At 35.3% G+C, this 72,089-nt stretch overlaps 4 protein-coding genes and 3 long non-coding RNA genes across 8 annotated transcripts in view; 3 read left to right on the top strand and 4 right to left on the bottom strand.

The window, feature by feature from the left end:
- LOC127157210 (uncharacterized) overlaps positions 1 to 1,717 on the top strand; it is a 14,916-nt gene extending 13,199 nt beyond the window's left edge. The window contains exons 6-7 of the mRNA XM_051100444.1: positions 836 to 1,147; positions 1,269 to 1,717. Of these exons, the coding sequence (XP_050956401.1) occupies positions 836 to 1,147; positions 1,269 to 1,375 (419 nt within the window). The 3' untranslated portion in view covers positions 1,376 to 1,717. The remainder of the gene's footprint in view (positions 1 to 835; positions 1,148 to 1,268) is intronic.
- Positions 1,718 to 5,907: 4,190 nt separating this feature from the next.
- Positions 5,908 to 9,104, bottom strand: LOC127157204 (uncharacterized). The gene is made up of 4 exons (XM_051100437.1): positions 9,090 to 9,104; positions 7,107 to 7,344; positions 6,579 to 6,881; positions 5,908 to 6,193 (listed from the first exon to the last, which is right to left on the bottom strand). Exons 1-4 carry the CDS (start codon positions 9,102 to 9,104, stop codon positions 6,084 to 6,086), a joined length of 666 nt encoding a protein of 221 aa, XP_050956394.1. The 3' UTR covers positions 5,908 to 6,083.
- Positions 9,105 to 15,708: 6,604 nt separating this feature from the next.
- On the top strand, positions 15,709 to 18,231 carry LOC127157215 (uncharacterized). The gene is made up of 3 exons (XR_007825863.1): positions 15,709 to 15,896; positions 16,539 to 16,635; positions 18,103 to 18,231. It is a non-coding gene; the product is annotated as an uncharacterized LOC127157215 (long non-coding RNA).
- A 13,873-nt stretch (positions 18,232 to 32,104) lies between these two features.
- On the bottom strand, positions 32,105 to 45,108 carry LOC127157203 (uncharacterized; the record flags this gene model as incomplete). Its single annotated transcript, XM_051100436.1, has 6 exons — positions 32,105 to 32,166; positions 33,339 to 33,639; positions 40,623 to 40,689; positions 44,031 to 44,084; positions 44,180 to 44,504; positions 44,934 to 45,108. Coding segments are annotated over 6 exons (984 nt in total), but the record flags the coding sequence as incomplete, so codon positions are not given.
- A 4,661-nt stretch (positions 45,109 to 49,769) lies between these two features.
- LOC127157217 (uncharacterized) lies at positions 49,770 to 50,927 on the top strand. Its single transcript, XR_007825865.1, has 2 exons — positions 49,770 to 49,868; positions 50,567 to 50,927. It is a non-coding gene; the product is annotated as an uncharacterized LOC127157217 (long non-coding RNA).
- A 2,395-nt stretch (positions 50,928 to 53,322) lies between these two features.
- Positions 53,323 to 56,202, bottom strand: LOC127157209 (uncharacterized). 2 transcript variants are annotated; one of them, XM_051100443.1, is made up of 3 exons: positions 55,947 to 56,202; positions 54,801 to 55,848; positions 53,323 to 54,698 (listed from the first exon to the last, which is right to left on the bottom strand). In XM_051100443.1, the coding sequence occupies exons 1-3, from the start codon at positions 55,972 to 55,974 to the stop codon at positions 54,476 to 54,478; spliced, it is 1,299 nt and encodes a 432-aa protein (XP_050956400.1). In that variant the 5' UTR covers positions 55,975 to 56,202; the 3' UTR covers positions 53,323 to 54,475. The 2 variants fall into 2 exon arrangements, with proteins under 2 accessions (XP_050956400.1, XP_050956399.1); XM_051100442.1 differs by having other exon boundaries at positions 53,324 to 54,698; positions 54,801 to 56,200.
- Positions 56,203 to 56,251: 49 nt separating this feature from the next.
- LOC127157218 (uncharacterized) lies at positions 56,252 to 56,646 on the bottom strand. The gene is made up of 3 exons (XR_007825866.1): positions 56,608 to 56,646; positions 56,407 to 56,475; positions 56,252 to 56,298 (listed from the first exon to the last, which is right to left on the bottom strand). It is a non-coding gene; the product is annotated as an uncharacterized LOC127157218 (long non-coding RNA).
- Between the last annotated feature and the right edge of the window lie 15,443 nt (positions 56,647 to 72,089).

Genomic DNA, 72,089 nt, shown 5'->3' with positions numbered 1-72,089 from the left:
TGTATATGATATATAAAAAAATATATAATATTATGGCAAAGGTGTTTCCAATGTTAGACAAATGTTTGCTTTTGAGACGTGTTTGTGATATTTTGAATGCAGTGCTTTGTTTTGCAAGAGATGTGAGGCATTTTACATTTTGTGTGTGCAATTCTTAGATTTGTGTGTAAAGTTTTGAAAAAAAAAGAGGCAAAGTTTTGAAAATGTGTGTAAGCAGTTGAAAAAAACTGTAACAATATTACTGCTTTTGGCATAAATGCAGGCTTGGTGTGCAGACTAGAATTAAAAAAAAAAAAAAAAAAAAAAAAAAAAAGTAAAAAAATTCTTACTGTTTAGAAACGTTTGAGTTGTAGTGTATTTTAACCATGTGTAGTTGGACAGAAACCAAACATAATTTTGAAAAAGGTGATTATTCCAAGGCCTGTTCTAAAACCATGATTGGTTTGTGTTAAGTAAAGCAATGAGTGTTTGCACAAGTGTGGAGTTAGTGTGAGACACAAATAAATTAGTGTGGCATTTTGAATTGTGTGTTGTGTTTTGCAAAAAGTGTTTTATGAAATTGACAACTTAGTCAAAGGCTGAGAATTAGCATATGGTTTTGCAGATTTGGTATGTGGTTCTGGTGTTTGAGTGTCAGGTTTCGGAAATTGTGTGACAAGTAAAGATTTTGTGTGTAAGCAGTTGAGAAAAACTGTAATATCACATAAGGTGCATGTGTAGTTTATTCTTACCTATACTTGCTCTCATGTATGTACAAACACACACATCTTTAATGAAGCTTTACTGACTTTCTCTTCTTTCTCTTTTCTCATCTTTGTGCTGTTGTGACATGCAGGGAAGTCAGTGACAGTTAATCAAGAAGATTCTGTCATTCTGAAGACTGATATTGTAATACAGACAGATGATGAGATACAGTGGCTGTTTGGAGCTGAAGACACTCAAATAGCTGATATTAAAGTTGAACTTAATGGAGTGATCACTAAACATGAAGATGCTGATGAGAAATTCAAAGACAGACTGAAGCTGAACGAGACGACTGGATCACTGACCATCAACAACATCAGAACTGATGATGCTGGACTCTATAAACTACTGATCCTTAGCAGAGGAAGGACCTCGTGCAGAAAAATCTTTGTATATGTCATAGGTGAAATCTCAAGTCTGTGAATGTAACAATCACAGTTCTTCCTCAAACATTCTGTTCTGTTTCTGCAGTTAATCTTCTACATTGAAATGATTGCACACATTTCATTTCTATTTTTATTCAGGTTCCACAGAAAAACAAGTGAAGGAGGATCTGGATGGAGTAAATGAGCAGGAGGGCATCTACAACAACACATTTTTCAGTTTTAATGAGCCTCTAGAATCTGTCTAGTAAAAGTGAGAAATGAATCTGTGTGTTGAGCTGTTTTTAAATGCATTTAAAAAGCATTGTTGGTCAAGAAACATTAATTTATTATATTATTGGTATATTACAAAACAAATGTGTATGTATGTGTATAAATATTTAAAATTATTTAAATTAAATATGTTATTCAAAGATATGTTCTAAAATTAATGTTTCTCACCCTCAAATATAATCAGATCTGAATGTCAGATATGCAACCTGAATTATAGTGCCTTTGTATTCATGCTAAAGCAGGAATGTGTTGTTTTATTATTTTTGACAAAAGCATCTGCTTGATGAATAAAGATCTTAGTTTTTTTCAACTGCTTACATATGTGTTCAAAACTTTGCCTCCATTTTTCAAAACTTTATACACAAATCAAAAATTGCACACACAAAATGCAAAATGCCTGACATCTCTTTCAAAATTAAGCACTTTATTCAAAATATCACAAACACATCTCAAAAGCAAACATTTGTCATACGTTGCAAACACCTTTGCCTTAATATTATATTTTTGGACATATCATATACACAGTTATTCAATGTTCATATGTACATTTCTGTATAAGATTGAAAGTAACTTCACAGTATTTGTCAAAATTCACAGAAAGCAAAATTGAAAAAAATTTTTTTTACTGTAAGCATTTGTGGTTGTAAATGCAGTGTTACACAGTATGAAAGAAAAGAAATACACTACCAGTCAAAAGTTTTTGAACAGTAAGGTTTTTAATGTTTTTTTTTTTTGTTTGTTTGTTTGTTTGTTTGTTGTTTTGTTTTTTACAGTTTTTTTCAAATGCTCACAAACGAAATCTTTACATGTCACAATTTCTGAAACCTGACACTCAAATACCAGAACCACACACCAAATCTGCAAAAACATACACTAATTCTTGGCCTTTGACTCAGTTTTCAATTTCATAAAACACTTTTTGCAAAACACAACACACAATTCTCTTTGTGCCACACTAATTCACCAGTGCCTCAAAACTCCTCACATGTGCAAACACATATTGCTTTACTTAACACCAACCAATCATGGCTTTACAATAAGCCTTTAAATAGGCCAAAGGTCAAGTTATACAGTTTTTCTCATTCGCTTTGGTGCATTTCTCAGATCAGAAAAGAAATTCTCAAAACTACTTTACTTGTTCAACCTCCACATCATCACTTGTGCAGTTTCTCATTCTTTTGAAGTTCATTTCTACACATTTCTATTAGTCTTTTTGTAAATTTGCCATGAATTGTGCAGGTGAATCTTTTCTCTTTAGAAAGTGTTGATCAACCAATGATAAACCAGTTCTCTGAAATTCCTCATACAATGCTGCATGCAAAAGCAGCCAAAGGGGTGTTTCCTGTTTTGCCTTTCTGATTTTTACTTTTGTGTTCATATTTGCATATTTGTTTCTTTCTCTTTTTTTTTTTATATATATAGAAATATATCAATATTTCAATCAATATCCCAGTAATGTGTAAATTTTTTGAAATGGATATATGGCATAAGTAAGAAGTGCATCCTTCTGCATTATAATACAGCAACTGTCCAACTGTCATTAAAAAAAAAAGAAATCATTAATTACAGTTTTTTTTTTTTTTTGGATTGCTTACACACTAAAATTAAAAGTAGTACACTATTAGCAACTATAAGCACATTGTCAACCTCACACTTGTTGCAAAACTCTACACACATTTATTTGCAAAACACTAAACACACTTAACATACATTACACACAAAAATCTATCATGAAGTCACTTCCTTGCAATACCAAAGCACTGACTGTCAAATTACCGCACCGTCCAACCAACTGATTCAACACAGTCATCAGGTGTTGAAACTTACAGTACAATACGTAAAGTGTTATATGTTACAGTACTATGAATCTCCATGTCAACATTTTCTGCATGTTGAGAAATAAATGAGTTTCTTCAGTGTGCAACATTGGTCTTGTGTAGTGTTTGGTGGATTTACTTTATATTTGTACTTTGTTGATGGCAGCCTACTCTAATCATAGGGAAGTAGAAGTGCTAAAAGTGTTTTAGGTTTATCACAGCAGAGTGTAACTTGTGCAAACAGAGTATAGTAAATGTGAAACATGTGTTTCTTATGGTAAAAAAGTGTGGTTTTTAAACATAAGTGTATAATTTTTACAAGAGTGTTTAATTATGCAAAGGATCTGTAGTGTTTTGCTAATTGGGTGTGTGGTTGTGCTAATTGTGTGTAGTGTTTTGAAAACACGGGCCCTGTTTTGAAAATCGTGCTTAAGCAATCCAAAAAAACTGTAATTGATTAATTAATTTAAAAAAGTTTTTCAGTCTTGCTTTCCTGTTTACCATGAATTTTCCAACATCTCTCAGGCAATTACTTTCAGCCTTGTACAAAAATATACATGGGAGCTCATGAAAGAAGAGATTTAGGTTTTGAATAACTGTGTGTATATGATATAGACAAATATATAATATTATGGCAAAGGTGTTTGCAACATAAGACAAATGTTTGCTTTTGAGATGTGTGTGTGATATTTTGAATGCAGTGCTTCATTTTGCAAGAGATGTGAGGCATTTTGCATTTTGTGTGTGCAATTCTTGAATTTGTGTGTAAAGTTTTGAAAAAGAGGGTCAAATTTTTGAAAATGTGTCTAAGTAGTTGAAAAAAAAACTGTAAAGAAGTCTCTTCTGCTCACTAAGTCTGCATTTATTTGATCCAAAGTACAGCAAAAACAGTACAATTTGTAATTATGTTTGCCATTTAAAATAACTGCTTTATATTTGAATATATTTTAAAATGTAATTTATTCCTGTGATTTTGATGTTGAATTTTCAGCATCATTACTCCAGTCACATGATCCTTCGGAAATCATTCTAATATTCTGATTTGCTGCTCAAAAAACATTTATTATTATTATTATTATTATTATTATTATTATTATTATGTTGAAAACAGTATATTTTTTTCAGGTTTCTTTGATGAATAGAAAGTTCAGAAGAACAGCATTTATCTGAAATAGAAATCCTTTGTAACATTATAAATGTCTTTATCATCACTTTTGATTAATTTAAATAATCTTCGCTAAATGAAAGTATTCATTTCTATAATTTCTTTCACCGAAAAAAAAAAATAATTAAATAAACAAATGCTGACACAAAGCTTTTGAATGGTATAGTGTATAATGTTACAAAACACACACGATGACAGCAGAAGAAAAAAGAAATGTGAAATTGTTACGTGCTCGTGTTGTGTTTCCCGCTGTCTCTTCTCCCGTTTACTTTCGCTTTTCCCGGTTACCGGTCATTGGTCCTTTCACCCGTCAATCATCATTTACCGCTGACGTCACCCACCCTGTCGCCCCCAATCGGACAAGACCCTCCCGGACAAAAGAGCGCGCCAGATGAAGAAGTTAGAGGGTTTTTGGTTTTGTTATTTTCTTTGATTAAGCACCGCCCCCGTCTCTTCTTCCCGCTGTTTTGTGTTTTTCTGTTCATGTAAATACTCTAAAAATATTGTACATATATATCACTCTCTTTGATTCCACCAAACCTTCGTTGTTATTTAATTTCCACCCTTAATAAATCACTTTATTACACTATATCTTTGTCCTGCACATTGCTTGTATGTATGTTTTTAATGTCTATATTTTAAATGTTCGACCCCAGAACCCCTAGACCACTTCGGGGTCGTAACAGAAATGTTAGTGAGACATGATCTCTGTCAACACACATTTGTCCACACATTAGCTCCTAAATGATTAAAAAAGGAAGTTGCCTTGTGTCCCCAGATAGTTACAACATCTACCAGCAGAGGCGATCATGGACCGGAAGAGAGGAGAGAAAATAATACACAATACGCTAATAAAATAATAAAACAGGGTGGAATTTAAAAATGTTCAGCTACAAACCCAACAATCTGTCAGCAAGCACCTAAAGCTTTTATTGAGATAAGATGTGCAGATCATTTTCTCACTGAGTGGGAATCTATGAGACTTCATTCACTCACAACAACAATAAGAAGAAGAAGACTTGTATTGTGAAAAATGACACAACTGATGGAAAAAAGAAAACTAAAAAAGGAGGGTTTAGATTTGAAAAAAAAAATGAAATTATATTTTTTGTAATATAGTATCTACAGTAATTCAAGAACATCCACTTTCCTGATTATCTTTTTATTCAGAGTTTGAGGGTGACGTCTGCTCCCTCTTCTGTTGATGACGTCCTGATCTGATGTCATAAACAAGAACAGCCACAGCAACCACGCCCACCAGAGCAGAGAGAGCCAATCGGATCACAGCATTGAGTGAACACACATGGTCACAGCAGTGGATGAAGTCTTTTGACTTCAAAAAGAGCGCTGTTTATTCACAATCATTAGAAAAACAGAAATATGATTTATTTAGTTTGTGTGACTGATCTGATGTGTGAGCAACCACGCCCACCAGAGTGACAGAGCCAATGGATGTTTGTTGGATGAAGTGTGTGTGTGTGTGTGTGTGTGTGTGTGTGTTTGTGTGCAACTGAAGTACCTGAACATGGCTGACAGAGTTGAGTGTTGTTGAGATGTTGTGTCTGGTTGCTGATGGGATTGTTCACCACACAGCTGTAGGAATCATCCAGACACTCCAGATGTAAATAAACACTTCTGCTGAGATCAGACACACTGATGCTGGACAATAAACTGTTTCCTTTGTACCAGGAGAGAGTCACATCACTCACATTCACCACTGAACACAGCAGTGAACATTTGGAATGTTGGAGATCCTGACGATGATAGATTTTGTGAAGACATGCTGCTGATGACAGGAACAGGCAGATGAGCTGGAAGAAAAGAGAATAAATGTAATTAATAGATGTGTTCAAATTTGATTATTCAATCAATATTCATCATATTATACACATTATATTTATGGGCTTTTATGCCTTAATGTGTGAGAAAGTAGAGAGCAGACAGAGGCGGAGAGAAGGGGTTGGGATCGGCAAAGGACCTTGAGAAGGGGAATCGAACTTGGGTTTGCCGCAAGCAAAGTTGCGCTATGTATCAGCACAACAAGGCTATTGGCACTGACACGTGTGTTTACATGCTTTGTGTTTTCCGTGTTTTTTTTTAGATATTTTTTAAATGCAAATATTTGTACAAAGACAATACTTTGTTTTCGATTGAAATCAAATGAGTGAGAGAGTGTGAAAAGTACTTTTAACTCACCATAGACAGTGATATTGAATGTGTTGAGCGGCATCTTTATTTTGCTGCTGGTGACTGTATAAAGTCCAGAGTCTGTGGTTCTGGTGTTTGTGATGGTTAGAGATCCAGTTTGATGATTCAGCTTCAATCTGTCTCTGAATTTGTCATCGTAAAACTCTCTCTTATTGTCTTTTCCATTGATTTTAGCTATGAGAAGGGGTCCAAATGTCCACAATATCAGATCATCGTGCTGCATTTCAGTAACACCAGTGTTTAAAGTGAGAGATTCTCCCTCCATCACTGACACTGACTCACTAAACACACCTGATAAACAAACAGGAATATTTACTAATTAAAAAAAAAAAAAAAAATGTTTAAGTGGTTTAAAATTGTCTTGGCAAAACAATCCTTCACCCTGCACTAATACTTACAGTGTTAGAAATATATGTAGGCAAAATATTATAGGCAAAATGAATGATGAAAAATAAGAGAAATATGTTTGAGGACAAATGATAATATGAACAGAACTGAAGCCATAAAAATACTCACCAGCCAGACTCCATGAGCACAAACAGATGAGAATAAACATTTTCTTCTGCAGTTTACGAAACAGTTTAATAACAGAACTGTTATAATAATCGGCCCTCCTGACCTCATGAAACAAGTGAAAGCAAATGAAGCTGTCGCTAATGAAGTGGTTCAGTGAAACTCTGCATTGACTGTGAATAATCTCCTCCAGTAGCACCTCCCTTTCACAGACTGTATATGATTTCTCAGAATGTTTGATCTACAGAAAGAGAAAGAGAATAAAAGAGTAGTGTTATTGCTGTTTTTATTGATGTTGTTAATAATTAGTAGTAATTGTATTTTACAGATCATCAGTAAAATTACAATACTAATATTTGTTGATTTATTATTTTTTATCCTTATTCTTTTAGTATTAATATTATACCACAGAGATTTTATTTTGTAAGAAAAATGCTGGAAGACGTTAAAGCGGCTCCTATGATAAAAAAAGGATTTTTAAACAATTCCTATAATACATTTGGGAAGATGGTTAACGCGTGTTGCATTTTTAGAGATGCAGTTTAGCATTAACTGTGATTTATTATGAGCTCTTTTCTTGGAAAGAGCAAGAATGTGCAAAATGTAAAATGTAAAACATACATGTAAAATGTAAGTACTATTTTTTGTGTACAGAACTTTTATCAAATCAAAATCAGTAGGCCTCACATTTACACATTTACACTTCTGATATTGCTTTACTTCGACATTAATGGCATAAGAAACATAAACTCTTGTTTGGCTATTTATTTATTTATTTATTTTTTTACTCATTAAACTTTAATTTTGAAGGCATTTTTGGCCTAAACCATGTTCATTTAAGATCTTGATGTGCATCAATTCAGATCCAAAAGGAATTAAACAACAGACAAATGTGTCTGACTGTGTAGGAGGTGCTACTGTAGGGATTTATTCAATGACTGCAGTGTTTCACCACTTTACACATTCAACTTTGTCGAGACTGGGTCAGGACACGGTTATTATAGCATTTCTGTTTTTTTTTTTTTTCTGTGGAAAACTGTTCAGAGAAGTGCTTAAGCCTTTAAGAGATATACTGTATGCTTGAGATAAATTTGATAGGGAATACATCTATCAAAAGGAAGAGATGAGAGAGAAATCTTTCCACAGCTGTACTGCCCCATCTCTGTCTGTACTGTTTCAGTGGAGGGATGGGAGTTTCCAGTTTTCAAGTGAGAGCAGCAGTTTACAAACTTCAGTCAGTCACACAGAAGGGAGATTGGCCCTGGTCAGTCATTAGATAATTTTCAATCATTATTTGAATTAATTAAAGTAACCCAGCATGTCAGGTCAAGATTTAGCCCAACTGGCTGAGTTAACATAACTCAACGCTGGTTTGTCCATATTTGATCCAGTGCTGGGTTACCAAAATATAATATGTCTCTATTCTAATATTGTCAATTTTCCAACATCCTCTTGGGGACACAGTAAAATTTTTTAATGTGCATCAAATTTCAAATTTTAATATTTGTTGGTTCTCCAGGTGTGTTTGGTGTTGATGAAGCGAAGTCAGTGTCAGTGATGGAAGGAGATTCTGTCACTCTAAACACTGATGTTACTGAAATGCAGAGAGATGATCTGATAATGTGGACATTTGGAGACATAGCTAAAATAAATTGAAAAAAATAAGATGTTTTACGCATGTAAAACAGACTGAAGCTTCAAATTCTGACCCTCACAAACACCAGAACCACAGACTTTTTTGATTCACCAGCAGCAGAACAGATGCCACTCAACACATTCAATCTTACTGTCTATGGTGAGTAGAGAAAAGTCAGTGTTTGATGTGTATTTGTTTACTGACTGACTTTAAATGTTTACTGTCTATGGTGAGAATTACCCTGTTTTATATACATCTTTGACAATAATCACTCTCATAATTATTAATCTTAATCCAATATTTTCCATCTTATCTGCCTGTTCCTGTCATCAGCAGAGACTGTTCTTTACCATCTTCAGGAACATCTTCTAATCAGAGTTGTTTATTGGTGTGTTCAGTGGTGAATGTGAGTGATGTGAGTCTCTCCTGGTACAAAGGAAACAGTTTATTATCCAACATCATTGTGTCTGATCTCAGCACGAGTCTCTTTCTACATCTGGAGGTGGATAACAACACCTGCTGTGTGCTCGAAAAAAACAATTAGCAACCAGACTAAATATCTGGACATCAGCAAGCTCTGTCACACATTTCAGGTATGGCAGCAGCATTACATTTTCCCCCCACAAGCTCAATAAATCATATTTCTATTTAAGTGCTGTTCATTTCTTCTTTCAGAAGACTGTGTCTACTGCTGTGGTCCTACTGAAGCTGTGATCCGATTGGCTTTCTCTGCTTTGGTGGGTGTGGCTACTGTAGCTGTGCTGGTTTATGACATCAGATCCAGAAATCACCATCAAATGCTGATTAATCAGATAAAGTAAATGTTTAATGAAATTTAGTTTTCTTTTTTAGACTTTTTGAATACCACTTTTTACATTAGAAATCATTCTGCTTTACAATGCTTTTAAAACCCACTGTGAAATCACTGTGAAGTCTAACGATTCATGTATTCTGTTGTATTAATGTAAGGTGAGTTGAAGGCTCAACTTAGTGGGAAAATGTGTACAACTATAAATAATTTGGAATGGTATAAAAGGCACATAAAGTCATGTTTAAAACAGTAAAAAGACAGAGAGTAAGAGAGTGAGAATTCAAACATCTCTTCAGTTCTTCTAATATAGTTCTATAGTCTTCAAAAAGATTCACAGAAGCAATTTCGAATGCCATGCAAACTTTCCAATGCACTGGTCAGTTTCTGCTCTAGTTTTCACACTTTATCTTTCTCACACGCATTTGCACACAAAAATAGCAGAGGTATCTGCAGATTTTTGACACGTTTGGCTCCTGCAAGCTTTAGCTTCTGTAGGTCTGCTTATCACCATTTATGTTAGCAGAAGCACATAAAACCGCAGCACATTTACAGTTGAAGTGTCTCCACACTTCTGTTCTTCTCTCTGCTCTCTATCTTCTATCTGCCTTCAACTGATCACTTGCTATATTTGCACAGCAAAACCACCTGTTAAATAAACACTGCTCAGTGTTTATATAATAGTATTTTTTTGTGATAAACAAGTTAAATCAAAAGTAATATAAAAGTAATCTGATTATATTGCCTAAAATGTGTAATGTAATGGATTACATTACTGACTACTAAAAAAAAAAAGAAAGAAAAAGATGTTACCCATGCATTGCAGCATTTAGGTATTCCTTGATTGTCACCATTGTTGAGTTTCGTCCCTTTGAGGCAAGTCATATCACTCGGTGGCCATCTCTGAAACGCCTCTAGGGCAGGCAAGTGCTGCTTCTATTTCTTTGAATGAGGAAACATCAAATTCTCTGTTCACAAATGAAATCTGACAAGAACTGCCTCATAAATATTGTTCCTTATGCTCCAATAGCGTTAAAAAAGCTTATTTTCCAGGCTAGATCAACCAGTGCGCATGCGCAGTGCTGAGCGCGTGTCTCAAGACAATTGGGACTTCTAACGGCAGCTGCAGTGACGCGCTGACTTTACTAATCAACGACTGGCTCTTTCATTAAGTAGGCGGGGCTTCGCGGCCATAATGAGCGTTGCATCTTTCCCCATTCAAAACTATAGGAGTGACAAGTGTCCTCGGAACTCTAGACTTTGGTTTCGTATGGTGATTGTTGGCGTGTGTCTGAATGATACAGTAGTTGAACTTTTTGAGAACAGCATTTTTCGAAACTTCGTAACTGTTGCAACACTGCTGGATCTCATGAGTATTCGTAGGCATTTTACAGTGCAGTTCTACCAAACTATTTACATACGTTTGCATTGTCACTAACGTACAATATTGGCATATTGACAACACTGAAGCGTAAATGTTTTATGTATGAACAACTGAACAGATTTACAATTATCTCTCTTATTATCTCTCTCTCTCTGATTGTTTTCAGATTTCAGACAGATAGCCAAAGAAAAAGCATATGATTTACACATGATTTATAGCAATTCTTGCATACAGGTGCAGTAAGGTCAGCTTGTTCACCTTTATCATCTGTTATGTGTGAAAAATAATGCCAAATTTTACTTACTGTTGTCTTTATTTACTAGTTTCGAGCGCGTTGATGTAGTTTCATCTGTTTGCTAATACATCGTGCTGTTCTGTTGTTGTTTTGTTTCACAGCAATTTGGGAAGTATTTTGGGAACTGCAGCATATCAAATACCGAACTGATCAAAAATATAGTATCAAACTGTTTGAAATAAAATATATACTGGTATTTTTCATAGCTGCATCTTTAAGGGATGATCTGTTGCTTAGTTACATGCATCCGGATACTGTTAAACTGTCCTGTCAATCATCTTGTCACGGTTAACATCATCCACATTTCCTTTAATTTGATTTCCTACCGTATTGGAAAGATGTGGATAAGAATAGCAGTGTTGCCAAGTTTATGTTTTAATCGCGGAATTGGGTTAAAACTAAATCCATCTAACAAGCTGTCTAAATTTATTGTTCTTGTTTTGGTTGTGAATGTGCTAGTTTTGAGCAGAATTTGGCAGTTTATTTTATTATTATTATTATTATTATTTTTATTATTATTTTTTTTTTTGTATGAAGACCTGGCAACCCTGTCCCAAATGAACTGAAAATGCTGTCTTTGCTCATCTTGATCCGCTCTATTGTCCAAACAAAAATGTTGTTTCTCTATTTTATTTATATTTCAATAAGTCAAATTGTGTTTATAAGACAATACTAATTTCAGGTAAATTTGTTTATTAACATTACCAGCAGTGTTATATGAGTTAACCACTGAGTCTTCATATCATTATCTTTCGGCAATGAAAACAAAACAAATGCATCTTCTCGACATAATGTAAACACAATAGTGGAACTAGCAAAATTGTTTGTGTGCAGGTCAGACTATTTGTATTTCACGGGCAGGCAGGGATTATGCTAATGTGTTACCTAGTGACGTAGATAAGTAACGGGCAGAAGATTAAAATATTTGACGACTCGTTAAGGTAATTTTGAGTTGACTCTTTGTTTTGAGAGACAGTATCTTTATGTAGAGCTGCACAATTAATCGAAGGTGCAGCGAAATTAGATCAAATTTAAATGATTCAATTGGGAATCGAATCCAAAGGATTCAGAAGCGACTTGATTAACTGATTCAGCATTAGTAGTTTACACTTTATCAATAATTGATAATAATTGTTCATCCAGTGAAACGTTTAACTTAGTATATCTTACCGATTCTGGGTGTTTATATTATTCCCATGGCCATGATTATAATTTAAACAAAGTACTAGGTTGTTATTATGAGCTAGGTAGCAAAATCTAAGGCACAGTCATGTAGCGTCTGGACCAATCAGACATACATCAATTGTTACATTTAACAAATAGTCTTTAAACACAACAGGCCAGCTACATGCTGGAGCTCTGGAGACAACCCCCCGAAAGCAACTGACACCCCAAAAGGGCTCAGTTGCCAGGACAACGATCTGATATCACAGGTTTTATGGCCTCAAGGAATGCAAACGGGGCACACTACATTTCTCTATAGGAAAGACACAATGCCTATAGAAATGGACTCTTTCCTACTCATTCACAGACAAACCTTTCTTTGACCTTCCTATCACACATAGCCCAGGTTATTGTGTACAGTATTACTGCATTGTATTTTAATTTTGTCTGTTGTATTTGTATTTGTCTTTCTACTGTTTTATGCATGCGTTATGATAGATGACTAGTAGTATAACCCACCTATGTCATGCTTGGACTCTTTGAGTTCGTATTTTAATGATCTAAAAGATGGTGTAAATTAGATGTTGATACCTTTGCAACATGTTAGTGTTTTAAGAAACCTTAGTAGTTTTTGCATCAACACCCAATCGAATTACATATGCAAAATACCATGCTCACAGACAAAGAGTCATAAACTTTCCCTCCAAAGGTGAAAGTTACCATTGGTTCATGGACCTCCTGGAGGCACAGCCTCCAGGCATCGACCCCTCTCTCCCCCTCTCTCTCTTCACTCTTTTCACTTTCTCCTTCGTCTGCAACATCTTCTGATTGCTGCCCGTGTGGAGGAACCCACGGGGAGCCTGAGCCGGCACAGCCCATACGGAAATGTAATATATGACATATATGTCCCTATATCAGAAGTGCTACTCTCATATATGTTATATATAGGGCAATATATTATTATCACATATATCCATCTTCTGGATATATGTAGATATATGTTTATAACATATATGGATTTCCCATAGTACAATTTGTATATAAACATATATTGAAAGTATATATATAGTTAACTTTTATATGGTATTGCATGTTATGACCATATATGTCTACAATATATATTAAAATAGTATATTGTATTATATGATATGACCATATATGTTAACAATATATATCAAAATTATATATGGTACTCTATTTTTTGACCATTTGTTACCAATGTATATATTGAATTTATGCAAGTTTATTAACCATATATGCCTAAAAGATACTGCTTATTGTAAATCATATAACAAAATTAATTTTTGCTTAACTTTATTAATTGTTTAAATTCAGTTTTCTGGGGGAAAAGTAGAGATGAATATATAACCTGTTAAAAAAATGCCAATGTACTAAAAGTTACTTGTAGTAAAAGGAATGTATTATAGAGTTATTGAGGGGGAAAAACACTTCATGTAACTGTTTGTCCATATGTGCTCTCATCATCAATGAACTAAAACGCATTTCATTACAGTTTTTCTCAATTGCTTAAACACATTTCTTGAAATTATGCCTCGCTTTTGCGGAACTCTAAACACAAATCCGTAACTTCTAACTCAATTCCCTAAACTTACTATATTCAGGTCAAAATGAAGCTCTCCACTCAAAACCACTCAATCTTGCTGAAAAAACAAACTTTGCTCTCAGACATGACACACAAACCCTCAAAAACACACACACTATAACACAGTTTTACACACTGATGAGATCAATTCAAAACAATACTACGAAAACTGGTAATAAGTGTTGCTTGGGGAAATTTTTTTTTTTAAATTAACACGATGAACACAACAAATGTATGCATTTGCAAGTGTTTTAATCCTTAATTTATTGTACTGTAGAACAGCAAACAACAACAAAAATAATTGTTCTGCCCCAGCACCCTGTCTTTGGTCTGGGACAGGCCAAACAACCTCCTCAACATCACAGACTAAATTGGGCATGGACAGGCAGCAGAGGTAAAATCCCCTTGCATGGCACGCATCAACTAAAATATATAAGACTGCTTGTTTTCTTGCCCTTCCTATTTCTCTTCCATGTTGTTGTCGTCATTCTTCACCTTATACTCTTTGTCTTCGAAATTGCATATTACTGTATGCGGGATATTGATTGAAAAAGAGCAGATAGTATTCACAGTTACACTTTTACTAGTGGTCTGACAAAAAAAAAAAAAAAAAAAAAAAAAAAAAAAAAAAAAATATATATATATATATATATATAACAAAATAAAATAACATATAAATACATTACAAAGTCATTGTGCAATAGGAAAGAAAAAAGTAAATATGGGCAAAGGCGGAAATATACATTAGAAAGTGCACTGTCAGAATTTGTAACTGTGTTGTGTTGTCCTCTGTCTATATATGCTTTCCAACTGAAGGTTCATGAGATGTTGAGATGTACCTTTGAGCTATTTCAAAGAACTGCTTTATCATTGGTTGATCTGTAGTCTCTGGTGAAAGTCAGTATTCACTTTAACAATTTATGGCAAATATACAAAAAGTCTAATAGAAATGTGTAGAATATGCTTGACCGTTTATGACAACTAGATAAAAAGTTTAGCATTTCCTGCAAAGACATATACGATGAGCTAATGACTTGATGTTTTGAGGGGTAAGACTATAGCAACATGACAATAGGGACTGAAAATGTAGGAAAAAGCAGACAAATCCATTGCATAATCAGTTACATGAACGTACCAAAGCAAACACAACTTGTTAAAAAAAAAATTAGAAACATTTTATGATGTGCACAAGTGATTACATGATGTGGAGGTTGAACAAGTAGTTTTGAGAATTTCATTTCTGATCTGAGAAAAGCACCAAACTGTAAACTGACTTTGGCCCTTTTATCTAAATCGAAGCTTCTGATTGGTGTGTGATAAATTTTGACTCCTAGTGTTTCCACTTGGGTAATTGTGTACTAATTGAGCTCAAACTTTGCAGACTTGAGTGAACAATATTGAATGCTAGTGCTTTCTAAATGACCACATGATGTAAGCACTGAGAAATGTAGGGATTTGTGTGTAGAGTTTTGCAGTAACAGTTCACCAAATCTGACTCATGTGTTAAAGCAGGGGAGTAGTGTTTATAGTTTAGGAAAATGGGTGTGCTTTTTGAAAAATGGCATTATGGTTTTGAAATTTTAGTTCAAAAGACTACTTATAGTGTTTTAGCAATCGAGAAAAACTGTAAAATACATGAGCGATTTGTTTGAACGTCACAATACCGCTTTTGCGCATGCGCCAAAATTTAAACACACCCGCGCTAACGGCAGAGTCTGAGCAATGGCTGCGCCTAAACAAACAGTCATCTGCGGTAAAATGTTTTTCTTAGCAAGTGGAAGGATAACAAATGTGTCAGTACCTTCACATAATAAACGACAATGATTTTATAGACGGGCACGAAGACAGACCGACATCACTGAGTGGAAAGGATGAAACGCCCTTGAATGTGGCAGCGGTGCAGGTAATTTACACTAATTTACTCAACGCTTTATTCCTACACTAATATTACATAGAAACTAAGTGTTATATGACTATTTTGGTCAGCAAGAGCCTCTGTCTCTATATAGATCAGCTAATGTTTTAAATATTCCCTGTCATTGTTGTATATATGATGTTATGATTATAGCTGCATTGATGTGTTTTGCAATTTGCTCGCGTTAAAGTTAATTTTAGCTATTGGGTAACAGGTTAATCTGTATGGAGATACTGTGAACTCATTGTTTTCACTGGATAAGCAATGCCACGTTTGGAAATTATTTAAAGCTGTCTGACAAAAATAGTGGATGAAAATTTTAATGTTTATCTCTGAGATGTAGTCTAGACTAGAACTATAAAACTGCACGAAATGGAATTAGTTAAATACAAGCACCTTGAATTCATATAGTAAATTACAGTACTTGGTTATATTGCACCAAGTGCATTGACATGTCAGTGACATGCCTAGAGTGGGTGCATAAGCACATGCATATGCATGTTGCATAAAGGTACAGTACACTAAAGGATGTGATTGTGGGGTTTTAAAAATATGGTTAATCTATCGTAGTAAATTTTGTTCATATCTTTGCTGATAATTGTGCTATTCTTGTTTGTGTCCCATGAAAAGGTAATGAGTCCCGAAATTCTCAGAAAATAGAAATGGAGGCCGAACCTGCAGATGTGGATGGCAGTGATGTGAATGATGGAGCATCTACACAGAAAAGGTTAAATATTTTATTGAAACAAAAACTAGCATCTGCAATATACATGTAAACAAATCAAATTAACAAAATAGTTTAGTTAAAAATGTGTCTTCATGTACTATTTAATAAAATTCTAGTGCATTTAATCTATTAAATAACAGTGAGTGAGTTTTTGGATATGGTAAGATTAAAGTTATTTTAGTGAATGAAGTACCACATTTTAGCTATCATTTTGTTAGGGTGGGTACACAAAATATTATTTTATCCTTGCTTCTAGAAAATCCTCAGTCTATCTGCTTTCTAACAACTTCATGTGGCCGTAAACATTTATTTTTAACGTGGCTTTAAGCACTATAGATTATTAAAGTTTCACTTTCACTGTGACAAAGGCAGTAAATGTGGTGTTTATATGGAATAATTGTAATATTTATGGTAGAAATACAGAGAGAGTCCCCATATCAGTAGGAAAGTGATCAAATGAGCATCTTCCATCCAAAGACTTGTTGCATTTCAGGGCAAAGCAAAACAAAAAAATGCAGGAAACTATTAATTGGTTATTTTACAATTAATTGTACTATAAATTATACTACAATTGGAAAATACTGTAAATTGTTAAACTGTTCGGCGTGATGACGTTTAATGCCTCCGACAGGGCCTGTAGTCCCATTTAGCAGCATGTTAGGAACCATCTTTTTTAAGAAACATAACAGTTAAAAAAAAAAAAAAATCAAGAGTGGGGTTTAACTGGTGTGTTTTATGTCATAGAATAAAACGTGAAAGTATTATGAGTTTGTGTGAACCGCGGACCTTATTTTAGGGGATTTAATCAAAATTGTCATTTAAAAACCCATGTCATAGTTCCACCCCTCTATTTCTTTTCTCCAGGCGAAAACGATGCATATATTAGGTATTATGAATGTAAACACTTTATTTCATTGATGCTAAATAGCAAATTAAATTGTAACCTTAGCTGTGAACTCTGTCATTGAGCATTTGGGTTACTATAGTTTGGTTCTTCATGTATATAGAGACATATTATTTGAATGGGCATGCAGGCTGTGCTCTGTTGTTGTTCTGCCATGTCCTTGTGGTATCTGGGAATATTTTACAACTACAACTTATAATTATTACATAAATAATGAGTATTCTGCAGTTTTAAATAATCTTTAACTTTACCAACTATGTTTAATACTCAGTATATTTGTCATCTTATAGTAGTTAATCACTTTAAGATATAGGCACAGTTTTAACTAAAAAGCTAAATTAAACTTTGTTTCAGTGTTGGATTGCAAGACTTAAGCAGGTTTTATATTTTAATATCATGTTGACTAAAATCAAGTTTAGTTTACTGTACCACCCAACGCTACCAAAGCTAAAAAGTTGCTTTTGAATGTTGTGCACTTCCTGAAGTCATATATGGTTCAGAAAATGTATTGTAATTATCTTATAAAAACCTAACTTTTACTATTTTTTTTTTTTTTTTAACAGATGCTGGAATCCAGAAATTTCTTCACCTGGGGCCTATTGGGGATGGCAGTAAACCAAAAACTAACCAAGCTGTGGGAATACAAACCTGTAGACCTTTAGCTGAACCACTACAATTGATGTTTTGTTGCTTATGCCTGTTCAGTGTTTTGATCAGTTATATGTAATTTTCTTTTTTTTTTTTTTTCTGTTTGATTGTGCAGCTCAGTGACTTTTTTTTTTTCAATTTAAATAAATTCTGTTTAAATAAAGATGTTTCTTTGTGTAGCTTACTGTACCATTTAACATTTAAGGCTTAAGGTGTGAAATGTGCAATGCACTGCAACTTTGTAGAGTGTAGTGTCTTACATGTGTCTACAACCTCTATTTAAAGATCAAAGACCACATATTAAAATATTAAATATATGAAACCATATATTTCATGCATATATGTCTAATTTGTATATAACATAATAAATAAATACATACATCTCACATATATTAATAATTATATACATTCCATATATGGCAATACATGTATTATACATACATAAACATATATTTTTGTATGGGGTAGACTTATATGTCAATATATGAAATTGTTCCATTTTCTAATAGGAATCATATATGGATATGGAATATATAAAACATGTATTTAATATATGGGTATTTCATATAAGCACATATATTACATTTCCGTATGGGAGGGCGTGCCCGGCGGGCCTGACAGGCCCAACACACAGAGCTGTGGCTCTCGACCACAAAGAGCCAGACAGTTCCACTCAACCCTGGAATTTATCTTCATGACTCGCCTCAGCCAGTCGGTGGTTCTTGGAGAACCTAAGAAGATGAGCTAGAACTCTTCAGGACTTCCCTAAGCACACGCCAGGCCTTGCGGCCTTGTCTTTCCATTCCCCAAAGATCACAGGACTTCAGCTGGGTCCCTCTCAGCTCTTGGTTCTTCTTCACTTTTCACATGGGAAGAAACTCCCAGTCACCAATGAGTCAGGACATCTTTGGAGTTCATCACTCTTCAGACCCGGAAGAACGTGATTGCAATTCCAAAACCACCACTGCTTTAAACCATCAAGACTTTCAGAGACTGCATTTGGACACTTGTTCGACGACCAAGGCAATGCAAGTATCGTACACTTAACTAAACATACAGAGGTTTAGTATAAGCTGTAGACAGCACTGATGGTTTTACTCAGGTGGTTAACTGACTCTTTTCATAGCTTCATTTCCTTGTCTCTCTCTAACTGCTTCTCACTGACCATTCCCCCATGTATGAGTGATTTCATGTTTGTTTGTTTAGATTAGTTATGTGTTAGTCCTTCGTTAATAAACTGTTGTGCACAAATTACATGAGTTTTGATTCTGATTCTGCCTTGCAAATTAATGTCCCTTTATGATTCCGATTCGAGCTACATGCTCTAATGCAATGGTACTTTAAGGAAGTTATTTTCTGTGGCCAAGAAAATATAATTTCTTAGAGTTGATATAAAGATTATACTGAATGTTCGCTGAGCGAACAGATTAGTTGATGGAAAATTGATTCTGCTACAGTTAGTACTGGCAGCTGATATAAGTAATTGTAATTAATCATAATTACAGTTTTTCTCAATTGCTTAAACACATTTCTTGAAATTATGCCTCGGTTTTGCAAAACTCTAGACACAAATCCGTAACTTCTAACTCAATTCCCCGAACTTACTATATTCAGGTCAAAATGAAGCTCTCCACTCAAAACAATTCAATCTTGCTGAAAAAAACAAACTTTGCTCTCAGACATGACACACAAACCCTCAAAAACACACACACTACAACACAGTTTTACACACTGATGAGATCAATTCAAAACAATACTACGAAAACTGGTAACAAGTGTTGCTTGAAAAAAAAAAAAATTCACATGATGAACACAACAAATGTATGCATTTGCAAGTGTTTTAATCCTTAATTTATTGTACTGTAGACAACAAAAATAATTGTTCTGCCCCAGCATCCTGTCTTTGGTCTGGAACAGGCCAAAGAACCTCCTATACATCACAGACTAAATTGGCCCTGGACAGGCAGCAGTGGTAAAACTGCTGGTAAAAAAAAGGTAGCACTCTTGCAAGCCTGATCCAACCCTGGCATGCATCAACTAAAATATATGAGACTGCTTGTTTTCTTGCCCTTGCCCTTCCTATTTCTCTTCCATGTTGTTGTCATCATCCTCCTCCTTCGTCTCATCCTCTTTCTCTTTTACCTCCTACTCTTCCTCTTCGAAATTTCACATTACTGTATGCGGGGTTTATGACTGAAAAAGACCGGATAGGATTCACACTTACAATTTTAGTAGTCGTCGGACAAAAAAAAAAAAATATATATATATAGATAAAAAAAGAAATAAATAAAATACAAATACATTACAAAGTCACTGTGAAATAGAAAAGAAAAAGAAGTAAGAGTAAAGGCGGAAATATAAATTAGAAAGTCCACTGTCAGAATTTGTAACTCTTGTGTTGTCCTCTGTCTATTTATGCTTTCCATTTGAAGGTTCATGAGATGTTGAGATGTACCTTTGAGCTGTATCAGAGACTTGCTTTATCATTGGTTGATCTGTAGTGTCTACATTAGTGAAAGTCAATATTCACTTGAACAATTCATGGCAAATTTACAAAAAGTCTAATAGAAATGTGTAGAATATGCTTGACAGTTTATGACAACTAGATCAAAAATTTAGCATTTACTGTAAAGACATATTCCATGAGCTAATGACTTGATATTTTGAGGGGTAAGACTATAGCACAGAGAACTATATACATGTAATACATTTTGAGCAACATGACAATAGGAACTGATAATGTAGGAAACCGCAGACAAATCAGTTGCATAATCAGTTGCATGAACATACCAAAGCAAACGCAATTTGTTTTTAAAAAATTAGAAACATTTTATGATGTGCACAAGTGACTAGATGATGTGGAGGTTGAACAAGTAGTTTTGAGAATTTCATTTCTGAGCTGAGAAATGCACCAAACTGTAAGCTGACTTTGGCCCTTTTATCTCCATCGAAGGTTCTGATTGGTGTGTGATAAATTTTGACTCCTAGTGTTTCCACTTGGGTAATTGTGTGCTAATTGAGCTCAAACTTTGCAGACTTGAGTGAACAATATTGAATGCTAGTGCTTTCTAAATGACCACATGGGGTAAGCACTAAGAAATGTAGGGATTTGTGTGTAGAGTTTTGCAGTAACAGTTCACCAAATCTGACTCATGTGTTAAAGTAGGGAAATAGTGTTTATAGTTTAGGGAAATGGGTGTGCTTTTTGAAAAATGGCATTATGGTTTTGAAATTTTAGTTTAAAAGACTGGTTATAGTGTTTTAGCAATCGAGAAAAACTGTAATAGTAATTATTTATATACATTTCCCTTTGAGCTAAATTCGCAACAGTCATTAACTTTGCGAGCGTAGAAAATAAGGCAATGTTCTTTCCAATGAAACAAGAATTTATTGAACTAAACTACTAACACGCACACCTACACATGAGAATGAGAAGCAGAATGAGAATTACGGAGTTTGAATGGAATCCCAAGATGTCTATTATCTGCTACTAGTTCTTAAATTGCAACCTGAGAAGACCACAAAAGCAGAGATTTGACTTTTAGCTGCTTAAGGAAACATAGCACCAGTTCAACAAGAGATTAAGGAGACCTTGCATTCTGGCCAAAGGTTTTCCTCTGTGGGCTCGTCTTAGCAGAGGGAATCGCGCCACTTCTGATTGGTTGCCTGGTTCTTTGGATGACATCTTTGGGAAGCCTTCAGTGGTGATTGGGCAGTTGGAAAGGCTGAGAGTTTCACGAAGCTTTAGCTGGTCTTGTAGACTTCTGGATGGCACAATCGCATTGTGGTCAAGCAGGAAGCACCGGTGAGAGCGCGCTCAAACGAAAGGCGAAAGTGCTGTTCTGAACATTTTATTTTTAACTGGGCTGACAAAGTCCGTCCCATAAAGTTGTGTTCCAATCGGTTGTGTTGCAAGGCGGGGCTCCGCCCCATATGGTTGCCCATTTGTGCATACGTTAGCTTAATATTTGTCTGTCACGTAAAGGCAACTCTTCTTCAAGAGTTTGTTAATCACTTCAATAAGAGTTGTAACGCAAGCATCGTACATAATATCAACTTTTCATTCATGTCAAGATCTTTGAAATAAAATACGCTAAACATCAGGTATCTTGCATACACATTAATAACCTTGACTCTTTAAAGTGTTATAAAAACATTGGCTAGCTTCGTAGGTTACAATACACACACCAAGCATATAGGAGGTATAAAAACTATCATGGCAAAATAAAACAGACTCTCACCAGAGTAAGAGGAAAAACTCAGTCAAATGTCTTTTATAAATGTATTCTTTGCAAAAAAGGTCGGACAATCATACAAGAATCAAACCTTTATATTTCGGGCCCCAATACACTTTTCTTACATCATCCTCCTAGCAGGTTTAAATAAAGCAGACCCTTACAAAATATTCCATAAGCATATAAAATAAGTCAAATGAATTTTTCTTACACAAAACATACTACTAATGCATATTGTTGCTTTAATAGCAATACTCAAATAATTGTCCTTCCAAACTCGTAATGTAAATATAATTCAAATTCGAATTCAATGGGGCAGAGGGAAAGTGTGCGTGAGGAATGTGAGAGGAGGGGAACACAGGATGTATAATGTATAATTATATATATGTATAATGGATTAACAACTTTTACATTGAATACTGTTTACATTGAAGGATAACTTCATTACAAACCGCAAAAAAGACATTTTTCAGAAAAACCATTTGACCTGCTCTTTAAAGGTCTCAGCTGAAGATGTGTAATATGTAGTTCATATAAGGTGAACTTCATCTGCAGAAGATGAATTCACCATTTAATTTGATGAAACTCTCAGTATATCATATACACACTGAAACTCAAACATCTTCACAACAACACAAAAATAAAGTCCAGTATAACTTAAAGAAACTATACAAGAAAAGGAAATTCCTCATTCTTACCTATACTTGCTCTCATGTATGTACAAACACACACATCTTTAATGAAGCTTTACTGACTTTCTCTTCTTTCTATTTTCTCATCTTTGTGCTGTTGTGACATGCAGCGAAGACACTGACATTTAATGAAAAAGATTCTGTCATTCTGGAGACTGATATTAAAATAAAGACAGATGATGAGATACGGTGGCTGTTTGGAGCTGAAGACACTCAAATAGCTGATATTAAAGTTGAACTTAATGGAGAGACCAAAGTGATCACTAAACATGAAGATGCTGATGAGAAATTCAAAGGCAGACTGAAACTGGACGAGACGACTGGATCACTGACCATCAACAACGTCAGAACTTATGACGCTGGACTCTATAAACTACTGATCCTTAGCAGAGGAAGAACCTCGTGCAGAAAAATCTTTGTTTATGTCACAGGTGAAATGTTCAATAACAATGTAATAACAATCACAGTTCTTCTTCATACATTCTGTTCTGTTTCTGCAGTAAATTCTTCTGCATTGAAATTATTTCACACATTTTATTTCTATTTTTATTCAGGTTCCACAGAAAGACAAGTGAATGAGTAAGGATCTGGATAGAGTAAATGAGCAGGACGACATCTACAACAACAACAACAACACATTTTTTCAGTTTTCATGAGCCTCTAGAATCTGTCTAGTAAAAGTGAGAAATGAATCTGTGTGTTGAGCTGTTTGTAAACTTGCATTTAAAAAGCATTGTTGGTTTTAGATTAATCAAGAAACATATATTTATTATATTACTGCTATATTACAAAACAAATTATCCAAAGATATGTTCTAAAGTTCTCACCCTCAAATATTAATCAGATCTGAATGTTAGATATGCAACCCGAATTTATAGTGCCTTTTTATTCATGCTAAAGTATGAATGTGTTGTTTTGTTAATTTTGACAAAAGCATCTGCTTGATGAATAAATATTCACATAAGATCTTAATGTCTGATCATTTATGCTCCCTTTTGCTTCCTAAGTTGTTTTCACATGAAAATGTTATTTCCCCATTTACCCCTGGTCCTGCCAACTCTAAAAAATTAATGGACGTAACGCAAGAAAATGTAGGCTAAATATACATTTGAATATAAATGTTACAATATTAATAATTTTTAAAAAGAAAAACTGTGTGGAATTCTTTGCTGCATACTGCATGTTCTATAACTGATCACAAAATCAGTAGTAGACCGAATATGACCAGATGTTAAATTATTTTACAGCTCACATTTTTTGTTATTATTATTATTATTATACAGTTTAAAAGTACCATATATACAAGCTTTTATTGCGATTCAAGTGCTGCTGTGAAAAGGCTTTTAAATGCACTTCCTCTTTTTCAGCACACGATGGCAGTAGAAGAAAAAAGAAATGTGAAATGTTAGTGAGACATGAGCCCTGCCTTACATTGTACGTGTGAATTGTGCAATATAAATATTAAAAAGAAAGTAAATAAATTTATAACGTTAATACGCATTACTATTTAAAATTATTTTAAATAATTCAAGTTTTTTATATTTTATATTTCTATTCTGTTCTAAATCACTGTTCCTCATCAAAAAAAAAAAAAAAAAAAAAAAAAAAATCCTGATAAAAAAAAAACACACACATTCCACATTTCAATAAGCAGCCGTTTTCTGTGAAGAAGAAGAAGAAGAAGAAGAAGAAGAAGAAGAAGAAGAAGAAGAAGGGCATGTTTGGGTAATATTGCTTAAAACACTACCAACATGAGAAACATCAACATGATTGTTAATTAATATACAAACGATCAAAGAAACAAAGTGATAATTAATCTGTCCACACATTAGCTCCTAAATGACTAAACCATCAAAGTGAGGAGCGATTTTCACATTCAGTCACAAGAGGGAGCTTAAACAGCATTATCTGAATTAGAAAAGTCATATGACATTTAAGACATTTAATTAGAGTTCAGTGAGGAAATTTAATATCTGATGATATTTTCTGATCAAACACACAGATACTGAGGTTTTCACAGCAGCTTCTATTGAATGTGATCTGGATCAGTGATAAAATAAAAAAAATTAAAATAAATATATTTTTTGACATTATGGAAATACTCAATAGTAAGGAGTGCTGTTAAAAAAAAGAGTTTATGTGAAAATATTTTCATATGTCAGTTTTTAAGGCCTATGACTGTTAAATAAATGTTTTTCCATATTCGGCCACTAGTTGGCGCTCCAGCAGGGTATTTATTTATTTATTTTTTTATCTCTCCTAAAGAGGAGATGTACTGTCTGTACACCATTAAACTGAGTTAAAATGACTGAATCTGAAGGTTATAAAGGATTCTGACATGTAGATTGGTCAAAAAAACCTCTGATAATAATTTATTTCATATCCCATAATAATCAGCTCTCTGTGTGTGATGTTTGACCTTTGACCTTTGGTCTAAATTATTCACACAGTGACATTCAGAATCACAATAAACTGTCAAAAATCAGTCGTAAATGGTTCAAAATTGTTCAAAACAATAATCCTGCAGAAGTGAGTCATACTGAGTCATCAGAATTCATTTATTTGTAGATCCTGTCCAAGGCCTCATTATCTGTGTGCTCTACTGCTCTGTCATTTTTAAATGTGTGATATATGACATGATTTGATTATGTTATATAAAGCAGATCTGAATGCTATTGTTTAGTATTAAAAACAACATTTCCAAAGCACTGGTCAGTTTCTTCACTGATTTTCACACTCCATCTCTCTCACACACACGTTCACATGTATAAAAGTAGAAGTATCAGGATCTTTTTGGCTCTTGAGAGCTTCAGTTTCTCAAATGCACCGTTTATCAGCATTTATATCAGCAGAAGCTCATTAAACCACATTGTTTTTAAAGGTTAAAGTGTCTCTACAAAGTGTCTCTGCAGTTCTTCTCTCTCATCTGCTTTCAATTGATCAATTGCTACTATATTCACACAAAATACATGTTTTGTTGATGTGAATCATTCAGATTGTTGTATTGAACTCATCTCTTGCTGAAGGAGCAAGACTCTTTCATGTGGTGATTCAGTGACTGATGCAGCTGATGTCGGTGGTTTAGTTGGTCTGTGGAGTTTGATTATGGTTTGTGGGAAGTGGAAAACCACTGGACCAAACAATGATTATAACAACTGAACACCATGGAGATACTTGATCAGGCCAAACATCTGTGGATTGAGAGGTTTAACAGACATGTATGTAAAAATGTGCTAAAATAGTTGTGATGAGAGATAAAGATCAACCCAGAGCAGAGTGGAATATAAACTGAAGAAATGACTAATGTTCACACATTTATTTTTGTGATCATGTGACTGTGTTCAGTTTTGTCTTCTCAGCTTCTCATTTCACACTCATTTTTTTTTTTCTTCACTCCAGTGGTCAACATCTTCCATCTTTGTTTTCAGCAGAGTCACTCACAGACATGATGAGGTTAATGTTTGTCAACTTTTAAAATACATTTTTAAGGTTTGAATGTTTATTCTTATTGTTAAAGTTTTCTCTCTTTTGATCGTTCTTTTCATGTAGTTGTTGTATTTAAGTCATTGTTATTTATTTATTTAAATTTTATTTTATTTTTGCAATTAAAGGCCTAGTAGTGTCTGTTATATTTTCTTGTTAAAAGTGTGTGTTAAATGAACAATTGAAAGTATAACAGAATGATGGCCTGTATGATATTGTATTTTGGGATCCAGTGTACTGAATCAATCATGAGACGAATGCAAGACCATGCAAGTAAGATTTAGTCTTCAAGACTACAGTTGATGTAAGATATAAGTCACTTTGAAAAAAAGTATCAGCTAAATGCATCAGTGTAAATGTAAAACCAAATCAATGAGTAACTGAAGGTCAGATTTGAATGACAGCAGATCAAAAGCATGTTGTGTTGGTGTTTGCAAATCTAATGTTCTTTTGTATCAGGTCACAATAATGAGGCTGAAGAATAAATATCTTGCTTCTGTATTTGCACAAAATGCATGTTTTGTTCATGTGAAACATTTAGATTCAGATCTCTTGCTGAAAATTGTTTCATGTGGTGATTCAGTGACTGATGTGGCTGGTGTTGCTGGTTTAGTTGGTCTGTGGAGTTTCATTGTGGTTTGTGGAGAGTGGAAAACCAATGAACCAAAGCCGAACTATACCAAACAACAGTTTTACAAACTGCAGGACAATGGACATACTGAAACAGGCCAAACATCTGTGCATCATGGGGTTAAACTGACATGCATGTGAAAATGTGTTAAAATAGTTGTGATGACAGATAAAGATCAAACTAGAGCAGAGTGGAATATAAACTGAAGAACTGACTCATGTTCACACATTATTTTTGCGACCGAGCAACTTTTTTTGCACTTTTTGCACTCCAGTGGTCAACATCTTCCTAGAACTGATTAACAGTGTCGTTTCAGCAGAAACACACGCAGCCATGATGAGAACAATGTTTGTCATCTTAAAAATATATTCACTGTATACAGCAATTCATTATTTTTATATGTCCTGGTAGTGTCTCTATTGATTTTCTAGATAAAAGTGTCTACTTAATGAATACGTGTAACTAAATGCAGAATCCAGGATCAATATGAAGTGATTTTGTTTTATATCATAATAAAGTAGTGGATGTTATTGTCAGTGGCACATCCTGTATAGATTTGCTATTCTCAATGCTTGTATTAGTCTTTTTGGGTGCTCATGTGAAAGCTACCTAAAGATACTATATTCTGAAACCATTTTAACACTTTTTATACATGAGACTTTAGTAGTTTTGAACAGATTTTATATAAGATTTCAGTATTTATGAAGCAAGAGATGAATGATGGTACAAATACATATGTTGTAATGTTTGCTAGTCTTATTTCAGAGGTCAAGAAAGAGGCCTGAAGAATATTTTTAAAAATATATATATAAAAGCATGTTTATTTAACATTGTACAGAAATAGGTTAATTGGAAATATAGTACTAAAGCCCTACCGTATTGCAAAGCACCAAAGCAGCTGTATACAGCACAGTCACGAATAACTTAAAGAGGTTGCCAACGTTTACTAAACTGTGGACGAGCTTTTGACTCTTGAATCTGGGAATGCTTCCCGTTTTAAGTGTCAGTTGACAGCCTTTCATCTTTAACCAAAGTTGCAAGCGGCTTTTCTGATTTTCCGTGTCTTTTTCCGGTGTCACGTGAAATGTATCCGTTTTGATTCGTTGTTTCTAAAGGTGAAACACGTTAAGAAAAAATGAACGATCAAGTTGTGGGACTATTTTGTCTTAAATCGCATACTATTCATTCCTGAGCTTTACCGTCCGTTACTGGCAATGAAATTAGGCTACTGGTTGATATGTCCCGGTAGAGCCCTGCATTGCAGCCCGAGCACGACGGGCCCCGACTTTTTTACGCCCCTAGGGCCGGACTTCGGGCCAATTTTCAAGTCATATTTCAAACGCAGGACGGGCTTCGGGCCTGTTTTAGGCTTCTTCCTATTTTTATATTTTAGACATCCCCCAAATATGGCGATGAAAAAAAAAAAAATCCGTGCTGTTGGAAACAATACGAGACTTTGCTTTCACTTTCGAGATCGGCTCGGAAGGCATTTAGCGGCCTTCAGCAGCTGGAACAGTTCCGCGTTCAAACGTACACAATAGACCAAAGCTTGCAGCAAAGTTATTACCATTAATGTGTCGGGGGAAATAGTAAGGAGATTTTTGAATTATTAATTAATAAACTAGTGTTTTCTGAGTCAGTGTCGAAAGGATGAAGTTACCGATCCTAACTCGCCATCTCCTCTTTGGATGCGACTTTAAAGAAAACCGCATCTTTACAGATTACATAATGATAGTTTTTGTTTTCGATTTGCTGTATTTCGTTAAGTTATAATTTAAAACTTTCTATAGATATATGTATCATGTTTGTGAGGTATATATTCGCTGAGTTTCGGTTCATTTTTGTGAAGACGACAGACAGCGCATCATGTTTTCTTATAAGCACCATTTGCAACATTTTGTTGATACTGTGAGTGTATACAAATAAAAGTAGAACCTTTACAGTTTGGAATGAAGTATTATTCTTATTTTATCAGCAAAAATTACAGAATATTTAAAAAATGCAAGTGATCGCGCTGGCGCCTCCATGTTCTGCAAAGCGGCTTTAGCTTCCACTATCCGCACAGATGATTGGATATGCGCCGAATAGCACACAATTATCTCTGTTTAACGTTTAAACTAACATTGTTTTATACTTGAACTGTTTTATATCTATAGATATTTTATCTTAGGCAAGTCGTGATGATTTGAGAAGGCAAAATTGATCAAACAGACTATGATCAGTCTCTGCTGGCTGTTTTGTCGTTACTTTAAAAAACAAAAACTTATATTTAACGAACAAAAAATGCTTCAAAACGCTTAAATTAACTTGATTAAAAAAAAAAAAAATTGAAAAAAAAAGAAAAAACGAAATATAATCACTTTGCATGGGCAATATACAGATGCATTTCAGACTTTTGTAAAAACGTTTACATAATAAAATATAATATGTGATAAATAATAATAATAACATGTTTATCCACTAGGGGCGCTGCATCAGATTCAGGGCTGACAAACATATTCAATATAATAAAAACATAAACAAGAAAAAAACACTGCTCAAAAGCCACAAATTTAAAAACCAACAATATCACATTGTTATCTGGGCTATTGTTATAATGTCTTGAACTTTTGGTCTTGTTTTATTACCATATTATCATACATAAATATAACTCACAGAAACTTTTGATGTAACAAAACACAAATAAAAGTACATTTGAAACAACAGTGATACTTAAATAGTCACAGGGGTAGATTGTCATTAATTCATTGTTTTTTTGTTTGTTTGTTTTTTCTTTTTGATCCAGGTGAATTTATTATTATTATTTATTTTATTTTATTTTTTGTATATGCAGAAATATAGGCATATGTTCTTCTTTTTATCATTACAGAAACAGATTTTTATTTTTATTTTTTTTACAGATTCCATAGTTGGTTATTATTATTATTATTATTATTATTATTATTATTATATTTTTAGATATTATTATTATTATTATTTAGAAACCAGATAGTAATTTTACCTATGACTACCATGATCTTACTAATTGAACAGTTAAATTCTAGGCAAGAATGGTAACTCTTCACTGGAGCAATTACATTTTAAAATTATAATTATTTTTAAAATTACATATGTACTGTTCTCGTTGCATGTGTAAATGCAATTCAACAGCCAGCCAAACTCCACCCATAAAGTATCGAAGAGTCAGGATTCATCTTAGTTTCTCGTTTAATAAGATGCCAGCGAGGTGTACATTATGGATTAAAAGTAAAACTGTAAAAAACAACATACAAACAATAATCAAAAATAATCATGCAACAACTAAAGAGTATGCATACACATAACTGTGATATTTATATGTCTATAAAGGCTCAGATATAACTGATGTAATCAATTTGCAAAAATAAGATGATCAAATAACTAAAATAGCAATGAATACAGATATTAACTCGTATAGACAAGTTGTTTTATAAAAGTAGAATGAAATCATCACCATATCCAATAAAGGCTAGGCTAACAGCTAAAGGCTATTACTAGAATCACATCAAATGAAAGCTTTGAAAGTACTTATCACATACATAATCAAGTATTATGTAACTTATAATTAACTTACAGATGATGCTTTTACAAACGAAACAAACGATGGCATCCAAAGATCGAGGAATAACTGTCTGCGTGAGTAATGTGATCCACTTTGAACTCACTTTGTGTAGAACTGTCAGTAGGTGGCACCAAAGTAACAAATAGTAATAAACTTGGAGCAGAACAACATGTTAAATTTAAAATGATAATTGTCAGGAATCTGGCCAGTGACCTTCGGTCCGCTCACCACCAGATGTCACCCTATCATTCCATTGACATTCACATTACACTGACTGTTGCTCCACACCCCGAACTACGTTCCCCATCATCCATTGCGCTGATCACATGCATCCAATCAGACACTCTGTATAAGCCTTGGACTTCCTCTTGCCAGTCGCCGAGTATTGAACTGCGTTTAGCGCTCTCTGTGTGTTAGCTGCCGTACAGAGCCATCTCCAAGTTATCCTGTGTCTGGTTTTCTGAGTTTTGTATTTTCACCTAGTCTTCTCGTTTTGTCTGTTTCGCTGCCTGCCCTTTGAATCTCTTGTAGTCTTACGGACTACTGTTGTGTCTTGCTCTAATATACCTGTTTGCCGATGTCTGACCCTGCCTGTTTCTGACCATGTCTTTAGTAATAAAGCTTTGCATTTGGATCCACCTGCTTCCCGTCTCCCTCGCTCTGTTACAGAATACTCGACCACTAGCAAGAGGAAGGAAGTCTGATTGGCTTATATGACAGTGTCTGATGTGGCAACAGTCTGTGTAATGTGAAATCAAGGCGACAATAGATTTATGACCAGATTCAGGACCAGATTCATGAGAATAATTTGACAAAGGAGCCTTTTCTTTTAATGAAATGATGAAAGATCAGCATCAGTGTCTTACATAAAATAGAAGTTAATATACAAAAATTCTATTGTTATTAGGATTTTTTTTTTTTTAATTTACTTTACTGCGTCCTATAGCTCAAAATTGTTTTACTGTCAAATGTGCATTTCTAAAAAAATACAGTATATTCAATCATATATATTAATTATTTGTTTCTGTCCTATTTTAAGGCCCTATAACCCCAGCAAAACATTCATAGTGAAATTGCAGGCCAAATGAGCTGGATTTTTCCAGGGCTGAATTTTAACTCCAGTCCAACCCTGTCTGACACTCATAAAAATAAATGTTCTATAGCATCACTGTGAAAACTCTCTTTCGGATTATTTATGTATGTATGTATATTTATTTATTTATTTACATGTGATTCTGTTTCCTGCCTCTGTATTTGGGATGTAGAAAGTTAGTAATCCAAAAAGTCAAATTTTGATCAGGAGTTGATCAACATCATGAGACTCCTGCGTACACCATGGTAATCAGCTCTGTAGCACTCTGAAAGAAAATGCAAATGCATGTTTACAGACTTATTTATCAAAAACTTATTTATGTCCTCTTCATGACAAGAATATTTTAAAAATGTATGTATATATTTCTTTTTAGGTCTTTTAGGGTTTTTTGTTGTTGTTGTTTTTTGTTGTTTTTTTTTTTTTTTTTTGTTGTTGTTTTTTTAAATATAGTATTAAATATAGGCTAAAAGAAGCAGTACACACTCATATCAGAAATCTGCTATTTTCTCCAAATCAGGTTCCAAGTAGTTTGGAAAACAGACCATCTGATCTTAAAATGTGACATAATTTAATTACGAATTGGCATGAGACAACAAACTGTTTCCTTTGTACCAAGAGAGAGACACATGATTCACATCCACCACTGAACACAGGAATGAACAATATGATGATGATGAGGAATTTTGATAAAAAAAAAAGTTTATGAGAGACCTTAAACCTTCTCATTTTATGAAAACAGTTGTTCATGTAGTTTATGTAGATTAGTATTTACTGTGATTCTGCTGTAAGTTTGTTTGGAACTGTTTTCACTGAAGGAGCAAAAAATGAGAACTTGTTATTGATGACTTTCTCCACCCCCCATTAATTTGGACATTGGAATGTGTCTGTTAAATTACAGAATGAATGAAATAACAGATTCATTTCATTTTAAGAAAGAAAACTTATAAATTATTTAATTAAATGTAAAATTATTAAAAGTCTGAAGGACATGGATCATTATTAACTGTTCTCAAACTTAAATAATTACTGAAATGGGTCAGTCTGTGATGGGAGGTGCTACTGGAGGAGTTTATTTACACTCACTGCAGAGTTTAATATACAGTATACATTTTAGTTTCCCATTTTTCTCTTCTGTTGTGTTTGTATATCACTTTGTAGGTAATCCTTGCCCTCTTGCTCAGTTTTCCTGCAGATGCACAAGATCCAGACTACAGCTACAATCAACAGAGATCCAGCAACAGCAGCGGCAGAGATCAGACCAGTGTACAATGAGGACAGGCCTTTATCTATAATAATAAATGTATTTATTATTATAGATTTATTTATATAATGGACAAAGTGAAGCATTAATAATGAATAAATATTTCATTCTGGCTATATCAGTACTATATAACTTGATAGATCAGCTTGGTAAACACATATATCACACGGACATACCTGCACATGTGTGACAGAGTTTGCTGATGTCCAGATGTGTGGTCTGGTTGCTGATGGGATTGTTGATCACACAACTGTAGGTGTTTTTATCCTGATATTCCACCTCCAGAGGTAGAGAGAGACTGATGCTGAGATCAGACACACTGATGCTGGACAATAAACTGTTTCCTTTGTACCAGGAGAGACTCACATGACTCACATTCACCAATGAACACAGCAGTGAACATTTGGATGCTGGTGATTCTGACGATGATGGATATGGTGAAGACATGCTGCTGATAACAGGAACAAGGCAGATGAGCTGGAAGAAAAGAGAATAAATGTAATTAATAAATGTGTTCAAATTTGATTATTCAGTTAATGTACATGATATTATACATATTATATTCATGGGCTTTTATGCCTTAATGTGTCGGAAAGTAGAGAGCAGACAGAGGTGGAGAGAAGGGGGAGGGATCGGCAAAGGACCCTAAGACGGGATTCGAACTCGGGTTTGCCGCAAGCAAAGTTGTGCTATGTATCGTTTACATGCTTTGCGTTTTTCGTAGATATTTTTTATTTGCAATAAACAAATGCAACTATTTGTACAAAGATAATAATTTTATGTTTTTCGCTTTACATTTCAAGTAGAGAAATCAAATTAGTGAGAGTGTGAAAAGAGTGTGAAAATTAATGAGAAAAGTACTTTTAACTCACCATAGACAGTGATATTGAATGTGTTGAGCGGCAACACTGTTTTGCTGCTGGTGACTGTATAAAGTCCAGAGTCTGTGGTTCTGGTGTTTGTGATGGTTAGAGATCCAGTTTGATGATTCAGCTTCAATCTGTCTCTGAATTTTTCATCGTAAAACTCTTATTGTCTTTTCCATTGATTTTAGCTATGAGAAAGAGTCCAAATGTCCACAATTATTCATTATTAAAACAACTACACACAAGCAGGTGAACCCAGAATAAACGCAACGCCCCCCTGGTGAAAAAAAACAGCATATGCTGGTTAGGTATGTTTTGATGCTGGTTTAAGGTGGTCCTTTGCTGGTTCATGCTGGTCATGTTGCTGGTCAAGGACCAGCATAAACCAGTTAAGGACCAACATAGACCAGAAAAGGACCAGCTTAAACCAGCATCAAAACATACCTAACCAGCATATGCTGTTTTTTTCACCAGGCCGCATACATGTATCTTTATACATTAAGCCATATCAAGTGTTAATCATTTTCTACGGGAGGAAAAAGCTTATTCTGCTGTTCTGTGGCCACGGATTTGCGGGTCTTGTTTTTATCTTCTACAGATGACTTGCGAGACCCTGTATGTTATGCTATAAAATTAGTTTTAGTCATTTAATGACCACAGCGTCTTGTCTCTATTGGCAGCATGCACGATTTGTGTGGATTGCAAGTGACCTTGCAGGTAGCTGAGAGTGCAGGTGGCGATTGCGAGTGGCATTATAATTTAATTAAATTTTTTCACCATCTGGCTACTGTTGTAAAATGCTGAGAGATTCAATTAAAAATAAATAAATAAATAACAAAAATAAAGTAAAAATCGGCTGCAAGTGACGTCACTTCCGGAAGTGCAGGCGTCTAAGAGTGCAGGTGCATGTCTGCAGCCAGACCCTTCTCTTTTGAGGCTGTGCCCCAGCCTCGCCCCCATTTAAATTGCTCTAGACATGCCCCTGATGTAAACAAAATAGTGGAACTAGCAGAAGTGTTTGAGTGCAGGTCAGACTGTTTGTATTTCTTGGGCAGACAGGAATTATGCTAATGTGTTACTCAGTGACATAGATCAGTTACAGGCAGAAGATAAAAAATATGACGACTCATTAAGGTGATTCTGAGTCGACTCTTTGTTTTGAGAGACAGTATCTTTATGTAGAGCTGCACGATTAATCAAAGGCGATTGTCATGCGCGTTTTTTCAGTGAAGCTGGTTGTGTAATTAGTAAATCTCCAGCAGGTCCTTTCAGATGGAGCAGCATTTAGTACACAGAACCGTAATTCACTGAAAAGCTATTCTGTATCACTTACATTATCGCAGACGATTTAATCATTATGCAGATTATGAAATCAAAAGGAATCGTTCGTGATAATGACAGCTGTTTGTGTAGCTTCTCAGTGAACTACGGCTGTGTAGAAATGCTGCTACATCTGAAAGCATGTGAAAATACCACATTTAATGACATGTTTTTACTCTAAACTCACTTCATAACATCTGTTGAGTGTTTGAAATAAATCATTCTGTGATATGATGTGGCTTTTTACACAGAATAAGGCACGCATAGTATTTTAAGCAGTTATAAAGGCATTGCATTATTATATGTTGTATTATAAGGAAATTTATAATAAGCTATACCATACATTGTCATATTCGTGTGTTTATTAGTCAAGGTGAATCAATGAAAGCAGAACCGTGTTTCACTGAAAGATACGCATGACAATTGCAGCTTTTGATTATTCGCAATTGCGATTTCATTTTGATTTATTGTGCAGCCCTATATTTATGTATAATGGATTAACAACTTTGCATACTGTTTACATTGAAGGATAACTTCATTACAAACTGCAAACAAGACAATTTTCTGAAAACCCATTTGACCTGCTCTTTAAAGGTCTCAGCTGAAGATGTGTAATGTGTAGTTCTATAAGAAGTGCAATAAGAGTTCACATCATGAGCATTTCACCATTTAATTTGATGAAACTCTCAGTATATCATATACACACCGAAACTCAAACATCTTCACAAGAACACAAAAATGAAGTCCAGTATAACTTAAAGAAATTATACCAGAAAAGGAAAAAGTGAATCATGAATTAATATCACATAAGGTGCATGTGTAGTTCATTCTTACCTATACTTGCTCTCATGTATGTACAAACACACTTTCTCTTCTTTTTCTTTTCTCATCTTTGTGCTGTTGTGACATGCAGGGAAGTCACTGACAGTAAAGGAAGAAAATTCTGTCATTCTGGAGACTGATATTAAAATACAGACAGATGATGAGATACGGTGGCTGTTTGGAGCTGAAGACACTCAAATAGCTGATATTAAAGTTGAACTTAATGGAGTGATCACTAAACATGAAGATGCTGATGAGAAATTCAAAGGCAGACTGAAGCTGAATGAGACGACTGGATCACTGAAAATCAACAACACCAGAACTAGTGATGCTGGACTCTATAAACTACTGATCCTTAGCAGAGGAAGAACCTCGTGCAGAAAACTCTTTGTTTATGTCAAACGTGTAGTCTCACGTCTGTGAATGTAATAACAATCACAGTTCTTCCTCATACATTCTGTTCTGTTTCTGCAGTTAATTCTTCTACATTGAAATGATTTCACACATTTTATTTCTATTTGTATTCAGGTTCCACAGAAAGACAAGTGAATGAGTAAGGAGGGCATCTACAACTACAACAAAACATTTTTCAGTTTTAATGAGCCTCTAGAATCTGTCTAGTAAAAGTGAGAAATGAATCTGTGTGTTGAGCTGTTTTTAACTTGCATTTAAAAAGCATTGTTGGTTTTAGATTAATTAAGAAACATACATTTATTATATTATTGCTATATTACAAAACAAATGTGTATGTATGTGTATAAATATTTTAATTAATTTAAATTAAATATGTTATTCAAAGATATGTTCTAAAGTTAATGTTTCTTACCCTCAAATATAATCAGATCTGAATGTCAGATATGCAAAACGAATTATAGTGTCTTTTTATTCATGCTTTTCTTTTATTAATTTTGACAAAAGCATCTGCTTGATGAATAAATATTCACGTAAGATCTTAATTTCCGATCATTTATGTCCCCTAGTGGACAAACACTGATACAGCTTTTGCTTCCTAACAGTTGTTTTTACATGAAACGCAAGTAGGCTAAATGTAGGCTAAACATGTAGGCTAAATATATATATTTTAATATAAATGTTACAATATGAATCATTTAAAAAAAAAAAAAAAAAAATATATATATATATATATATATATATATATATATATATATATATATATATATATGTAGGCTAAACATGTAGGCTAAATATATATTTTTAATATAAATGTTACAATATGAATCATTTAAATATATATATATATATACATATATATATGTATGTATATATGTGAAATGCGTTGCTGCATACTTCATGTTCTATGACTGATACAAAATTACAAAATCAAATCAACAGAGTTGACTGGATATGACCAGATGTTAAATAATTTTACAGCTCACATTTTTTGTTATTATTATTATATTACAGCTTAAAAGTACCATATATACAAGCTTTTATTATGACTGAAGTGCTGCTCTGAAAAGGCTTTTAAATGCACCTCCTCTTTTTCAGCACACGATGGCAGTAGAAGAAAAAATTAAGTAACATATCAAATATAATGAAATATTTGCAATATCACATATTGTTCGCAAATACATTTCTTACAACAAACTACACATATTTGTTTGAATGGCCTTCAGAGAAGGAAGTTGCCCTGCATCCCCAAATAGTTACAACATCTACCAGCAGAGGCGATCATGGACCGGAAGAGAAGAGAGAAAACAAAGCACGCCACAAGCCATGAACATACATGTACTGTACAAATTACATTATATATTTTATTGACCTTTACTATAATAGACATTTAATTGGAGTTCAGTGAGGAAAATTAATATCTATAATTAAACTTTCTGATCAAACACAGAGATACTGAGGTTTTCACAGCAGCTTCTACTGATTGTGATCTGGATCAGTGATAAAAAAAAAAAAAAAAAAAAACAATTTAAGATAAATATATTTTTTGACATTATGGAAATACTAAATAGTTAAGATTGCTGTTAAAAAAAGAGTTTATGTTTTTTTACATGTCAGTTTTTGGGGCCTATGACTGTAAAATAAATGTTTTTTTTTTTTTCCATATTCGGCCACTAGTTGGCACTCCAGCAGATTATTTATTTATTTATTTATTTATCTCTCCTAAAGAGGAGATGTACTGTCTGTACACCATTAAACTGATTTAAAATGACTGAATTTGAAAGATTCTGACATGTAGATTGGTCAAATGTAATATAACTGAAGAACTGACTCATGTTCACACATATATTTTTGCGACCGAGCAACTGTGGTCAGTTTTTTATTTATTTTTTTTGTCAGCTTCTCATTTATTTATTTATTTATTTATTTAACATTTTTTTGCACTTTTTGCACTTTTCGCAATCCAGTGGTCAACATCTTCCTAGAACTGATTAACAGTGTGTTTTCAGATTAATGTTTGTTAACTTTTAAAAGATTTTTTTTTTTTTTCAGATGCTCAGATGTATAGGTTTCTATGTGAAGAGTTTCGTTGCAAAACGAGATATATCCATTTTGAGAAATGTTGGTTATTTGACATTATTATTTAAGACATCAACAGTCAAGTTCATTCACAATTTTTGTACATTAAACTATTACTTGAGCTCAGTGAAGGCCAGGGACACAATATTTTTCAAATCCAGGATATTTTTTATTTAATTTTATGTCCATAAATAGTTCATAAATAAGTCAAAAACCATGCCAAAATGCAACATATTTATCTTAACATTGTCAAACATCTTAAATTGGTTAAAAAAAAACAATACATCATAAATATATGGAATAGTATATACAAAGATTGATTAATAATAATAAGATTCTGAGTTAGTTTTGGCCAGAACATACACAACATAACATAACTTTTTTTTTTTTTTTTTTTTTTTTTTTTTGCAAAACGCTATAAACGTAGCCTACGTGACTGACGCCTACAGTATAAACAAGTAAATGGTAAACGTTTTTTAGTTAGCCTATTGAATCCTCTTTTTAAAAATATATGTTTTTTGTTTTGATATTATCGTTAAATCAATGAGCAAACTCGGAGCACTTCACCGGCATTGACTCTCTTCCCAGGGGATGCTGCGCTCGCGTGATCCTAACTCCTGACGTCTGTCCTAACCACCGCAGCATTTTGATTTTAGCTTATTTCGCTGTGCAGCTCAGTCCTCTTTGCTCATCCGATATTTCCTATTTCTTGTTTGTATTTTCGCGCTCTTGTCGTCGTTGATTCGACCCGCAAACCGAAGCGTACAGTATCTGCGCGCTGCTGCCAATAGGTATCTAAAACGTCACCCGTAGTGTAGTGTTCATGTGAAATGTAGGACGGAGGGGACAAACGACCCAGAGCGTCTCTGACATGATTTGCATGATTGGCTCATGCTTCACCGGCCAAACTGGCTGGTAAGTTTTTATCAATACCCGCCAAAATGATTTTTAACCCGCATTTGGCGGGTTGGCGGGTGTTAATTTCGAACCCTGGTTATATCGCACTTTGTAAAGAAACTGGTCTGGCGGATATCGCGTTTTGTGAAAAAATACATTTTATAGTAGGCCTTAAATGTACATTCTTGAATTGTATTAATGGCAGCAATTCACACATAGATTAAGGTACATCTGAACAGTGATTTCCAATAATAAAATCCAAATGTCAAAAAATGGCGTTTATCGCGTTTTGCAACCAAACTCTTCATGTAAGTACTGGTACTTCTGACTGGGTTGAGGCTGGCATTTTAGCGAGTTTGAAGAAAAAGTATTTGATGGGCGTATTATATGTGTCAGGAGCATTCACTCAGTATCATTATCTCATTTTTGACTGAGATGGCTTTTAGCTGGTTTTGCATCTGAACTCTTCATATGCAGTTTTACTAAATACACTACTTTATTATTTTCATCTTACATTAAATATATACTGTACTGTACAGTACTATAATGTACTTTTATTTGTATTTTGTCACAAGTTTCTGTGAGTTTACAAAGTTTAATGTGGTAATAAAACAAGGTCAGAAGGTCAAACATTATAACATTATAACATTATCATTATAACATTATTAAAATGTGGTTTTAATATATTTCATGGCTTTTGAGCAGTGTTTTTGTCTCATTTATGTTTGTATTTATTTTAATATTTGTGTCAGTCCAATGTGTCTCTGCTATTACAGATGAATCTGCTGGAGATCCACCTAGTGGATAAACATGTTATTTCACTAACAGCTCTTCTGTCACATAGTAACTTCTACAACATAAACATGTGAGTGCGTCAGATTCAGAAACATACAAAATGTGCAGAGTGGTGGGCCACAAAGCCTGGAGATCAGAACCATTGTCTTACATAAACTAGAACTTAACTTACAAAGAACATTTATTTGTATTTACAAATAACATGTAATTCTGTTTCATGCCTCTGTATTTGGGATGTAGAATGTTAATAATCCAAAACTACAATCAAACTTTGATCAGAAGTTGATCAACATCTTTAGAATCCTGTGTACACCACGACAACCAGCTCTGCAGCACTCTGAAAGAAAACACAAATGCACATTCACTGACTTATTTATCAAGAACTTATGTTGTCTTCTTCTCAAGAACACTCTAAAATGTATGTCTATATTTCTTCTTGTTAAAAAGTTTTTTTTTGTTTTTTTTTTTTTGTACTTTTTTGACTTTTTCTTAAATATAGGCTAAAAGAAGCATTTTTAAATAAAAACATTTTGCTTTTTATTTGTTGATCTACAAATGGACCAGTCTTAAGGAATTTTTTCACATACAGTACACACTCACATCAGCAGAAATCTGCAATTTTCTTCAAACCAGGTTCCAAGTACTTTGGAGAATAGACCGACATAGACCCAACGTTGGGTTAAAACATCCCAGCATTTTTCAGAGTGTATTGTCTCTAAAACTTGTTCAAGGCTGCATTTCCCGAAACCTTCTTAACGCTACATCATTCTTCAGTTATACTTTAAAAGGGTCATCGGATGCCCATTTTCCAGTTGATATGATTCTTTAGGGTCTTAATGAAAAGTCTATAATTTACTTCGGTTAAAAAATTCTCAATGGTAGTGTAAAACAACACCCTAATTACCTGGTCAAAATGAGCTCTGCAAAAATCATCTCATTCTGATGGATTGTTCCTTTAAATGCAAAAAAAGCCTTTATACTTACTTCTGCTGTAAGTGAAGCTGAATCATGAATGATTTGCACAAACATAGATACATTTATGTAGATCGGGGGCCGCATTCCCTTCACAAACAAACATAATCCACAGCATGTTTAGCGGCTCAGATGTTGTGAGTAAATGACGACCACTATGTTCATTATTACATCCATCAACACAACACCTCAATCGCTCAATGGCTCAGTCACTCAAAATAATTTTTAGGGTGGCAAAGTGGTGGCATGGGGTTTACGAGGGGTGGCAACACCAAAGCAAGCTCCCATGCATAGTTTTTGTGGATTTATAGTCTGACACACACAGTTGTGTTTACAAATATTGCATTACCATTAAGTAATTAGCTATACCGTTCAAAATGAAAAATAAATCATTTTTCAATATCCATCATGGCACCAAGTCAATAAACAATATAAGAAACCTTTATATACTAAAACAGGTTAAAAATGTTTCTAAGCATGTATCACTAAAGAAGACTTGCGATTCTATGAAATTACTATTATTAGATGGTATAAATCATGTTTTAGTGCAAGTTTAAGATGTTAATGTCAATGATTTAATGTTAATTTCCTAACATTTAGAAAAAAATATAATAATATCAAAGCACTGAAACTGTATCAGTTTTGGAAACAATGTTTGATTGGGTTTGATTGAGGTGGGAACGTCTGTAATCACTCAAAACACTATGAACAATATAATCTAGCAACACCCCAGCAACTGCATAGCAAGAGCCTAGCAACCACTCAGAATATCCTAGCAACCAACTAGCAACATTTTAGCAAACATCCAGAACATGTAACTGACCAAACTATTTATGTTTTTAAACAAGACTTTAAGACAAGCCAGCATAAATTTGTCTCTCAAACGTTTCAATCTAGTTATTACAGGTGTTCTTACGCACAATTCAAATACAACAATGACTTGTTGTATAGTATTTTACTACTGTAAAGTAATCTTGCAGCAGATGAAAAGCACTAGAAAAGTTCAAATACCAAAGAACTGTATATGAACTTGGTATGCACCACAATACAGTACAGTAAAAAAAAAAAAAAAAACATTTAAAAGCAAATTCAGCATCCTCTGCACATTTGGCTAAATTGCATTACAGTATACAGTACTATAGCAGTTTCTTGGTCTCCTGACACAAGACTATATATATTTTTTTCTCTATTTCTCATTTCTGCAAAAATGTAGTAGGCTACACATAAAAAATGGGCCACTAAACTGCAATTTTCTATCTTTAGACAAAAGCATAATTTTAGCTTCCTTCCAGGTCTGTGGAAATTTTGACTGTTTGAAACTCATACTAAAAATGTGACATGTTGGACCAGACACTTAATCAATGGCTAACTGGATCAGCTTATCATCTATATTATCTGTCCCTGGTTGTTTGACATTACAGATAGACTTTTATTAATCTTTTCATAATTTTCTCTCTCAATTCACTATGAGTTTGTGTTCAAAAAAATAAATAAATAAATAAAAAATGGATGTATGGTCGGCACCGATAACCTTGTGGGCAGCGGGCCGACATGTAGCACCATTGTGCTCCAGGCGTCCTGAGTTCAGATCCCTCAGGACTTGTCAAAATAATTGTGAAAATGCCAAAAAACATTTTTTTTAAAAAGTGGATGTATGTAGTATTTCTATTTATCTGAATAAATAAATTATTTTTAATTGCCTATAATATAGCAATTTCACATGATAAGAGTTTATAAGAGTGTAAGTGTTTCTGATGTGACAGTAATGTAATGCCCCTAAATGATGGTCTTGTGCAGGGGTGTCCAAACTCAGTCCTGGAGGGCCGGTGTCCCGCAGAGTTTAACTCCAACTTGTCTCAGCACAAATTCCTGGAAGTGTCTAATAGTATTAACATCTTGATTAGCTGGTTCAGGTGTATTTAATTGGGGTTGGAGTTAAACTTTGCATTACAGTGGCCCTTCAGGAGCAGGACTGGACACCACTAATCTTGTGTGACCCTACAAAATAAAACCCATTGGAGCAGAAGATAAAGGTACATCTGCTGCTGCTTTTATGAATATCTGCTGTGGTGCTAGTCTGTGTAAATCATTAAAAACACATCTAAATCTGACTCACTGCTAAAAAAAAAAAAATATTGAGACACACCATTCTGTCACGGGTATGTCGTCGTGTGCGGGAATGAACAGGAGGAGAGCGGAGATCCAATATTTGCAGGTTTATTAAACAATCCAAAAAGCACAGAAACCAAGGGAGAACAGCAGAGACCAGCAACCACAACGAAACACACAGTGAAACAATACAATCACCGACCAAGACCAGGGGCACAACCAAACTTAAATACACAGAAACAGGGGAGTGGTCACAAACGAGGAAACGAGGGGAAGTACAAATAAGGGCAAGACTGAACCAAAAGAACAAACCTAAGGGGGGAAAACCTGGACTAAACCAAAAACACAGAAACACAAGGGAAAGACACTAGGAAAACCAAGACAAAACAGAACACAATCCTGACACATACACAGAGATAAATTCTCTTACTGATTCATGTCTTTTGTAGAATGTCGGATCAGCATAAGCGATCACCCTATCACGGGTCTGAACTGTTTCGTAATAACAGAAACAAAAACAGCCCATGAAAAGATATTTGAGTGATGTTTTACAATAATTATATATAGGTTTATATAAAAACCACAGGTTATACTTGCCTTTCTGGTCTGTTTTTCTGTGTTTTCTGCAGATGCAGAAGATCCCGACTACAGCTGCAAACAACAGAGATCCAGCAGCAGCAGCAGAGATCAGCACTATCATAGATACAGAGTCTTCTGGAAGATGTGAAAGAGAGTTTCATTAGTGCAAATGAATGTGTACATAAACACAAAATATCATTGCATGTGTACCTGCACATGGTTTGCAGAGTTTAGTGTCAAGATGTTTGGTCTGGTTGCTGATGGAGTTGTTCACCACACAGCTGTAAGAATCATTCAGACACTCAATCTCCAGAGGTAGAGAGAGACTGATGCTGAGATCAGACACACTGATGCTGGACAATAAACTGTTTCCTCTGAACCAGGAGAGACTCACATCACTCACATGCACCACTGAACACAACCATGAACAACTCTGCTGTGATGACGATACATTTTGTGAATAGTGGCTAATGTCAGGAACAGGCAGACGAGCTGGAAAAAAAAAAAGAACAAATTTATTTTATACTGTGTATGTTGATTTATTTGGTGTGTTGACACTGATCAGCTTGATCTAAACCCCATCTCTCAACCTTTATAAGGAATTAGTTAAGCATCAGTATCATAAAAAAAAAAAAAAAAAAAAAAAAACAGATTACATTAAAATGTATTGCAAAAAACTCAAATTCAGTATCCAAATCACACACACACACACACAAATATTTTGCTGACTTCCAGAAAAGTAACCAACACGACAGAATTATCTTTTGATGATATGTATTGTTGTACAGTTTTATAGATTTATTTTTATTTTCAAGAACAAATACAACTTTAACTGCACATTTGTTGTAGAGATTTTTTATTGTCAGATAATTTAAGTAGAGAAATTACACTAGAGTGACTGTGAAAAGTGTTTTAACTCACCATAGACAGTAAGATTGAATGTGTTGAGCGACGTATCTGAGCTGGTGCTGGTTACTGTATAAAGTCCAGAGTGTGTGGTTCTGGTGTTTGTGATGGTCAGAGATCCAGTCTGATCCAGTTTCAGTCTGTCTCTGAATCTCCCATCAAGAGCATCATCATGAACTGTGCTCTTTTTATTCTGACTGTATAAAGCTATGAGAATGCTACTGTTTTTGTGTACAGAACTCCACTGTATCTCATTAATTGTAGTATCAGTAGTTTTTAGAGTCACTGATTCTTCTTCGGTCACTGACACTGACTTCACTGCATCACCAAACACACCTGATCAGCAACCAGAATATTTACTCAGAGTAAGATTTAGAGTTTTTGACATTTCAAAAGTACTTAAAAAGTTGTCATTGCAAAACAAGTCCTTACTTCACTAATTTCCACATGCACTCATTGAATGAGACAGAGATATATGGGTAGGTTTAGTAAAAAAATAGTAAGTAAAAATTTTAGAAGAACAATTAATGATGGAAATAAAAAGAGCAGGATAATTTGCATGTGAACAAATGATAATGTAAAGTGAACTTAAGTCATACAAATACTTACCAGACAGACTCCATGAGAACAAGAAGAAGAAATTGAATATATCAAACATTTTCTTCAGTGTAATCAGTCTTGCTGCTCCTGAAAATGTCAGTTGTACAGCTGGTCTGTAAAGAAGTGGTTTAGTGAAACTCTGCAGTGAGTGTGAATAAACTCCTCCAGTAGCACCTCCCATCACAGACAGACCCATTTTACTGATTTTTTAAGTTTTAAAACAATTTATACTGACTTATATTCTCCTGACATTTAATCATTTTAGTTGTTTTTCTTATCTGAAGCTGAATTAGTCTAGAATTTCATTCCTTTTGGATTCTGATTGTTCCATTCCAGTGTCTGAAATGAACAGGGGCTTGATGCAAAAGTTTACGGTTTTCGTAAACCAGACTATCAAAACCACCAAAAATCCCATAGACTTACATTGACGGAATGTTCAAATGAGCAACATTCTTCAAACTCCAACTGACAAAATTCAAATCTAAACTCCCAGAATCCCTTGAGGCTCAATCAAGCTTCCCTTCTATGTACTTTTTCTAATCCATTCAGACTCATTTAAGCTTCCACTCTAATATTTCTAATATTTCTAATCTATCGAGCTATCTAAATCATGCTAGCAACATGCTAGTAACATGCTAATCATGCTACAAACATACTAGTAACTTGCCAATCATGTTAACAACATGCTAGTAACATGCTAATCATGTTAGAAACATGTGCTAACAAAATGCTAGCAACATGCTAATCATGCTAACAACGTGCTTTCTCAAGCCAACTTAAAGTTTGTTCTCAAACTTTACTCATCTAGTTATTATTATTATTGTTATTATTATTATTATTATTATTATTATTTAGCATGTAATGAGATACATTTATTATTTTTGTTGTTAATGTTATATAATTAAACAGGCTCCATAAAAACAACAGTGTGAATGTGCCTGAGAAGTAGAGAACAGCAATGAAGTACTGAAATAGCTACTATGTTTTTCTGGTGAAGTAGTAGATGGAAGTTGTAATGCTTTTCTTTGGGAGCTTTTTACTCAGGAGTTTGTTGTGTGTTGAATTTCCATAGTCTCTGTGTTGATGTTATTTACTGGCCACCTTTACAGGGTGTTTCCCTACTCTTTCCTACACGTGACACACCGACCTAGAGGTTTATGTTTGTTAGAATAATAGAATGTTTAAATAATGTGTTAATGAGTTCACGTGTTCTTTCTGCAAATCAAATCAAATCAAGCGTCATATTCAGTCTATGAAGGGAGGAGCTACTGGAGAAGTTTATTCACACTGACTGGTGAGTTTCACGAAATTAAAGTGTTTTCTAAAAACTTTCTGTTTAGTTAATTTTACAGTCAACATTTATTTTTGTTTCTAGTGATTATCATCTTCCTGAAACAGAATGGGCCGCCTCCATGATTAGTTTAATGTTTGAGTAGTATTGCTCTTTGTAGTGCAATATTTGACCGAATGGGTAAAAAAAAACTTCCTCGCCTTCTCTCTCTCTTTCTCTTTCTCTTTCTCTTTCTCTGTCGATTGATAATTTACTGAAATAAATGCTATAATTCATTCAAATAAACGTTGAGGGAGAAAATACGATTGGAGTTTTTCAATATACCCTAACTGTCTTGAACCAGAATACACAGAGTTCAGGCAGAGCAAGACAAGAGGAGGGTTTGACATTAAAAAGAATTTAAATTGTATTTTTTTTTTTTTCTTATGGAAATAACCGATTGTTTTGGTTACAATTGTTTACAACTGCATTTGGGATTGTTTGAAGCTGCATTTAAACTGCATTTTGGAAGTTCAAAATCGGGACACCATATCAGTCCATCATATGGAGAAAAATGCTGGGGTTTTTTCCTCAAAAAATTTATTTATGACTGAAGAAAGAAAGAAAGACATGAACATCTTGGATGACAAGGGGTTAAGTACATTATCTGTAAATTTTTGTTCTGGAAGTGGACTTCTCCTTTAAACAATTGTAAGTATGCAAGATACGCCTAGAGAAATGTTATTGTAAACAAGATAATGAAAAAAAAAAAAAATCAAAAATCAAAAAACAAACAAACAAAAAAGACAGAGGCTGTTAGTATAGATAATTCTTCTTGAAATTAGATATTTTTATTCATTTATTTTGTGTTTACTACAAAATGTACTAAAAAGGAACAATACTATAAACTCAGGAAAACAGGCATACAGTTCAAGCAATACAATTTGAAGAATTTCAAAGATATATCTTGCATATATGGATTTTAAAATATCACAGTGAAAGAGAGCATGTAAAATAACATGTTCATCCAGTAGGTGGAGCTTCAGAGGATTTACTGTATCAGCACAGACACACAGGATGCTCTGTACACTATTACTACAGTAACATCTAAAAACATAATAATAATAATTAAAAAAAAAAAAAAACATACATAAAACAAAAACCCTGCTTCAAAGCCCTGAGATAAAAGCCATTAGTATTTATTTAATACCACATTAACACTGATTAACTTTTTTTAATGATGTCAACAGAATTACATTTTTATCAGTGTCTAATGGCCACTCCTGCATACACCACATCTTCCTGCTCTTGAACTCTCTAAAAGAAAACACAAACACACATTCACATACACATAAATACACCTAGATCAGAATTACTGCTCTAATAATACACATATACACACAGAAATTAAGTTTCTTACCGACTCCTGTGCTTTTCTTTTGTAGAATGATGGATCAGCATATGTGATTTCTTCACCACTCTGAACTGTTTGATAGATGTGAATAAAAAATTCAATATTCTGAATGAGAGATATGTGAGAGTTATTGGTGCACTTTCTCTGCAACACTGTTTTTTGCTCCCTTGTGAGGTTTATTTATGTTTATGTTTGCTATTTATTTATTTATATATTTTTAAAACATTGGTTAATAACATAACTGCAGTATAGTAATAACCTAACAATTACTTGTTAGCAGGAAATATGATGTCTTTTATGTTATTTATATCCCAGTTGTTATATTATTATTATTCATTTTAAAGTGCCAATGGGATTCAAACTATCTTTACTTTATGTTTTCTTATATTGAAATAGTTTATTTCCTACTTCTTAACAGTTCATCAGGCTTTTAATGATTTTGTTATCTCTGAATATCTCAAGGGATGGGGAGGGATGTGTAACAGGCATTAATGTGGCCTATCAGATACATATCAGATGTATCCAAGTTATGTCCAAGATAACATCAGTAAATTATGGAGTGCCTCATGGATCCGTGTTAGGCACTCTGTAATTCTCAATATACATGCTGCCACTTAATAATATTATATGGGTGATATTATTAGAAAAAATGGAATGACTTTCCACTGTTATGCTGATGATAATCAATTAAATATTTAAACAATCTAAATTAATAGTTGACAGACTGTATTAAAGATCTAAAATATTGGATTAATATTTAAATATTTTAAATATAAAATATTTTCTTCCATTCAATTTGGATACAACTGAGGCATTACTTATTGGTCCAAAAACATGCACACATAATCTCTTCTTACCAGTTCTTACCAGTTCCAAAATATATGATTGTATCATATTTGATCATCTATACACTGGTTACCTATTAAAAGTCTTCCTGATAATGTTTGAGGCTCAAAGACACTCTCCCAGTTTAAATCTAGATTAGACACATCTCTTTAGCCATTCATTTACATGATGAAACTCATAACCTTGTACTATGTCAGAACAAATGCACATGATTGTCTTTTCCTTAAAATACTATGGACATTTGATGATTTTTGACATATTATGATTTGTTACATTGTCAAAAACTTTATTTGTTGTGCGCTTTGAGCTTTAAAACTTTGCAGACCATTTACATTTACAAATAGCTATCACACACAATCTGAAATGTTATATTCAAAAAAGCATAATGGGGAAACAACAACAAAAAAATTCTCAGTAGTAGGTAATATTTGCCCTCTTGGTCTCTTTTCCTGCTAATGCAGAAGATTGGGGCAGCTATAATCAACAGAGATCCAGCAGCAGCAGAAACCAGCACTATCAGAGATACAGAGTTTTTTCGTAAGGGTTTCCTCTCCATCATTCTCCAGAATACAATTATACTGTAAATGTCATCGATGTAAAAATCAATGCATATGTAATGAAATTAGGTGACTGACAGCCGAATTTACCTATCAGCGACTAGTATCCTCAATATAAAGGCTGATTGGTTGTTGCCCGTGAGGCGTCACGTCCGACTTTCCCCCTTTGTGCCCGTGTTTACGGTGGTTGCAGTGTCGTTTTGGCCTGGTGTCAGTGTGTTGTCGGTGCTGCTTGGTGGATTTAATGACTGTTTGCCTCTCAGGTGCGTTTCCTGTACCCCAGGGTGCTATCGGTGGGCATGATTTATAGATCTGTGCCTGTACATTTTCTATTTTGCATGATACCTTGACGGATTCTCCCTCTCGTTCTTTCTTGTTTTATATTGTATTTACTGCTGTTTTTCCGCTTTGCGCTGCTGACGTTCTGCTCACAATCCTACGGTTTTGCTGTTCACACTGTCGTGCAGACGCCATCATCATCGTTGTTGAAAGGGGATTGTTCGTCTGGTTCCTATTGTTTCGTTTCTTGCTTGTGCATCAACATGGAGAATATGACGATCTCATTTTATTGAGAGAAAATAACTGTTTAGTTTTGTCCTTTATTTTCTTTTGATTAATTTTGTGGGAGTCAAGTTTGTCTTGTGTTCTTTTTGGTTATCGTACAATATATATATGTAATTATATACTGTTGTGTTTGCTGTTTTATTTGTATGTTATTTTTTTCTTTATTAATGCAACTTGATTTACATGCCGTTTACATCTAACTTCAAGTTGCTTTGTAATTTTGTTTGAATTTATTTGATTTTTCTTAATGTTTTCTTCCAGTCTTATGTGGTATTGATACCCACCTTTGTTTGGAGTTGTTTTATTAGTTAATTGATGTTTATGTTGTATTTTGTTTTAAGTTAATGGTGTTTATTTGTTTGTTATAGTTTATTCATTTATTTTTGGTTTATTGCAGGAGCTGGGGTCCCACGGGTGAACGGATCCTCCTCTTTGTGGTGGTGGTTCTTCTTTATTGCGTGCTGTGTACCACTTCGAGTGTGTGGTAGTGTGATCTGAGTGCACCTTGGTGTGTGTGCGCGTGAAAGTGTGCTCTTGTAAAATCAGACTCCATTTGTTTCCTGCCGTTGGGAGCCTCAGCCCTGCTGGTATTTATTTTGCTTTCATATTTAAAGTTGATTTTGTGTCATTATCTGCATTCATTCTTTTTGTAAATTCATTTTCTTCCATTTAAAGTGGGATCTCCTGTTGCTTCTTTGACATTTTAGTGTCCATTTTAAAACATTTTTGTATTAATAAACAATTGTATTTTTATATTATACCCACGTCTCCTGTTCACTTGCATGAGGGAACCGAACCTGTGTGCTTAATTACTTCATTTTTGGGTTTTGAGTATTGTTCCCTAGAGCTAATTTCTAGGGTGGCGTAGTCGGATTTTCTTACTGGTAAAAGGTTGGTTTTCATAATTGTACCGCTCCGTCACACATAATATGCTGTAATGTTTACCAAAATTGCTGCAAATACCTGTATAGTGAAGCCGTCGTCTCTATGCTACTTACACACATTTAAATATACTGTCAACGGTTTGTTTTGGGACTCTGTTTTGCCCCTCATATGAACTGTCTAGTGGATTACCCTTTTGCCCAGCCTCTTGGATTATGTCACCGATCGACCCTTGTCTGTCTAACGGATTACTCTTGTGTCTTGCTGTGTATATACCTGTTTGCCTACTGTATGTTTGACCAAGCCTGTATATGACTGTCTTTGTCGATGTCATTTAATAAAAACATGCATTTGGATCCGCACTTCACAAACTCTTCACTCCGTAACATTATAATCAAAGAGGCTCCATAAAAACAACAGTGTGAATGTGCCTGAGAAGTAGAGAACAGCAATGAAGTACTGAAATAGCTAATATCTTTTTCTAGTGAAGTAGTAGATGGAAGTTGCGCTGACAAAGAGAATTTAAAGGAAGTAACTACATAATTGGGTGGTGTAATATTAGTATTCATTGTCATTATTCAGTAAATTAAGTCAAATAAATGCAATTATTTTTTATAAATGATTGCTAGCTTTTGAGTCTATTTACTGACATACATACAATAAATATATTGTATGTGTGTCAAAAGCAGACAATTTCTATGAATTTAAAAACAGTATATACTTGTTGAGGGGTTTTCTGTATCTACAAAATGGCCCTGCATGGGTATCAAATGGGTATCCAAATAAAGAAACAACAAAATACTGTATTACAAAATAAAACACTTTCAATTAATATGCTGTTTGCAAATACTTTAATTTCACCAGAATATACAAATAAGTTTGATTTGGGCTTCAGATGAGGAGGTTGTGCCTCATTTTCCCAGAGTTACAATCTACCAGCAGGAGTGAACAGAGAACAAAACAATACACACCAGTCACTGAAAATACATACAAAATGAAAATGCTCAAAAAAAAAAAAAAAGTATGAATCCATCTCTGGAAAAGATGAATTCAATCACCATCACTATAATTGACATTCAAGACATTTAATCAGAGTTCTGCTATATAATTACATCTTTTAATATTTCCTAAATTGCTGAACAATATACTGAACATTTTTCACAGAAGCTTCTAGTGATGATTATCAGAACAAATCTGAATCAAAAACACGATCAGACTGTGATCTCATACCTACATTAGAAATATGTTTTTATTAGATTATGTAAATGTTGAACACTTAAGACAAGGATTTAAGTTTCCAGTTTCTATGGCCTTGTTTTTCCATATTCGGTCACTAGTTGTTGCTCCAGCAGGATCCTTATAAACCGCTTTAAAATGACTGAAAAGTTTAACATACAACAGTACAAACAAGGTCTGTCTATTCTACAATCTTCACATATGTTGAATATCATTGTTCAGCACTAAAATCAAACTTCCTGATGCACTGGTCAGTTTCTGCTCTGTTTTTCACACTTATATCTCTCACACACATTCATGTGCATAAAAACAGAAGTAACTTAAGTTTGCTTGACACTTTTGGCAGCCGAGAGCTTCAGTTTCATGAAGGATTTAAGATTTCAAGATTTCTCCATTCAAATAGACTGGACTTGGTCATGGATGCCCAAAATATCTGCCCAGATGCTTTTCAAATATTGCAGCAGAGTGAGCAGATTTTCCTTGAAATTTACTTGGATTGATGTTGATTAATGTATAAACAATTCAAATAAGTTATTATTGAATATCGTCGCTGTCGGGCGGAATCATCGTATCTCCAAAACCAATATTTTTCAGGAAATAAAAAAAAACTGCATTTTTTTTGAGTTATTAAACATTGTATCGTTAAAGTTGGTATTATACCTTATATTGCTATCATATACTGTTGTGTACCAACATTAACACAACATTTCCCCATGATCGTGTTTAAATGGAGATACGAGATTTATGACTTGAAAGCAGGGAGATACGCGGTTACGCTGTCATTGATTAGAATGGAACAGACACAGACGTCGCTGCTGTCAGCTGTTTATCAAAGTCTGCGGTCGAGTTGAGCCTTTTGACAAGAGATAAGGCTTAAAGAGCTATTCAAAGCTAATGATTGTGGTTACATACATATTCCTAAACTCTATTTTAAACGTTTAAGAGCTATGAGTAATGCAATACCAAAATAAAACGTTAAACAGGCTGTCTAATAGGCGGAGATTAATCTGCACGCAAAGTCGGCGGTCGCGTTGAGCCTTTTGACGAGAAAAGGCTTCAGTAGTTACAAAAATTAATAACTGTGCTAACATCTTCCTACACTCTATTTTAAAGGTTTAAGAGCTATAAGTAATGAAATACAAAAAACGATGAGGTGACTAGGCTGTCTAATAGACAGAAATTATCCTAATCTGCATGCAAACTTACCTTCATGGCTCACAGGCTTCATTCTGCACGTAAGCATTACAGCTATCGATTTTTAACAAAACAGGCCTACTCAAATGTATCTAAACTAACTATTTTCACTCGTTATTGTTTAAAAAACAGACAAGAGTTATCCAAAGATAGGCTTACTTGGCGCCATTAGACAGCCCTTTTTCTCCCATAAATAAAAACTTGCTACTATTTTACATGCACAGTGTCAAGAGAGGCATAGTCTAGAAGTAGGCCAAACAGCTGAACAGTAAAATAATAATAAAAATAAAAGCTAAGTCAATAAAATAATAATAAAAACAATAATTTAATGGTGGTATCCAAATCATTCAATTTAATTCAAGTATTATATCAGATACATTTAAAAACTTCAATGCACATGTATGTCTATTAATAAGCCTAGTAAAAAAGTAGATATTACATAAATACATAAATAATAAATATTATTGATATCTGATATCAAAACTATAAAAATATCTGATATCTTAACTGATATCATAGTTTAACAGATTAACAGTCAATATGACGGCAATGTAACAACACGCACATAGCCTCACAGATGCATGCACACAGACAAGGCTTGCTTTACTAAGCCCATTACTGAGTGTATTTGTGTTTGTGAGTAGGGTGAGCCCTTGTCTGTGTGCGTGTATCTGTGCTCTGTGTGTGTTGTTACATTGCCTGTGTTAAGGGATAGTTCACTTCAAAATGAAAATTCTGTAATATATTCACCCTCAAGTTGTTTTCAAGAGTTTCTTTCTTCTGCTGAACACAAAGGAAGATAATTATTTAGAATAATGTCAGTAACCAAACAGTTAACTGGACCCATTGACTTACATAGTAGGAAAAAAAATACTATGAAAGTCAGTGGGTCCAGTTAACTGTTTGATAACTGACATTCTTCAAAATATCTTCCTTTGTGTTCAGCAGAAGAAAGAAAATCACCAAGTTTCTTATCAAGTTTCAAGTTTCTAAGCTAGTGAAGCAAATTGTTGTAAAAGCTGTGAAAATCCTTTGGGATGACTTCCTTCAGGTCTTGGAGGTGTTTGAATTTCAGCTCGTTGATCTTCAGGCGGTCTGAATAGAGTGGGGTGACTGTGTGGCTGTCTGAGGTGGAGTTTCGGAGTTGGTGACTTGGATGTGGATGCCAGTCATCAGAGTGGTTTATTTTGAAGTCCATCGTTCCATTGTTGTTGTACCTAATAGCACAAAATATAACACAACATCATAATCACTGTAAGATTTCATAAAATAATATGCAACATCATAATGTCATGCATAAGATTTACATTGATAATTACCTGATGGCTCTGATATCGTGGACAGTTGGGTCACCAGGCCTTACTCCAGGGCGCAGAGACTTGCAGAGCCTCAGCTTGGTGATGTCCTGGAAGAAGGTGTGGTCGATGTACTTGACTTCATATGGATGAGGCTTCACACGGGCCTTCTTCATCAGGTTAACATACTCTGCTGGGAGATACACATCCTGGTCCCTCAGACGCCTCTCGATGACGCTGTGAACGGAGTCGCATTCCATCTGAGTAGGCCCTTTCTCAAGGTACTTCTGAATGACGACTTTGTTTTTCTTCATAGAGAACTGAAGAAGTGCATTGCTTAGAACTGCATTCCGGTTCTGATACCCGCAGCCGTCACTCCACAGAATAAATGTGTCAGGCTCAGTGTGTGCAGAGAGGTAGTCGACAATGCATGAAGCAAACTCACTGGCAGACAGGGATCCCTCACCTTCATGCCAGACATAACATGTGGCACTGTGTGTCAGCATGTTGTACACAGTAAAATTGTGAACTGCAAGCTTTGTTTTGTAATACAAGGCAGAGGCTTTTAGCTTTGGGCACAAAAGGAGGGCTTGCAAGTCCATACATAAGACCATAGTGTTGTTGCTGGCCTTGTTTTTGTCAGACAACTTTTCGGCGCGGGCCTCTTCTTTTTGCAGGAGGTGGTGCTGCCACTCGTCATCAGGTAAGTTGCCGGTCTTGAAAGCACAACAGATGTTGCACTGGTCTTTTTTTGGGTGGTAAAGGCCTAGGTTGAGACGCTTGAACTCATCTGTGAACACTTGCCTTGACAAAGGTGTTGCATTCTTCTCTGCTGCAGCGCGACAATACACTGCATACAGATCAGCCATCGATTGAAACACAGGTTCCAGATACTGTTTGGATGTTGTGGATCTGCAGTAGTGTGAGGGCACCTTTGGGAGATCCTGTAAAAAGCTGTGAATGAATTCATGACCTGCCACTGAACGACGTGCGTTGCTGTGTGTTTGTCCCTCTGTGTCTGCTTGTGTGGGTCCCTCCTTTGCCCAGTTAAGGGCTGACCACTCGCCTATTCCTAGGGTAGACAAAAACATACTTTTGCAGACGCGTCTTCTCTGCCCGCTGACCCGTAAAAAATTAAAAAAAGAATTTGATCTTCGAGAATTTTCATACCCTCTTCTCCTTTGCACGGGGACCACATCAATTAAACCATGCACATACATCCTCTTCTCCTCCCAGGTCATATGTTGCCAAAACTCATTGAAAATGTTATTCCTCTCAGGCGTGCCGATTGCACTGCAGTGATGTTTAGCTGACTTGGCACATGCTGCTGATGAACATCTAGGCCCAATTGCCCATGGCTCCCTCATTATTTCCTTCTGCTTCTGTTTTCCAACGTATGACTTCCCAACCATTCTTCTTTTCTTGTTGATCACTTTCTTCCAGGTTTTTTCAGCTCTCAGTCTTTTCCTTGGATGTGCGCCTTCCTCTGCATTAGAGTCCTCTTCCCTTCCACGATTGAAAACTTCGAAATACACACACAAACCAAACATGCATGAATGAGTTACATCTTTATACATTGTCAACAGTGTTAACTCTTTAATGAGAAATTGTAGAAAAGCATCTAACCTACCCGTGTCAAACTGCACCTGCTCTGGAGCCAGCAGCGAGGCCTCCTCTCCCTCCAGACCACCAGATAAATCTTTTCAAACACATGGTACAATTAGTGTGAATATTTTTTTAAACAAATGTCTATTGTTGTGAAATCCATCTGCATAAAACTCATAAATTTTGGCATGTGAAATCATGATTATCTCTCAGAAATTTACTCTACCAGCATGCACCACTGTGTCCTCCATCACTGTATCCTCCAGTGTTGCTTCCTCTCTCTCTACACTCTCTCCATCAGAGCTCTCACTCTCTATTAGAGCCCTTGCCTGATCATATGGCACATTGACCATCTGACAGAGTTCCTTTAAGGACACAGACATGGTTGCTGCAAAAAAAAAAAAAAAAAAAAAATGAATAAAGGTCAAATGATCATTTCCCTAAGTTATACGGCATGTTTACGTATGATAACGAGGCAAGAAGCCAGCTAGCTTGCTTAAAGTCATGTCACCTTTATTTATATAACGTTAGCGCTTTTAAAATACAGATTGTGATGAACATGACGACAAAGGCAGCTAGGTTACTTGTTTAACATGACGGCGTGCCTTAACATTGTAAGCTACAATCCTGACATAGTAAGTTACATTAAATTATGTTGTTCCTCAGACGAGCGGCAGAACTAGCGGGGGGTCGCGATTTTTTTTTTTCTTTAAAGCCCCACGAAAATCAGGTTAGCTATCTCACCAAACATGACGACAAAACCAATGCATAGTGACTAAGTAAGTCAACGGCAGGCATTTTGTGTGCATTAAATTCATTATTCTCGTCAGAAACAAAACCATGGAAGATTTCAATCAATAAGATAGCTACCGTCCAATGCTAGACCTAGCTGAAAGAAAAATCTAGCATCCTCAGAAACGATGCATTACACCTTAGCACTACCATTGCTTCAAGATCGAGATAAAACTGTTATATATAATATAATTTACCTCAAACATTTACCTCAGAGGACGTTGCTCGACGAGGATTTCTGGAAACGTTCAATCTTGAGGGCGGAGGAGACAAAATGCCGCGAAGTTTCTGCCGCCCACGAAGTGAAGAAGAGGTGGAGTTACGAGGATTCTCAGACAGTTGAAGTGTCCAATGGAGTTAAGAGATTTGCTCTCAAGCTATTTTCAACACCTTAGATTGGTTAATAATTTGTAAAAATAACAGACCCACGTGGGGACAGACCAATAGCATCGATTTGTGAAAAAATATGAAATTGACTAAATTTGGACATACGAGGTTTCCGCCCGACAGCGACGATATATTTCCATATATCAGTGTTTAAAGGCCTGACATATCAGTGAGAGCAAGTAAAAATGTCATGTGTTTCCATATTCAGTCACAAGAGGGAGCTAAAGCAACATCATCTGCATTAGGAGAGACACATGTTGCTGTACAACAGACCGGGGCATCTTACGGCCCCCGGGCCACATCCGGCCCTCTGGCTATCCGTGACCGGCCCGCGTGAGGTAATTGGTGAATTAAAAGTCAATCGCAAATAGGTGTAATTATGTGCACGCAATACAACTGCACTGCTTTTATGTTCAAGGTGCTATTATTAATTATTATTATTATTATTATTATTATCATTATTTCTAGAGAGAAATGAACTAATCTTTTACATGGGTATTATACTTCCCTGGTGAAAAAAAACAGCATATGCTGGTAGGTATGTTTTGATGCCGGTTTGTGCTGGTCATGTTGCTGGTCAAGGACCAGCATAATCCAGCAAAGGACCAGGTTAAACCAGCACCAAAACTTACCTACCAGCATATGCTGTTTTTTTTCACCAGGGTTACACATACAGTATAATTATAGTACAGTACCAGTATATTAGACAATGGATATTTCACTGTTCTATATGTACAGTAAACTGTAGTACATGTTGTACACCTTCAGACGTGTGACTGGCAAATTTTATTTGTAACCATTTTTTATGTTTAAATATACTGCATTTTTGCAGAACTAAGAAATGACTACCTAGTGATATAGTCTTGTGTCAGGAGACCAAATAGTACTGTATACTGTAAATTTTCCCAAATGTGCAGAGGATGCTGAATTTAAATTTAAATTTTATTTTTTACTGTACTGTATTGTGGTGCATAAGTTCATATACAAGTTCATATTCTTTGTTATTTGAACTTTTCTAGTGCTTTTCATCTGCTGCAAGATTACTTTACAGTAGTAAAATGACAATATTTTTTCCTAAAAGTTAATTGCTGAATTAGCAATCTGTAATTTAATTTATGTTTTATACTGTAATAGACACTGAGTTGCAAATTAATTCCTAATAAGAGTTTTTTGTTAGTGTTATTGATCTCACGAGGGTTCATAGGGCAGGAGAGTCATCGTTGTATTTGAATTGTGTGTAATCATTTAAGAAAACCTGTAATAACTAGATTGAAACGTTTGAAAGACACATTTACGCTGGCTTGTCTTAAGACTTGTTTAAAAACATAAATTAAACGTTTGCTAAAGTGCTGCTAGTTGGTTGCTAGGATATTCTGAGTGGTTGCTAGGCTCTTGCTATGCAGTTGCTGGGTTATAGATCAACTAACACGCTCATTATAAAAGTGTTTAAACTTCCAAATACATTTGGAAGTTTAAAATGTATTTCAGAATCAGAATATCAGATATTTCTTAATACAGTGAGCACGATTGTGAATATTAATAATAAAAAGGGGAAAACGATATAAAACTGATACATGTGTCTTACAGCGCTATTGTGGCTGCGTTCTGTCACGTGACACACACGACACATCGCCATGGAAACAATAAGGCAATACGTTCTAAATAACGGTCGCCTAAAAAAACTCACCCTGGGGGCCATGTCAAAGGCGATCACAAAGATTCATAAAAAAATGCTTGTACTCACTTCTGCTGTAAGTGAAGCTGGATCACAAATGATTCACGCGAACACAGACAGATACATGTAGATCGGGAGGCGCATTCCATTCACAAACAAACATAATCTACTGCATGTTCAGCGGCTCAGATGTCGGGAGTAAATGACAACCACTATGTTCATTATTACATCCAGCAACACAACACCTCAATCACTCAATCGGAAATATACTTGTCTAACATACATCCCTGCTCTGGCATCAAAACATGGAAAGTTACTGGACTGTGACAGCTGGTCTGAGGTAAGAGCTCATGTCAATCAACTATCTTGGGAGCGGCCTCTGTGGGTGTGACGGCACACCGACAGGCATCTGAGAAGGGCTCGATTTGAAAAAGGGGATATACAGTTTAATTAAAAACCGCTGCATGGATTTTTATCATTATAGGGTAGATTTTTACATACACTGCCAACACACATTAATGTTCAAACAACATGAAAAAGTGAACTTAGCATCCGATGACCCCTTTAATATTTCCTGATCAAACACAAAGATCCCTGAATAATACACAGCTTTTCTCCAAGAGCTTCTGGTGATGACGACCTCAACAAATCTGATTTAAAATCATAAACAGGATCAGGCAATAATTACAGTACTCATGCAATAATTTAGTCAAATATGTTCTTATTGGATTATGAAAATATATATTTGATTTTTATATACACTTCCAAAAAAACAGAAGAATCCACAAGGCCTTGGTTTTCCATCTTCAGACACTAGTTGGCGCTCCAGCAGGGTCTTTAGTAAAGATGTACTGTCTGTATACAATTAAAATGAGTTAAAATGACTGAATCTGAAATTGAACAAAGATTCTGGCATGTTTATTCGTTAATAAATAAATAAATAAATAAATAAACAAATAAAAACACCTAATAAAATCCTGTTTAATTCCTATAATGATGACCTGTGTGTGACGTTTGACCTTTTGACCTTTATTCAATATCATTCACACAGTGACTTTCATAATCACAACAACTGTCAAAAATCAATTGTAAATGTGTGAAATGACAAAATTGTTCAAAACAGTAATAAAGCAGAAGTGAGTCATACTGAGTCAGAATTAGTTTGTCTCTTCACTAAACACAGTGTAGATCCTGTACAATGTGTCATTATCTGTTTTTTTTTTTTTTTAATGTGACATCAACATGATTTGATTATGTTATATAAAGCAGATCTGAATGCCATTGGTTAGTATTAAAAATAATATTTCCAATGTTCTGGTCAGTTACTTCTGTGGTTTTCACACTCCATCTCTCTCTCACACACGTTCACATGTATAAAAGCAGAAGTATCAGGATCTTTTTGGCTCTTGAGAGCTTCAGTTTCTTAAAGCACAGTTTATCAGCATTTATATCAGCAGAAGTTCATTAAACCACTTTGTGTTTAAAGGTTAAAGTGTCTCAACACTTGCAGTTCTTCTCTCTCATCTGCTCTCAATTGATCAATTGCTACTATATTCACACAAAATACATGTTTTGTTGATGTGAATCATTCAGATTGTTGTATTGAACTCATCTTTTGCTAAAAGAGCAAGACTCTTTCATGTGGTGATTCAGTGACTGATGCAGCTGATGTCGGTGGTTTAAATGGTCTGTGGAGTTTGATTATGGTTTGTGGAAAGTGGAAAAACACTGGACCAAACATTGATAATAACAGCTGAACACCATGGAGATACTTGATCAGATCAAACATTTGTGGATTGAGAGGTTTAACAGACATGTATGTAAAAATGTGCTAAAGTAGTTGTGATGAGAGATAAAGATCAACCCAGTGCAGAGTGGAATATAAACTGAAGAAATGACTAATGTTCACACATTTATTTTTGTGATTGTGTGACTGTGTTCAGTTTTGTCTTCTCCGCTTCTCATTTCACACTCATGTTTTTTTTTTTTTTCTCTCCAGTGTTCAACATCTTCCATCTTTGTTTTCAGCAGAGTCACTCACAGACATGATGAGGTTAATGTTTGTCACCTTTTAAAATTCATTTTTAAGGTTTGAATGTTTATTCACTTAAAGTTTTCTCTCTTTTGATCGTTCTTTTCATGTAGTTGTTGTATTTAAGTCATTGTTATTGTTTTATTTAAATTTTATTTTATTTTTGCAATTAAAGGCCTAGTAGTGTCTGTTGTATTTTCTTGTTAAAAGTGTGTGTTAAATGAACAATTGTAAGTATAATAGAATGATGACCTGTATGATATTGTATTTTGGGATGCAGTATATTTGCAATCTTAACATGCAAGTAAGTTTTAGTCTTCAAGACTACAGTTGATGTAAGATATAAACTTTGAAAAAAATCTGCTAGATGCATCAGTGTAAATGTAAAACCAAATCAACAAGTACACTTAAAAATAAAGGTGCTTCATGATGCCATCGAAGAACCTTCTTTGTCTAAATGGTTCCATAAAGAGCCTTTAACATCTCAAGAATGTTTCTGTTTCACAAAAGGTTCTTTGTGGTGAAAGAAGGTTCTTCAGATTATAAAAAGGTAAGAAAGAGATGGTTCTTTAAAAAACCTCTGACTGAATGGTTCTTTGTGGAACCAAAAATGGTTCTTCTATGGCATCACTTGAAGAACCTTTGGAAGCACCTTTATTTTAAAGAGTGTAATAGAAGGCCAGAGTTGAATGGCAGCAGATCAAAAGCATGTTGTGTTGGTGTTTGCAAATCTAATGTTCTTTTGTATCAGATCGCAATAATGAGGCTGAAGAATAAATATCTTGCTTCTGTATTTGCACAAAATGCATGTTTTGTTTATGTAAAGCATTTGGATTCAGATCTCTTGCTGAAAATTGTTTCATGTGGGGATTCAGTGGTTGACGCCATTTGTGTTGCTGGTTTAGTTGCTATGTGGAGTTTCATTGTGGTTTGTGGAGAGTGGAAAACCACTGAACCAAAGCCAAACTAAACCAAATAACAGTTTTACAAACTGCAGGACAATGGACATACTGAAACAGGCCAAACATCTTGGGGTTAAACTGACATGCACGTGAAAACTTGTTAAAATAGTCGTAATGACAGACAAAGATCAAACTAGAGCAGATTGGAACATAACTGAAGAACTGACTCATGTTCACACATTTATTTTTGCGACCGAGCAACTGTGGTCAGTTGTTTTTTTCTCAGCTTCTCTCTCTTTTTTTTCACACTTTTTGCACTCCAGTGGTCAACATCTTTGCATCTTCTTAGAACTGATTAACAGTGTAGTTTCAGCAGAAACACCTGCAGCCATGATGAGAACAATGTTTGTCACCTTAAAAATATATTCACTGTATACAGCAATTCATTATTTTTATATGTCCTGGTAGTGTCTCTAGTATTGATTTTCTAGATAAAAGTGTCTACTTAATGAATACGTGTCACTAAATGCAGAATCCAGGATCAATATGAAGTGATTTTGTTTTATATCATACTAAAGTAGTGGATGTTATTGTCAGTGACACATCCTGTATAGATTTGCTATTCTCAATGGTTATATTAGTCTTTTTGGGTGCTCATGTGAAAGCTACCTAAAGATACTACATTCTGAAACCATTTTAACACTTTTTATACATGAGATTTTACTACTTTTGAACAGATTTTATATAAGATTTCAGTATTTATGAAGCAAGAGATGAATGATGGTACAAATGCATATGTTGTAATGTTTGCTACAATTTATTTCAGAGGTCAAGAAAGAGGCCTGAAGAATATTTTTAAAAAGATTATATAAAAGCATGTTTATTTAACATTGTACAGATGATATCGATGCCTCGATGATCGATTGTGCGCTCTTTCCTTCACAGCGGTATAGGTAAAGTATTGAGAAAACAATGTTCTTTATAAAGAAGCGTTTTAGAAATAGTACAAACTGCATTTATCGGTGCTCACTGAAATATGTACATGCAGAAATAAATATGAGTATGTGTTTATAATTTAGCAAGTGTGCAATCCCAAACCCTCACGGCCATAAGTGTGTTAATGTTCTCCACAACGTATGCTGATTATCCACCAGCCGTATCACATTATTGGCGTAAATCGCTCATTTGTGTAATTGGATGATTTCCTCAATCAAAGCGCAAACATGAGAGACATACCGACATTCACTATGTCGGGAAAAAAAAGTCCGCAAAAAGAGATCGCCCAGCTTCACTGCTTCCGAAATGTCTATACTGCTGGATGAGGTGGAACACCACAAAGGTGTATTATTCGCTAGTTTCCACACAACGGTTTCCAACAAAAGAAAAAAAAAAAAAAAAACAAGAAATCTGGGAAAACATAGCCATGAAATTGGCAGCGTCTGGTACCTGCCCATTGAGACAGTGGGACGTGATCCGTAAAAAAATGGCACGTTTTTCCAGCGCTGCCAAAGCGATAAAGTTTGTGTAAACTCATCTTTCTTTATATAGACTCCTAAGCCTTTTTTACATTTTACATTTTACATTTTTTGTTTTATTCTTATGATCATTGTTTTTATGATTGTTCTACTTCCTTTTTTGTGATTGTTTTTATTATTGTTTTTAGGATCATTCTACTTCCTTTTATGTAAAGCACTTTGAATTACCTCTGTGTATGAAATGTGCTATATAAATAAACTTGCCTTGCCTTGCCTTTTCTGTCAAATGGTTCGCCAGCTGATGTGCCTTAGGATAGTAATTCCCTCATCACAGACAGACCCATTTTACTGATTATCTAAGTTTAAAAACAATTTATACTGACTTATATTCTCCTGATATTTAATCATTTTAGTTGTTTTTCTCATCTGAAGCTGAATTAGTCTAGAATTTTATTCCTTTTGGATTCTGATTGATCCATTCCAGTGTCTGAAATAAACAGAGGCTTGAGGCAAAAATGATCCCAAATTTTGGGGTAAAGTTATGGGGGCTATTAAAATAATTAAAATAATGAGTTCCTGATTTGTGTATTAATAACATGACAGCGGTAGTAGCCTATTACACTTTAGACATGTACACGTTTGCTCCTTCATCGAACATAATTCCAAACAAAGCCACAGTACATGCTAGTCCACACAAACCGTCTTCCAAAATGAAGGTAATAACCATCTTTATTGAATAATTATTATTATTTAATGAGATACATTTATTATTTTTGTTGTTAATGTTATGTAATCAAATAGGTTCCATAAAAACAACAGTGTGAATGTGCCTGAGAAGTAGAGAACAGCAATGAAGTACTGAAAAAGCTACTATATTTTTCTAGTGAAGTAGTAAATGGAAGTTGTAATACTTTTCTGGGATGCTTTTTGGGAGCTTTTTACTCGGGAGTTTGTTGTGTGTTGAATTTCCATAGTCTCTATGTTGATGTTATTTACTGGCCACCTTTCCAGGGTTTTTCCTACTCTTTCCTACATGTGACACACCGACCTAGGGGTTTATGTATGTTATAATAATAGAAAAAGTTTAAATAATATGTTTATGAGTTCACGTGTTCTTTCTGCTAATTAAATCAAATCAAGCGTCATATTCAGTCTGTGAAGGGAGGAGCTACTGGAGAAGATTATTCACACTGACTGGTGAGTTTCACGAACTCACGAAACAGACCGACAGCTTTATTTACTTTGTTACAAAGCATTCAACATTATCAAGACCAGGATCCGATTATTATCACTGTTCTGTTGTGCAACTGTTTCATGAAGAAAATGTTTCTTTTTATCTGTCTGTGCTCGTGGAGCCTGGCTGGTGAGTATTTTTATGGCTTCACTTAATTCACTTTATACCATTTGTGCACAAATATAATTCTGGTATTTATTATTTTCATCATTAATTTTGCCTCTCATATATATTCAAGTTGTATCCGAATATTCAAATGCTTCTGGCTGATGCTGCTGTCACTTTCGAAGAAATTAGCGATGCCATGTTTTGTCATGACAACTTTTGAAATACTTTTGAAATGACAAAAACTCCAAATATGGTCATTCCTCATATTCTGAAAAAAAAAAAAAATTATGTTTGTTGATCAGGTTTTGTTGCAGGGAAGTCAGAGACAGTGATGGAGGGAGAATCAGTCACTCTAAACACTGATCTTAATACAATTAAGGGAGCTGATCAGATACAGTGGGGATTTAGACACAACAACACCAGCATTCTCATAGCTCTAATCAACAGACAGAACAATATAATCACAGTTCATGATGATGCTCTTGATGGGAGATTCAGAGGCAGACTGAAGCCGGATCATCAGACTGGATCTCTGACCATCACAAACACCAGAAAAACAGACTCTGGACTTTATGAAGTAACCAGCACCAGCACAGAGACGCCACTCAACACATTCAATCTTACTGTCTACGGTGAGTAAAATACATATATACAGTAAAAACAGTAATATTGTGAAATATGATTACAATTTACAAACTGTTGTATATTATAATATATTTTAAAGTTTTTTCACTCTTTGTTATATTGCAGCCATTTGCTTAAATCATTTAAGTTTATTTTTTTTCCCTCATTAATGTACACACAGCACCCCATATTGACAGAAAAACACAGAATTGTTGACATTTTTGCAGATTTATTAAAAAGAAAAACTGAAATATCACATGGTCCAAAGTATTCAGACCCTTTGCTGTGACACTCATATATTTAACTCAGGTGCTGCCTATTTCTTCTGATCATCCTTGAGATGGTTCTACACCTTCATTTGAGTCCAGCTGTGTTTGATATACTGATTGGACTTGATTAGGAAAGCCACACACCTGTCTATATAAGATCTTACAGCTCATAGGGAGCGTTTCAGAGCAAATGAGAATCATGAGGTCAAAGGAACTGCCTGAAGAGCTCAGAGACAGAATTGTGGCAACGCACAGATCTGTCCAAGGTTACAAAAACATTTCTGCTGCACTGAAGGTTTCTAAGAGCACAGTGGCCTCCAAAACCTTAAATGGAAGACGTTTGGGATGACCAGAACCCTTCCTAGAGCTGGCCGTCCGGCCAAACTGAGCTATCGGGGGAGAAGAGCCTTGGTGAGAGAGGTAAAGAAGAACCCAAAGATCACTGTGGCTGAGCTCCAGAGATGCAGTCGGGAGATGGGAGAAAGTTGTAGAAAGTCAACCATCACTGCAGCCCTCCACCAGTCGGGGCTTTATGGCAGAGTGGCCCGACAGAAACCTCTCCTCAGTGCAAGACACATGAAAGCCCGCATGGAGTTAGACTCCAGAATGGTGAGAAATAAGATTCTCTGGTCTGATGAGACCAAGATAGAGCTTTTTGGCCTTAATTCTAAGCGGTATGTGTGGAAAAAACAAGGCACTGCTCATCACCTGTCCAATACAGTCCCAACAGTGAAGCATGGTGGTGGCAGCATCATGCTGTGGGGGTGTTTTTCAGCTGCAGGGACAGGACGACTGGTTGCAATCGATGAATGCGGCCAAGTACAGGGATATCCTGGACGAAAACCTTCTCCAGAGTGCTCAGGACCTCAGACTGGGCCGAAAGTTTACCTTCCAACAAGACAATGACCCTAAACACACAGCTAAAATAACGAAGGAGTGGCTTCACAACAAATCCGTTACTGTTCTTGAATGGCCCAGCCAGAGCCCTGACTTAAACCCAATTGAGCATCTCTGGAGAGACCTAAAAATGGCTGTCCACCAATGTTTACCATCCAACCTGACAGAACTGGAGAGGATCTGCAAGGAGGAATGGCAGAGGATCCCCAAATCCAGGTGTGAAAAACTTGTTGCATCTTTCCCAAAAAGACTCATGGCTGTATTAGATCAAAAGGGTGCTTCTACTAAATACTGGACAAAGGGTCTGAATACTTAACTTAAATGATTTTAGCAAATGGCTGCAGTATAACAAAGAGTGAAAAATTTAAGGGGGTCTGAATACTTTCCGTACCCACTGTATATATATATATATATATATATATATATATGTATATGTGTGTGTGTGTGGGGGGGGGTGGGTGTGTGTATTTATTTATTTTTTTATTTTTATTTACAACATTGTTAATTTCTTCTCTCACAAGACCATATCCATTGTTGTGGTTTTACCGAGGCTGTGATCCGATTGGCTCTCTCTGCTGTGGTGGGCGTGGCTGCTGTGGCTGTTCTTGTTTATGACATCAGATCCAAAAGTCTTCAACAGAAGAGGAAAGAGCAGGTGTCACCATCAAACTCTTATCAAAAAATTAATCAGACACTCTGGAACGAGTATATTACAAGAATTTAATAATTAGCACTCATGAATAAATATAATAGTACATTAGAGTAAGACAGTATAAATTTTGGTTTTCCATTTTTTTTACTTCTATTGTGTTTGTATATCACTTTTTTATAATGCAAATCATTCTGTCTTATAAAGAATAGTAGTGTTGTAATGCAGGGTTAGTTGTAACACTCAAAGTCAGAAAGGATGGTGATGTCATTAATATCATTAATATCAATGGGTTTGCTATTGGCTGTTTGTGGTGGGGATAGTTGTGACAGTTAAAAATTACAAATAAAAATGTTACAACCAACTCCTTATGATTATTCCAATAAGTCCAATTATCCAATCACATCCTCTACTGAGGTAAAGTCATGTGAGGCACATACGTTTTTTGTGCACGATTAGAATTTATGCGCATCTTGACATTCCCATCTAGCATTTTTTAATGTGATATTCCAAAATTCACATAAAAATAGGTAAATGGCAACACAGCTAGTGACTGAATACAGTACACACTCACAGTAATTGTTTTTTGTGCTAAATTTAAAGTCCTAAAATGAATACATACATTTTTTATATACACTCCTCACCTCCTTGCAGTGCAATTAAAGAATTGAGATGCCCTTTAAGATATTTTTTTTTATTTGATTACATGTCATTAACTAACTGTATGATTTTTACAGTCATAGAACTGAACATTGTGCCATAAGGACATCACCCTGACATTAATAAACTACTCCTAAATGTAATGTAGAAATTTTCATTTTCTGTGAAGCTGCTTTGCAACGATGTGCATCATGAAAAGTGCTATGCAAATAAATAGAAATTTAACTGAGTCTGATTTTGAGAAGTTAGATGCCTGTATTAATGTACTATATACAGCTTTTTATCCAGACCATGTTTACCTGTCTGGTCGATCTTTTGCTGCATTTAATTTTGAGTAATTAAATTGTGAAATAGTCATCTGGCTATGTTAAGTTAGATGTCTTTATTAATAAAGTATATTTAACCTAATCCAGATGTGTTCTCTTGTCTCGTTGTTCTTTGGCTGAGTTTAATTTGGAGAAATTAAGTGATAAAACACATATATGGCTATGAGAACTAAAGATGTGTAAACATTCACATGTAGTTAACTCTCAGTATGAAGATCAGAGAGTGGCAGAACCCCTTTACTGGAAACTATATTAAATCTAACCTGTAAAAAGATGCCATTCGTGTTCACATTAAATGTCCAATAAATCCAGTGTAGATCACCTTAGTTTTTCATATGATGATACATCAGAGTTTAGGATTGGCAGATCTTAAACAGATTTTTTAATATGTAATCCCACACTGAGCAGACACTAGGCCAAACTCACAAACCAAAACCCCGAAGGTGGCAGGGATGGCAGAACAGTTACGCTTGAAGTTGTGAGCCCTGCAGTATGAGTGAAGTGAAGCTTTCCTTGAGAAGAAGGTGGTCCTCAGATCTGTTCACCCCTGACCCACTCAATGAGGGGGGCTCGAGTAGCAACCTTCAGCTCTTAAACATATACAGTGGGTACGAAAAGTATTCAGACCCCCTTGAATTTTTCACTCTTTGTTATATTGCAGCCATTTACTAAAATCATTTAAGTTAATTTTTTTCCTCATTAATGTACACACAGCACCCCATATTGACAGAAAAACACAGAATTGTTGACATTTTGCAGATTTATTAAAAAAGAAAAACTGAAATATCACATGGTCCTAAGTATTCAGACCCTTTGCTGTGACACTCATATATTTAACTCAGGTGCTGTCCAGTTCCTCTGATCATCCTTGAGATGGTTCTGCACCTTCATTTGAGTCCAGCTGTGTTTGATTATACTGATTGGACTTGATTAGGAAAGTCACACACCTGTCTATATAAGACCTTACAGCTCACAGTGCATGTCAGAGCAAATGAGAATCATGAGGTCAAAGGAACTGCCTGAAGAGCTCAGAGACAGAATTGTGGCAAGGCACAGATCTGGCCAAGGTTACAAAAACATTTCTGCTGCACTTAAGGTTCCTAAGAGCACAGTGGCCTCCATAATCCTTAAATGGAAGACGTTTGGGATGACCAGAACCCTTCCTAGAGCTGGCCATCTGGCCAAACTGAGCTATCGGGGGAGAAGAGCCTTGGTGAGAGAGGTGAAAAAGCACCCAAAGATCACTGTGGCTGAGCTCCAGAGATGCAGTCGGGAGATGGGAGAAAGTTGTAGAAAGTCAACCATCACTGCAGCCCTCCACCAGTCGGGGCTTTATGGCAGAGTGGCCCGACGGAAGCCTCTCCTCAGTGCAAGACACATGAAAGCCTGCATGGACTTTGCTAAAAAACTCTCAATCCGAGTGGCTAACCGGATTCAAGACTGTATGGAGGGTGGTCAAGGCCAAATTTCACCTGCTTCGTTCTACCAGCCAGAGTTTCCCAACTTTCCAGAACCACCTCACAAACCCATGGGGTTATGTCTGTACTGTGGTCAAAATGGACATGTACTAAGGGCATGTCCCATCCGTCCTCCACGACCCTTGGTAAGTGTGGTTTCATCCTCCTCTGTAAATGTACATCCACTGTCCACTGTTGTGCAACTCATTATTTCTACCCAATGTGTTTCAGTCTATTCACTCCTTGACTCTGGGTCAGCCGGCGACTTCATCTCCACAGACTTATGCAACCAACTACAGCTGAAGAAAAGACTCAACAACATCCCGTACAAGATCCAGTCAATAACAGGAAGTCCCCTCGGCCGAGGACGGGTCCAGCACTGCGTGGGTCCCATCCAGTTACAAGCTGGCCAGTTCCACACTGAAGACATCTGCCTGTTGGTTCTGGAGGAATCCACCGCTGGGATCAACCTAGGGTGCCCATTGCTTGTTTCCCATGACCCTCCCATCTCACGGGCAACTGGAGAATTCCTAAGTGGGCTGAGAGATGTTTTCCTAGATGTTTTCCTAACCTGCCAAGACCCGTCTCATCTGCTCCAACACTTCCAATCCACTCCACGTCCATTGAAAGTCCCCTTGAGAATCGCTCCATCGACATCCCAAAGGAATATGCCCACTTCATTGACGTCTTCTGCCAGAAATAAGCCTACAAATTACCACCTCACCGGCCATGGGACTGTGCAATTGACCTCCTACCCGATGAACCAGTGCCCAGAGGTAAAATCTACTCCCTTTCCATACCAGAACAGAAAGCCATGGAGAAGCATATTGAGGAGGCTTTACAGCAAGGCTACATCCATCCGTCTACTTCCCCTGCTGCTCCCAGCTTTTTTTTTCATGGCAAAAAACGACGGAGGCTTGCGGCCTTGCATTGATTATCGAGCTCTATACAAGATCACCATCAAGTACAGATATCCGCTTCACAGAGCTCAAATCTTCACCAAGCTGGACCTCAGAAGTGCATATAATCTCATGCAGATATGAGAGGGGGACGAGTGGAAGACTGCCTTTGTGACACCTACTGGCAATTATGAATACCTGGTCATGTTGTATGGACTGGTCAACGCCCCCTCCGTATTCCAAGTTTACATGAATGAGGTGTTCCGGGAGTATCTACACCGCTTCATGTTGGTTTACATTGATGACATCCTTGTGTACTCCTGGAATGAGACCGAACATTGCCTGCACATCTCTGAGGTCCTCCAACGACTCTGCAAACACCAGCTATATCTAAAGGCTGAGAAATGCATGTTCCACCAGGATTCTATCCAGGTTCTTGGATATCAGATCAGTTCCCGAGGGATCAAGATGGAAGAGGGGAAGGTGGAAGCCATCAAGTCCTGGCCCAGACCCACAACCATAAAAGAGCTCCAATGTTTCCCTTATGGTGTACACAGATCACCGAAACCTTGAATACCTCCGGGAGGCTAAAAGGTTTAACCCCAGGCAAGCCAGGTGGGCCCTCTTCTTTACCCCATTCCAGTTTACCATCTTGTATCGTCCAGGGACTAAAAACACAAAGGCTGATGCTCTCTCAAGACTCAACGCTCCAGATGATCTGTCCGAAAACCCTGAACCTATCCTTCAATCCAACATGATAGTCAGCCCAATACAGTGGTCTCTGGATGAGGAGAGGAGAGGAGAGGAACTAAACCAGCTTCATTGTATATAGGACGCTGGACAGAGAAATTCCTGTTTATTTGTCAGCCAAAGTGAAAACTCACAAAAACTACAGATTGTATCTTGGCATCCCTGCCCACTGACAGTTGGATCAACAGAGGGTTATTAACAGAACAGTTATAGTAGGAGTAGGTTTATCACTAAAAACTGTATCATACTTTCCACACTAGTCCACACTTTTGTGATGTAATGCCACTTTGACTGATGTGGTAAAGTCTGCTTTAGAGATCGCCTTGGTATGGGCTTAGCAGAAGTGTGCATAGTAGCCACAAAGGGGGTGCTCGTGAATACCCTTCTGAAAGCTAAAATGACAAATGGGGCACCCTATGGTCTTGTGGACTTAACGTGTGCATCCAGTGGCCATTGCAAGTCTGCAGGTGTACATGAAGTGTGCCATTTTGGTCAGAGCCATTATGGTAAAAATGAAGCACTGTTGCTAAATTCGGAACATCATACCAGCATACTACTCTTACTAATCCTGC

This window comes from Labeo rohita, unplaced genomic scaffold (genome assembly GCF_022985175.1).
Source record: "Labeo rohita strain BAU-BD-2019 unplaced genomic scaffold, IGBB_LRoh.1.0 scaffold_101, whole genome shotgun sequence".
NCBI classification, from domain to species: Eukaryota; Metazoa; Chordata; class Actinopteri; order Cypriniformes; family Cyprinidae; genus Labeo; species Labeo rohita.
The sequence above is the reverse complement of the archived record's forward strand: the minus strand, read 5'-3'. Positions and strand labels throughout refer to the sequence as shown.

What these genes read in the sequence shown, in the direction of transcription:
- LOC127157204 (XM_051100437.1), bottom strand. An exon ending in GTGCTCATGGAGTCTGGCTG is followed by an intron (nt 6,882 to 7,106) that starts GTGAGTATTTTT and finishes TTTGTTTATCAG; the next exon opens with GTGTGTTTAGTGAGTCAGTG. An exon ending in ATTCAATATCACTGTCTATG is followed by an intron (nt 6,194 to 6,578) that starts GTGAGTTAAAAG and finishes CTTTTCTTCCAG; the next exon opens with CTCATCTGCCTGTTCCTGTC.
- LOC127157209 (XM_051100442.1), bottom strand. Translation starts at nt 56,188, where the DNA reads ATGGTTGGGAAGTCATACGTTGGAAAACAGAAGCAGAAGGAAATAATG. An exon ending in CACGATATCAGAGCCATCAG is followed by an intron (nt 54,699 to 54,800) that starts GTAATTATCAAT and finishes TTGTGCTATTAG; the next exon opens with GTACAACAACAATGGAACGA.